Source organism: Impatiens glandulifera, chromosome 3 (assembly GCF_907164915.1).
Source record: "Impatiens glandulifera chromosome 3, dImpGla2.1, whole genome shotgun sequence".
NCBI classification, from domain to species: domain Eukaryota; kingdom Viridiplantae; phylum Streptophyta; class Magnoliopsida; order Ericales; family Balsaminaceae; genus Impatiens; species Impatiens glandulifera.
The window spans coordinates 63,386,526-63,455,532 of record NC_061864.1 but is presented as its reverse complement, the minus strand read 5'-3'; the positions used below and the strand labels follow the sequence as shown (position 1 = coordinate 63,455,532).

General features: G+C 30.1%; 4 protein-coding genes across 4 annotated transcripts; 2 read left to right on the top strand and 2 right to left on the bottom strand.

Annotated features, from left to right (window-relative positions):
* Positions 1-23,272: 23,272 nt before the first annotated feature.
* Positions 23,273-25,201, top strand: LOC124931671 (NAC domain-containing protein 2-like). The gene is made up of 3 exons (XM_047472194.1): positions 23,273-23,474; positions 23,570-23,856; positions 24,564-25,201. The coding sequence occupies exons 1-3, from the start codon at positions 23,315-23,317 to the stop codon at positions 24,993-24,995; spliced, it is 879 nt and encodes a 292-aa protein (XP_047328150.1). The 5' UTR covers positions 23,273-23,314; the 3' UTR covers positions 24,996-25,201.
* Positions 25,202-38,245: 13,044 nt separating this feature from the next.
* LOC124929434 (WD repeat-containing protein PCN-like) lies at positions 38,246-45,692 on the bottom strand. The gene is made up of 11 exons (XM_047469794.1): positions 45,393-45,692; positions 45,180-45,314; positions 44,121-44,400; positions 43,955-44,018; positions 43,217-43,330; positions 42,947-43,109; positions 42,079-42,232; positions 41,396-42,000; positions 40,779-40,960; positions 39,088-39,348; positions 38,246-38,728 (listed from the first exon to the last, which is right to left on the bottom strand). The coding sequence occupies exons 1-11, from the start codon at positions 45,558-45,560 to the stop codon at positions 38,416-38,418; spliced, it is 2,439 nt and encodes an 812-aa protein (XP_047325750.1). The 5' UTR covers positions 45,561-45,692; the 3' UTR covers positions 38,246-38,415.
* A 944-nt stretch (positions 45,693-46,636) lies between these two features.
* Positions 46,637-49,694, bottom strand: LOC124931775 (heptahelical transmembrane protein ADIPOR3-like). The gene is made up of 3 exons (XM_047472328.1): positions 49,491-49,694; positions 49,038-49,320; positions 46,637-47,536 (listed from the first exon to the last, which is right to left on the bottom strand). Exons 1-3 carry the CDS (start codon positions 49,673-49,675, stop codon positions 46,886-46,888), a joined length of 1,119 nt encoding a protein of 372 aa, XP_047328284.1. The 5' UTR covers positions 49,676-49,694; the 3' UTR covers positions 46,637-46,885.
* Positions 49,695-58,382: 8,688 nt separating this feature from the next.
* LOC124930613 (NAC transcription factor 32-like) lies at positions 58,383-59,437 on the top strand. The gene is made up of 3 exons (XM_047470942.1): positions 58,383-58,596; positions 58,693-58,973; positions 59,063-59,437. Exons 1-3 carry the CDS (start codon positions 58,383-58,385, stop codon positions 59,435-59,437), a joined length of 870 nt encoding a protein of 289 aa, XP_047326898.1.
* Positions 59,438-69,007: the final 9,570 nt, after the last annotated feature.

Genomic DNA, 69,007 nt, shown 5'->3' with positions numbered 1-69,007 from the left:
GTGGCACTTCCTATTATTTTTGAATGTTTTTGACTTTATTCTAGGTTTCTCTTCTCTCCTTTCGTTTTTCATCTCTAAGTATTTTTGGAATGGTTTCCTATATTTATGGAATTTATTATATTTTACCTTTTAATCTTTGCTAGATGTTGGGTTATCTATACCAAATTGTTGGCAGAATTGCCTAATAGTTGTCTTTCGTTTAGACTTGTCTTTTAATTTGTTGGTTTAGCCTCATTTTATTACATAAAGCTAACCCTTCTTGAATACATGTATCTATTAATACACCATATGTGTAGGTTTCATATTGTATTATTGTATGACTCCTTTTTAGATTTTTTCTAACTCTTTCAGCAAACAGGCTTGGGAGGCCATCAATAAATTTTAATTTCCAATGTACATTATTACATTCTGGAAGTTTCATAACTCTACTTTAAAAAGTATATTTATACCATCTAAAATCTAAAAGTGTTTTACACCTTAAATTTTGTAATAATGTTCTAATTGTATCACTATTATCACTGAACCTTCTTGTGAAGTGTTCAATACTATTTATTGCTAGTGTATAAACTACATTTCAATCAAACTATTGTTTTCTTGTTTTATAGTGTTAAGAATTGAATCTCTATCATCTTGGGAAAAATAATTATTTCACCAACCCTTTAATTGACCAGTAAACCCAACAACAATCATTGTTGCTATTGTTTTATTAGTATTTTTACTATTTTTACAAACAATTGAGTACATTAACATTCTATGTATTGTATAATAAATTTGTTTGTTTGAATATCCAACAAATTCATATATCTTGTTACCTGAATAATTGATATCTAATGTATTTGTATATTCTTCATGTAAAACATCCATTGGTGTTGGTCTGTTATAGTCAAATTTACTTTGTATAGGTTTATCAACCCATCTATTAATTTTATTAATCTGGTCTTTGTTATCATCTCATTGTAATTCTTTGTCTAGGGTTTTATGCTTAGTTTGCTAATTTTTTCTTCAAGAATTTTTTCAAATTCTTGCATTGGCCTTAGTTTGAAATCAGATATTATTGGGGGAGGTTGGAAGCAACTTGGGGAAGTTTCTTTTTTCTTTTGGAAGCTTGGGGAAGCTTTTTTTCTTTCTTTTGGAGTAATTTTTAACGCTCTTGATTTAATTTCATTTATTGATTTTATTAATTTTTTAATCTTGTTTTCGATAGATTGTAATTGTTCTCCTAGAATATTTAGGAACAAATTTGTGTAATTTTGTTTTTCACACATATGATTAATATGTCTACAAGTTATTGAGAGTGTATCGGTTTCAATTAATGTTCTGTATGGTGTGAAATTCATTATTTTCCCTCCTTTTTCAATATGAAAAGATTGTTGAGGCGGATATGTACCTAACTAGGTTTTTCTTATTTCTAACTTAAAATTTCTTTTAATAATAGTTATATAATTTTTGTCAAAAATACTTATGAACCATGTGGTGAAAGGAATTAAAGTATTTTTTGTTTGCACAATTCATAAAAAAATTTCTCAAATTATTGTATTTCTGAAATTCGAAAACTTTCAAAAAACCATTTTCTGAATTGGGTATAACCCAGACTTTTGAATTCATTAGAAATTATTTTTCTAGACGGAGAACCAGTACTGAAATCTATTATGGGTATACTATTCATTTAAACAGAAAAGTCAATTTCTGACATTGTTGGTTCTATTTCGTTTAGGATTTGTGTGTTATTTTCCTTAACAATATTTTGCCTATTAATATATAATTTTTCTGTAATTGGAGTTGAATCTTTCGAAAACGTTGTTTCTCTTATTTGAGAGGTGGATGCCCTTTAAGGGTATTCAACTTTGTACTCTAATGGTGAGATATATGATCTAAAAGAGTTATGTCGTTGTGATAATTTTAGGCTTGTGTCAAATCTTACTTCGACACTTCCCTCATCATTTTAACAAATATCTAATATATTATTATAATTATGGACCTGTGGTTGCACATGTACAACTTGTTCAATCTTCCAGTTGTCTGGATATGATATTTCTTCCCATTTAATAGCTAGGTCTCCTTTTTGTAATGTTTGATTTATTAAAAGTTGTCTGTATTAAGATTGTACCATTGTTGGGTTTATCAACTCTCATACATAGTGTATTTAAAGTAAATAAGGGTTTATAGTATATTCTATAACAAACACATTACTTCCAATCCGGAAGCATAATTATATCTGTGTGTTTTAACATTTAATGTTAGAGAGTCAGTTATATGAGTATTAAAAATAGGTAACTGTAAGTTTGGGAAAACGTTAAAATAAACTGGTCCCTGTGCTAAACTAGATTGTATTATTCCCATTAAAGATTGTTTCAATTTAGGTTTCTACCATCTCTTAAAGTTACCATAAAGCTTTCTGGTAATCCTTCTAATGTTAATGGTTTAAATGCGATCGGTACTAGTCCTATATGTAGGAATTTATATGTTTGTTTATAATATGCTATATCCATATCCGACAGTAATTGAATTATAATATCACTATTGTCTAGTGAAACTGATTCTTCAGTAGTTTTTATTACTTGTTTTAAACCCATTTGTTCAAATGTTCCTAGTTGATATATTAATTTAGGTTCGACTTTTGGAATTGTCCACTTATTTAGTAGATCCAAGTCTTTTGGAATATCATATTCCTCTTTTTTAATATTTTTTATGTTATTTTTTTCTTGAGATCATGTTCATGACATTCATGATTAGCATGATGTGTTGTTGATCACTTAACATAACTACCCCTTGCTCTCATACCATTATTTTTATGATCTTTACATAATATGAATAGACGAAAGTCAAAACCTTGATGCTTTTCCAGCTGAATCCACCAACGGTGGATACACGAATACTTGTATTCACAACAAAGTCTTAACATTCGACTATATTATAGCTCACAAATAGAATTATAAGAGAGACAAGGAATTTTTACAACATATAGGAATGTCTGACAACCAATTATAATACTTAACTTTAATTTAAAGTTTCACATTGTCCAAAACGCCAAAACAGTGACCAAACAAGACTTATCAGGAACACAAAATTAAAGTACTACTTTATAAAAGGGTCTGATACTTCATATCCAACCTTGATGTCCATTCAAAATTCTAAGATAGACTATAATTATTTATTAATTATTTTTTTAGGTAGGGTAGTTAGCCGACATGATAACACATAATGAGATTAACCTATTAGGCTAAACATGAAAACATAAAATAAATACGTAGAAGAAATAGAAACGTATCCGGAACCGAAGACTAAACACAACGAAGTTCACACTTTTATTGATCAAACTTGAATTATATTACAAAAGAGTGAAAGTGAGAGTGATAGAAAGAGAGAAAGTACAATAGAGAATAGAGGGGTCATTTTCGCCTCTTATGGATAGCGGGGCAGATTTAAATGTTATATATATATATATGCGCCCTGGTCGTCGTTTTAGTTTGTAATATCACTGTTTGAAAATGAAACAGAGTAGATGCATCGACATTTTAAAAAAATTATTTTAAGATGAATGTGAAACTTTGTTACCGTATAACTTAGAAAAATAAAATAAAATTTTGATATACCACATATAAGAGAAATTTGTGCATATTTTCAACATAAATTAACAATTTTATAATATTTTAAATGATTTTATATATTTAGATTATAAATTCAATGAACAAATTTTAAACAAAATTTTGTATAGTAAAATATTTAAAACTTAATTAGATATGCATTAAAAATGATATAATTAGTTATCTAATTATATTATATAATTTGGTTCATCGTATATATTTTTTTTTATCATAATGATAAAATGTTTTAAGTTGAGTTAGATCGTACTAAATTTATACATTCAAAAAAGTAAAAAACATAAATTACATAAAAATAAATAAATAAGTTACATATTTGTTTGTTAGTTTCGTTCATACTAGATTAGAAGCTTTACTTTAACAAGACCATGCTAATTATAATTCATTGGTGCTGACAAATACTACATATTTTCTTGTTTGTTATGTCTACAATCATTTTTTAAGGTATTTTGGTAGGAATTGAATTCACAATTTTTTTTTGTCTCATAATTTAATACGAAAATTGTTAAAGAGAATAATAAATTGGAACACAACTTGAAAATTTAATTTTAGTCAAAGTTTTTGAGCCGAGCTTATAGATAAATAATTGAGCTTGAGTTCAGCTTGATTGATTTGCAACCATAGGTGATACCAGTAATTAAGTAAAGATTCGTTCTGGGGTGTGTTTAAAATCTTAAAGATAATGAGTTTGATTTAAATAAAATATATGTTTAAATTGATGTCGAGGCTTGTAGCTTATAAAATTAAAAATATATATTAATTAATTGAAGAAAATGTATAATATTTGACCTAGTAATTAGTTAAAATATTAGATGGGGTGTTGATTTTGGGTGTGAAATTGGGGAGCATGTGTTATTTGATGACGGTGAATTTATTCAAATTATTCATTATCTACTAATAAGATTGAGTTTTTTTTCATAGTTTTCATTTCTTGTAAGTAGATACTTTTACTTGACTATTGTTATTATATAAAAAAAAAAATTAATAAAAGATGCTACAAAAAAATGTTGAAAAGGTTTTGAACATTGATGAGTTGAAAAAAAAGGTAGTTTGAAATTGATGGATCTTACAACTTTTTATAAGTGTCACAAAAAAGTTAGAGTCAAAGCAAACAATTAAAATTGACGACTTTGGGGATCAACTTTTTTGTATCAGGCTTAAAGCAAAGGTGTCATGGGAGTCAATGTATAATATCAATTAGTAACATTTCCTTTTTCATTACTACTCAAGTTCGAAGTACTAAATCTTCTTTCATAGTTTATCGACAGCTAGTGCTGAATATTTCTAGTCTTTATGAGGTCATGGATTCTAAAAAAATAAAATAAAAAATAAAAAAATCTTCTAATACTAATAATAAAGTATGGAGGAATTGAGACGGTATTAAGCCGCTTTCAAAAAAAAGTATGGAGGAAAAGCTTGTTTGATGTCGGTTATTTGAGAGTTTTTAATAAGTTTTATTAAAAATCTTGTTTGATGAATAAGAAATTGTTATAAAGATAAAATAAAGGAAGTGTAGTATCTAAGTTAATCAATTGAAAGATTTAATGGTTGAATATATATATATATATATATATATATATATATATATATATATATATATATATATATATATATATATATATATATATATATATTGGGATAGTTAAATTTTGGGTAAAAATTCTAAAAAATAATTGTGTATAGACATGTTTTTTAAGATTATTTAAAAATTATTACTCATCACCATCATTTCAAGAAATTATTAAAATACAAAAAAAAAAAAAAATTGTTTTTTTATACAAAATTTGTTATTTAAACTTTAGTGATTTTGCTATTAAAATATTTTTTTGATTAAATTTGTCTATACAACATGATCGAATTTAATATTTGATTAAATAATTTTGTATTCTTTTAAGTTCTTTAATTATGCTCAATATTTGAAACTCTATTTAAGTTTGTAATTTCTCAATTATTTTTTTAACAGAATTTATTAAAGTAAAAATGACTTTTTTTTTTTTTTTTAATTGAATAATCAAACTAAGCTTTTTCCAATTATAAAAGGAATGTTTACATATCTATATATATATATAATGATGCTTAATTTTTAAAGTGTTCGGATTACCGGGTCGAGAGCTGTGGTTAGTTTGGATATATGTGAGAGTAAATGGATACTTGGGTCGAATTTTGGGTTGACCCGCCCATAAAAATTTACTATAATATTTTTTCACGGTTTTATATATTATTACTCGTGCACGGGATACATGCTAGTTGAAATAAATATATTAAAAATCAAATTTTCAATGTAAGTATATACCGGAAGTATTAGAATGCAATTAAATTAAAAATATAGCAAATGGTGAAACATAAATCAAACCAAGGCTTATATTTTAAAGTGTATATATCACATAAACAAACAAGCCCCCAAAAGGGAAGTAATATATTCGCAGGCGGCCACCGCATTCTTTAGATTTTAGCACGTGGGAAAATAATTTCTACATTGTATTTATTATCCTAGAATAAATGGTTCACTTGTGAAAATAGTTTCTACAGTATTGTGACTTACAATGTTTGGATATATAAAAACCAAATAAAAATTCAACTGTTTGATTGTGTGAATCTTAGTATATCGACCTGACCAGGGGCGGAGCCAAGATTTAAAACCTACCCGGGCTAATTTTGTAACAAAAAAATATACCCGGGCTAATTTTGTAACAAAAAAATATACCCGGGCTAATTTTGTAACAAAAAAATATACCCGGGCTAGTTTTATAATAATATCAAACAAACAAACAATAACGACGGTAAATCACTGTCGTTATTGATGAATGCATACATAATAACTAGGGCTACCCGGGCTACAGCCCGGACCGGCTTGTACTTGGCTCCGCCCCTGGACCTGACCGAACTGCTTATACTCTTTGTAGCGATTTTAAAAATGTTGGATTCATGTTGCCTAACTATTCAATTTGGTATATACTGTTTAGTTGTTTTGGACAATTGGTGTTTTTTCTGAATATTTATAAGATGTTTTTGCCAGTTTCTTAATAAAAATATTGTTTTTTAATTAAGTCACACATAAGTGTGTAATTTTTTCTCTTCAAAAACTCTTACATTTCTTTTTCTAGATCATCCATCACATGAAAAGGAGAATTTGTTTACAATCGTTTGCGATATTATTGCTAGAACTCCTTTTAATACGTTTGACCCAAAAGTCGGTGATATTAGTTGGTGTATCCAATTGAAAATGAAGTAGGTTTGGTAGAAAAGCCCACGTGGATCCCGTTGACAAAGTCGTAATGAAAAATAATATGATTAATGGATTTTCACTTTTCAAACAAATGTTTCATTTACTAGCTGAAGGAATTGTGTCCTTTAATTTAATGTGCAATGACTAAACTTGGATAGGACAAATTAACATATATAATTTAATCTGATTATTTTAGGAGTCGTAGTGCTTTGCTAGAAGTCAACTACGATTAATGAGATTAAACATATAACTATTATAATCGGGTCCTATGAGGTCACACACTTAGAGTTGACAGACTAGATAAACGAGAAAGATGATTAATTATTAATACATATTAGATATTATTAATAATAAGAAATGTTATTTATTTGTAAAATAAAATAATATATAATTAATGGTTAATTATGGAGCTAAGACTAATTAATAAGAGAATACAAAAAGTAATAAGGCCATACGTTTTTGTTTTTTGTTGCCTTTTGATTCGCTATCCTTAATTAGGTAATGAATTTTATTTAAGAGAAAAATATTCACTGGTTTTGCAAGAGACACAACATACGTGATAATAGAGAGAATTGTTCCTCTTTCAAAAATGGTTTTTGCCATATTACGGTGGTAACTTGTAAGAAGAAAAGAAATAAATAATCTTTTAAATCTAGCAATTGGATTGCTTCCCCTTTGTCTTTTTCGTCTTAGCAGTCGAAAGTAAAGAGATCTAGTCGGGCTCGTGTGGACCAAGTAGAGGAGCAACACGTGGGGCTCTCGATTATTCATTACTACCAGATCTGATCTGGTTCACACATCAAAGGTATATTACTATAATCTATATATCATGATTCTATCAATTATGCATGGATCATATGATTAGATGTTTAGATTAGATCTATAAATTATTCTGCTGCGCACATCTAATTAACAACAGTGGTATTAGAGCGCAAGGTTGCATATATTGATAGGATCAATAAATTAACTGTTAATTTTGATGCAGATCTATATTGGTGATATAATTTTACATAGATTAAGATGTAAAACTATCTTAAAACTTAAGTTCTTAAAGAAATTGGAGCAATGCCTTTCCGTGTCATGACCCACGAAGTTTATGGTTTTGGTTGGATAGGTTTCGCAAAAGCGAGGGTGTCTTTCCTCAACCTTAGGCTCCTAAGGATGAATCTATACGGGGATTCATAAACCTTGATACGGTTGTACCCAACAAGAGACCAAAAGGCAAAGTTTTGGATCTTGAGGCATGGGGATGAATCCTACATTGGATGTGGATCATCAACCAAGAATTATAAGAAGTTATAATTAGTCATTGTTACTTACCTTGAACACACAAGACCTAAGGCAGTACAAAAGTACGTTGGGGATTGTCTGTAATGGGATCTTGGAATCATTTTATTCATAAGGGACTATAAAAACTTGAATAAAATGTGCATTCACTTATTTTAAATTATTTAATTATAAGTATTTTGCAATTTTCAAACATAAACTGATTTGTATGTCATTTATATTTTGAAGAATATGTCGAACGATAATTTGAAATTCTCTCTGCGCTCAATTGTTGAGAAAAATAAGCTAAATGAAACGAACTTCCTTGATTGGGAAAGGAATCTGAGAATTATTCTCAGGTCTAAGGGACGTGAGGACGTCCTAACTATCCCTATCCCTACTGTGACCGAAACCTCATCAAATGAGTAGAAGGCAACATCAACTCGGGTGAAAACTGAAGCATTACCTGTTACTTGTCTCATGCTAGCTGCAATGGAGCCTGAATTGCAAAAGAGGTTTTTGCATTCTGATGCTTATACTATCATAACTGAACTGAAAATGCTGTTTCAGGATCAGGCAAGGATAGAGCGATATGAGACTCACAAGGTTATACTTGATAGCAAGCTTGTGAAGGGAAAACCAGTGAGTCCTCATGTGATTAGCCTGACTGGGCTTTTCAAGAGGATGGAAAATCTGGGGACCCCATATGACCAAGAGTTGGCCACTGATATTGTTCTTAGATCCTTACATGATGGTTTTGCACCATTTAGAATGCAATACCATATGAATGGTCTAAAGCATGATCTGAATGAGCTCCATAACATGCTTAAAAATTCTGAAGGCAATATTATTGATGACAAGAAGAAGGAAGTTCTAAATGTCAACAATGGTAAGGGGTTTAAGAATGTGGCTATAAAAAGGAACAATAACCAAGGGAAAGGCAAGAACGTTGCCAAACCCAAGGGTGGTGAGAAGCCAAAGGTGGCTGCTGATCATGATTGTTTTTACTGCAAGGCCAAGGGACACTGGAAAAAAATTGTCCCAAGTACCTAGAAGACAAGAAGAACGGGACTGTGAGTTCCACTTCAGGTATTTATATTATTGAGATTATGACAATTAATTTTCTCACATTAGATAATGGTCCTACTTGGGTATTAGATATTGCATGTGGTGCTCACATTATTTCATATGTGCAGGGACTTAGAAATAAAAGACAAGTGAAGAAAGGGGAGATAGACCTGCGCGTTGGAAATGGAGCAAGTGTTGTTGCACTTACCGTATGAGATTTAAGTCTATCTTTACCTTCTGGTTTAGTATTAAAACTGAATAATTGTTATTATGTTCCTTGCATTACTAAGAACCTTGTTTCGGTTGATGTATTACATTCTGAAGGTTTTGAATTTAACATTAAAAATGGAAGTATTTCTATTTTTAAGAATGATATTTTCTATGCGACTGCTCCAATGAGTAATGGACTCTTTGTATTGGATCTCAAATCAGAATTGTATAACATAAATAACAAAAGACAAAAATTAAATAGTATGAGTGAGGCCTACCTATGGCATTGTCGATTGGGTCACATTAGTGCGAATCGCATGAAGAAGATCCACAATGATGGGCTTCTAAAAGACATGGATTTTGAATCCATTGATACATGTGAATCATGTCTGATGGGCAAGATGACAAGGTCACCTTTCAAAGGAACGTTTGAAAGGGCTACTGAACTACTGGGCGTAATACATACTGATGTATGTGGTCCAATGAGCACTGAAGCTAGAGGTGGCTATAGATACTTCATCACATTTACTGATGACATGAGTAGATATGGGTATATTTACCTTATGTCACATAAATCAGAGTCCTTTGAAAAGTTTAAGGAATTTCAAAACGAAGTAGAGACTCAAAGTGGCAAAAAAATAAAAGCAATTCGATTTAATCGTGGTGGTGAGTACTTGAGCCACGAATTTGATCATCATTTGAAAAACTGTGGGATAGTAACACAGTTGTCTACCCCAGGAACACCTCAGCTAAATGTTGTGTCTGAAAGGAGAAACAGGACTTTGTTAGACATGGTCCGATCAATGATGAGTTTTGTTAATCTTCTGGTATCCTTCTAGGGATATGCCCTCACTACCGTTGTACTTACACTAAATAGGACTTCTTCAAGAACTGTAGACAAAACTCCATATGAGATATGGACTGGAAAGGTTCCAAAGTTATCTTTTCTGAAAATATGGGGATGTGAAGCTTATGTAAAGCGTTTACAAACAGAGAAGCTTGCCCCAAAATTAGATAAATGCTTTTTTATAGGGTATTCAAAAGGAAGTTTTGGATATTACTTGTACAATTCAACTCAGAAAAAGGTGTTTGTTATAAGGGATAGTGTCTTTTTGGAAAGAGAGTTCCTTTCCAACTAGTCAAGTGGGAGAAATATTCATCTTGAAATAGTTCAAGATGATGAAGAGCAAAAAACTCAACAACAAAATGACATGGATGATGTCAATGCAGAGATGATTACTTTTGAAGGCTTAGGGCCTCAGATCATCCAAGAACCGGAATAAGAGGATCTACAAACAGTTGTAGACCATGTTCCGGATTTAGTTGTTGAACAAGTTGAACCCACTCGTAGATCGGAAAGGCCAAGGGTACAACCAAGACGTTATGATGATTTCATCTTAAATGTAAGCCTTGATGTTCTTATGCTAGAACATAGTGATTCTTCGACCTATAAGCAAGCAGTGATGGGTCCAGACTCCAATAAATGACTTGACGCCATGAGGTCTGAAATGGATTCGATGTTTGAAAATCAAGTATGATACTTGATAGATTTGCCATATGGGGTAAAACCCATAGGAAGCAAATGAATTTTCAAACTAAAAAATGACAAGGATGGAAATGCATCTATTTACAAGGCAAGACTAGTTGTCAAAAGTTTTAGACAGATTCATGGTATAGACTATGACGAGACATTTTCACCAGTTGTCATGATTAGATCCATTAGGATAATCCTAGCTATTGCTACATATTATGACTATGAGATATGACAAATGGATTTCAAAACCGCTTTTCTAAATGGTTTTTTGGAAGAGGATGTATACATGACACAACTTGAAGGTTTTGAAGATCTAAATCATGCTGGGAAGGTATGCAAGCTTAAGAAGTCTATTTATGGACTTAAGTAAGCATCCAGGAGTTGGAACTTTCGATTTGATGAAAAGATCAACGAGTTTGAATTCATTAGATGCGAAGAGGATCCTTGTGTTTACAAGAAGTTTAGTGGGAATAAGGCAGTCTTCTTAGTCTTGTATGTGGATGACATACTACTTATTGGGAATGACATTCTGATGCTAGAGTCCGTAAAAGAATGACTGAAGAAATGTTTCTCAATGAAAGACTTAGGAAAGGCCGAGTACATACTTGGAATTAAGATCTATAGAGATAGATCTAAGAGGCTTCTTGGATTAAGTCAACGAACTTATATTGATAAGATTCTTAATAGATTCAAGATGCAAGATTTCAAGAAGGTATTTTTACCCATTCAACAAGGTGTATATCTCAGCAAGACGTAGTGTCCTAAAACACCTGCTGAGCTTGAGAAGATGAACAAGATCCCATATGCTTTTGCTATAGGATCTAGCATGTATGCCATGGTATGTACACGTCCAGATGTTGCATATGCTTTGAGCATGTGTAGCAGATACCAATCAAGTCCTAGAGAAGCACACTGGAGTGCAGCTAAGAATATCCTGAAGTACTTAAGAAGAACAAAGGATGATTTCTTAGTATATGGGGGAGATGAAAAATTGATCGTACAAGTCTATATTGATGCAAGCTTTCAGACTGACCGAGATGGCTTTGAGTCTCAATCGGGTTATGTCTTTATCCTTAACGGAGGAGCTGTGAGCTGGAAGAGCTCCAAGCAAAGTACTATAGCAGATTCTACAACAGAGGCTGAGTACATTGCTGCTAGTGAAGCAGCAAAGGAGGCCGTTTGGATCAGGAAGTTCCTAGATGAACTCAGTGTTGTTCCTAGCATTTCAATGCCTATCGACATCTATTGTGACAACAATGGTGCCATAGCTCAGGCAAAGGAACCGAGTTCGAGCTCCAAATCCAGACACGTTATGAGAAAGTATCACCTTATTCGACACATCATCACTATGGGTGACATTAGGATGTGTAAGGTGCATACTGATGACAATATTGCAGATCCATTGACCAAACCTATGCCTAGGCCCAAGCATGAGAGTCACGCTAGGGCTAAAGGTCTCAAGCACATTGGAGAATGGCTTTGAGTTTGCTTTTGTATTACATTATGTATTTATGAGTGTTAGACACCAGTTTTATGTTTGACTTGATGATTTTATGATATATGATATTTCATCCTTATTTATATTGTTTTGTCGATATTGAATAATATGTCCAAATAATTCATTATTAACAAATGGGATCACCTTAAGTGTTCTGGTGAATGAAACCCCATTAAGTGAAATGAAGTTTTGAATTATTAAAAGTCTATAGTTTGAAATCATCAAATGGACATAGATGATTTTATAAGTTACTATATTGTAAGCTGACTGATAACGTCAGGTTTCATGGGCTATAAGGACATGGAGATGTCTAGTCAATTACATATATGTGTATGGATGATACATGTAAGACTGACCCACCTTAAGACTCTCTAAAAGAGATTGTAGAGTTTTAAGTTAAACCATGTTTAGTAGATTCCTCGGACATGAGTATGTTGTGGCCTCACTTGATGATTGGTATTTCTTTGACACTGTTAAACGCTTTCCGTAAAATGGAGTTATAAAGGCAGTAGTTGGGATTGCTAAAAATTGAGTGGGAGCCATAGTCCTACAAGAATGGAGAAGTCCTCCTACTTCATGTATACTATGATACATTGAACAGGAATGGTGTCTCGGCCACTTGAAGAGCGAGAACTGAAAATGCATGGCCATGCTCGGATGGATTAATATGAATCATCCGTTTAATTGACAGTTCAAACTCAGAGTTCAAGAAACATATTTGATAAAAGGTATGAATGTCACCATATCATCAAATAAGACATTAAGAGACAAATGTATCTTATATTGCACACTTGTTTAAGGACAAGTGGGAGATTAAAGGAATTGTGTCCTTTAATTTAATGTGCAATGATTAAACTTGGATAGGACAAATTAACAGATATAATTTAATCCGATTATTTTAGGAGTCGTAGTGCTTTGCTAGAAGTCAACTACGATTAATGGGGTTAAACCTATAACTATTATAATCGGGTCCTATGAGGTCACACACTTAGAGTTGACAGACTAGATAAACGAGAAAGATGGTTAATTATTAATACATATTAGATATTATTAATAGTAAGAAATATTATTTATTTGTGAAATAAAATAATATATAATTAATGGTTAATTATGGAGCTAAGACTAATTAATAAGAGAATACAAAAGGTAATAAGGTCATACGTTTTTGTTTTTTGTTGCCTTTTGATTCGCTCTCCTTAATTAGGTAATAAATTTTATTTAAGAGAAAAATATTCACTGGTTTTGGTTTTGTAAGAGACACAACATACGTGATAATAGAGAGAATTGTTCCTCTTTCAAAAATGGTTTTTGCCATATTACGGTGGTATCTTGTAAGAAGAAAAGAAATAAATAATTTTTTAAATCTAGCAATTGGATTGCTTCCCCTTTGTCTTTTTCGTCCTAGCAGTCGAAAGTAAAGAGATCTTGTCGGGCTCGTGTGGACCAAGTAGAGGAGCAATACGTGGGACTCTCGATTATTCATTACTACCAGATCTGATCCGCATCAAAGGTATATTACTATAATCTATATATAATGATTCTATCAATTATGCATGGATCATATGATTAGATGTTTAGATTAGATCTATAAATTATTCCGCTGCGCACATCTAATTAACAACACTAGCGAGATAAAAACTTTTTTTTTACCGAAAAAATGAATAAGAAGACTATCAATGGCTATCTCAAATAGTTTAGTGGCATTGTTAATGGAGTCCACGTGAAAATATTATCATTGATAGCTCTCTCAGTTAGTTTTAACAAATTTTTTATGACTACCGTGAACATGAGAGGTAATAAAGGATTGTAATCCATATTCCTTTTATGTTGAGTGGTGGAACTATTGATTCAAGCTCTTAAAATTTTTACATTGTTTCGTTGATAAGAATTGAAAACTTTGGTTCAATAATACAAATTTTGATTCAGCTCTTTCATTTCATTCCAAACTCATCTTCTCAATTAGATAAAATGAAATATTCAACTGTCAAAACATTTTCCATATCAAGTTTTCAAAGATTGAGATAAGCTGTAATTGAATCCATTGGCTTTGAAATCAGAAGATGATATGTAGTGTTTTCAAAAGATGTATTTTGTTATTATAAATACACTATTTAAATTGATATTACATTTCTTAAATTATTTTCAATGAAATGTACGGGATTTAAATAATATTTGTGTGACATCCCTAGTTAATAACAGGTTAATTTAAAAAATAATCACTCAAACGGTTTGTTCCAATAAAGGTGAAGTTGAAATTCAGAGTTTGGTCTAGAGTAAGGTGAGCAAGCTATCTAGAGCTAGCTTTGTCTCAATCCCTAAAATAAAATTGTTTCATAACATATCAAACCATTTGTATGGAGCAAAATCAAAGAGGTTAAGCTTAAGAATTATAGAACAAGAATTTCCGTAAGAGAGAACTTGATTAATTTATTGAAGAAATAAAGGGCTATATATAGCCATCATCTTACATTTGAAAAGTAAAATAATTTTCATAAACTGACTATTAACTTCTACTAACTAATAGGATAATAACTACTAACTACCAGATAAGATAAGAACAACTATAACTTATTTGAGAAAAACTTAGACAAAACCAAAAAACCCAAATATCAAAAGAATTGTTAGAGTTGTACTGAGCATTTTGCTTTGTCAATTTTAAGATAATTTTGGTAACAAAGAAGTTATAGAATTTATGGTTGCTTCCTTCGACATAATAATTGAAAACTCGTCATAGTTTTAGGATCTTGTAAAATAAGAAGTATGGTCTAAATGATAATAAACATCACGATTACAATAACAATAAATTAATAACTATATAGACACCAATTTATCATGTTACAAATAATTAATGAATATGAGAGACACCACAAACCTAGTTAGTAAGGTTAAATGCTAAAATCCTAAAAATAGTCGACAAATGATCCAAGAACAACATGACAACGTGAAGATATAACTTAAGATATGATATAGCAATAAACCTAATAATTGGTAGCAAAGTTATCTCAATAGGAAGTATGGTTGGAAAGATGCATATATCCACCATTCTCTACATTTAGCCAAATATGAAAACCACCTAACTTTCTTCGCACTAACAAATGAAATAAAAATGTTGAAATAATGTATTTTCCCTAATCTTTCTTTCGCCTATATACAACAAATGTAACGAATTTAAGTTATTTGTCATATGAATAAATGGCCACTCTTTGGTGGATAATCCCAACAAATGGAGCTAAGTTAGTGTTAGCGATTTTCTCATATGTTTTCGAAACCTAAACTACGATAAAATTGAGAGTATTTTTGTTTATTAAAAATATATGACTTTTCAAAAAATAACAATCCATTTGATGTCTTAAATGTCCTTATTGATAAAGAGACAATATTTGATGTATATTAGCCAAATTAAACATTCATTGTTAAAAGATGGTTGCAAACTATATTCCAAACAAAAATATAAGCAAATCATAGATCTTCTCATCACGGTTTTATTTGTAATTTATTTTTGTCTAATTAAAATATCTAATTCTAATCATTTCAAGATGTAATTAGACTATCAAATATATATAATATTTTTGTATCTGCACTAACATAATCTTAATAAAAAGTTGTTTACAATTTAAATCTTAATTAAATTTTAAATATTTACAAATTAGAAAATGTTACAAACACTATTTTTCTTGAATATAAATTGCAAATATAGAACATAAATATGCATTAACACATTTTATTTGTGTAAAATTTTGATGATTCACTACTAATATTATAATTATTTGGCAGAGTTTAGTTGTAAAAAATCTTGAAATTTGGAAAACACAGTAGATTGACATTGAATGACATTGTTACTAAGGACCAAATTAGTCATTTATTTTGTACTTATTTCATTTTTTCCATAGTCATTACATTACATGTTGTTCAACTTAAAATCTTCTTTATTGAGATTCCAACTCAAAGATCTCTTAAAACCACGACATCCTTATTATTATAAGGATGAAATCACTTGTTTTATCTATTAAAATATTTAAAAAAATTACAATATTGTTATTAATTTTAAATTTTAAATAAAAAATATATTTTGGTAATTAAATTAACTTAAAATACATATTATTGAAATAATTTTTATCTTAAAATTCGAAACAAAATAAAACTTTACATGAGATAAAAAAGCAAAACCGAAAGATATACCTAAATCTTTCGGTTTTGGTCTAAAAAACCCAACACTTAGTCGTTTCTTTATTTTATTTTGAAGATATTAAAGCCGAAAGATATAGTCTATATCTTTCGGTTTTACCCTTAAAAAAACTCAACTCTTAGCCGTTTTTTTATTTTTTTTAAGGGGATCAAAGCCGAAAAGATATAGTCTATATCTTTCGGTTTTACCCTTAAAGAAAACTCAACACTTAGCTGTTTTTTTTATTTTTTTTAAGGGATCAAAGCAAAAGATGTAGTCTATATCTTTTGGTATATCCCTAAAAAAACACAACACTTAGTCGTTTTTTGATTATTTTGAAAGGGATAAAGTCGAAAGATATAGTCTATATCTTTCGGTATATCCCTACAAAAACACAACACTCAGTCGTGTTTTGATTTTTTTTTTTTTAAAGGGATTAAAGCCGGAAGATATAGACTATATCTTTCGGTATTCACCCTTCAAAAAAAGATGTTTTTTTGAAAGTATTCAAAGCCGAAAGATATAAGATATATCTTTCAGTATTGTGTTCTAATACCGAAAGATATATAGAACCTATCGGCATCTTTTTCCATTTGCGATCGATTTCTTCCTTTCGGCACCTCTACCGACAAAAATATAAATCCGTCGGGGAAATCTTTCGATAAAACCCCCTTTTTTTACTAGTGAGCATTGTAGAGTAAACGCATTGATCCATCTTAGTCACTAAACTTCATAAGGTTTATTTCAAGTCAAATAGTCCACCAAAAAACAATAAAGATAAGGACTGATAGACTCAATCCAACCGAGCTTGTGGTTTCTCCAAACATCCCAACAAGTGACAATTGACTAAGGCATCACCCATTCAATTTCAATCATGTTTAAAAGTAAGCTCCAAGTCGTAGTCACTCATTTGCAATGCAAAACATGTGAGATGTCGTTTTCACTTCTTCGCATCACATTCTGCAACGACGAACTATAATGCACCCTTTTTTCATGCATCTATCATTCGTCAAGATTCCTTCATTCATGGCACTCCATCCAAAAAATGAGATTCTTGAAAGAAATTAAGAATCCTACAACTTCTCTCCTAGGAAGTCATATGGTGTAATCTCCGCAAATAATGGGTAACAATGATCAATCTTACAAGAATTCATAAATTATGAACGTAAGATATCACACGAGAAAGGAATCATCGTCTTGCGACCCACTAAGAGCAACATCTTTTCATGTAAGGTTACCTCTCTATCATTAAGTATTCTCATATATCTAATTATATTCGTGAAACTAGTCGAACGTTGATCGAATATGTCCTTGATCAAAGCATTTATACAAATTACGGTCAAAGCGAGGGTTGAGAATGATAATGAAAGACTTTTAACATTGCACCAAATATCATCCTAGAAGTTGATTGATGAGTTGTTACTTATCGAGAATCTGCACTGCCCACAAAAAATGACTTCCACATAGTAGAGATGTCTCTCCAAACGCTACAACCAACTGGTCGGGGGCTAGCTTTGGTGAAGCATCCAAATCAATCATTTATATATTTGCATTTATAATATTATCCCATAAAAAGTTATGGTCTGAAGAGAATCTACTACACCATTTTGACAAGAAAGTTTTGTTAAATGAATCAAAATCCTTGTTTCTCAAGCCCCTTAATCCTTAAATCTCTTCACTTAAGACCAACTCACTAAATGATCAAGGAATGACCTAGAGGATCCTCAAAAAGTTTCGCAAATATTTTTTACCATCTTCACGGCCACACTCTTGGGAATAAGAAACAAAGACATTGTAAAAGTGGGCATGAAGGTCAATGCACACTTGATGAGAACCAAACGACCCCTTTCAAAATCATCTTGCTCTACTAGATAAGTAACTTCCTCTATATTTTAGAAATAATCGAGTCCCAATAGGCTTTAGAATGGGCTTTAGCACCGAGGCATACCAAGACAAGTAGACAGAATTGTTCTAATGTCGAAGCCCATAATACTTGCCAAATATGTTTTGTCTCCTATTAGAAACAAAGTTTAAGAAGAAAATATTAGACTTACCAATATTGACCCGCAATCTATAACATTCTTTGAACAACCATAGAATATCACGTAGATGTTTGACATTTCTGTGTGTGACATGTATCATGCACAATGTATTCTTATCGAAGAGAAAAATGAGAAATGGCGAATGGAGACATCCTTGTCCCGCAATCCATCCCTCTAATGAAACCATCTTGTTATGTGAACTTTAACATTCTAGAAAGCGTTTCCATAAAAATGATGAACAAGAATGGAGACAATGGGTCACCTTGTCTAATACCCCTTAAACTTTCAAAAAACAACTTGACTTCCATTCATAGTCACAAATAACTTGGCTGTTGAAAAGCAAAATCTAATCCAATCGATCCACTTATCCCCAAATTTCATTATACCTATGACATCAAATAATAATTATCAATTACGTGATCATATGCTTTTTCAATATCCAACTTAATAAAGACACACTTACTCCCCTTATAGTTTGTCGAGTCAATGCATTCATTTGAGATAAGTGTTGCGTCAAACATTTGACGACCCTTGATAAAAGTAATTTAATTAGCCAAAATCACCAATTCAAGAACCCCACATAACTTGTTTACCAAACATTTTGATACAATCTTATAGAATGATGATACAAGACTAATCGGTCTAAAGCTTTTTTTATATCGATGGTTCTAGGAGCCTTGTAAATTAGACAAATTACGTTGAGTTCCAACTCTTGTCGAATGAAAAGAATAAAAAAATGCTCAAACTCTTTCATGATATCGGATTTAAGGAACAGTCACGCCATTTTGAAAGATGTCAATGTAAAGTTATCGTTTTCCGGAATATTATCCATGAGTTTGGTCATGAACCCTCTTGTGAATTAGTTTGGTCATGAGCCCTCTTTTGAATTAGTTTTCCCTAGTCCATGTGTTTGCCCGACCCTATTTTGGGTATATAGAATGATTCTAATAATCGTGATCCATTTTTAAATGAAATCGTTTTAATAAAATTATCTTAAATAAGACATTTTTTCAATTCAACTAAATAATCTCATTTAAAAGTGATGATTATGTCTTAGTACCGATTGGTTTTTCCACCAATCGGTATTTCTCAATTAATTAATTGTCGAAATCTTTCTTTCTTCTCTTCTTTCCTCTATCCCTGCTTCCATTAATAGTCTTCTCAATCTTCGTTTTGTTCGACCTTCAACCCTTTGCGATCCTTCTCGAAGGAAGCAGCCGATTCATAAAACTTGCACAAAATCATGGTTGTTATTTCTGATCTCGACCACAAAGATGACTGCATAGATCGTATTGCTTCCGCGATCTGTGTAATTCCCGATTTCTTTAAGCCCGATATATTCTTTCATGTCTTTTTTACTTCATCCTTGCTCTCTCTATACATTTATGTATTATGGAAGCTGCAATTAGAGTATCTCTCTACAGGAATTATGTTCCAGGATATAACAACCTTGTTTCTTGATTCAAAGGCTTTCAAGACACTATTGATCTCTTTGTTGAAAGATACAAAGACAAAGGTATCTTTGTTGTTGCAAGTATTATCTCTGTTTTAGTTTGTTATGTTAGTATTTTGGTAGAAAGGTGCATCAGGGAAAGAAAGAATAATAATCGGAAATGAAAGCTTTAATCTCATGTTTCCTGTCTAGAGTTTCAGGTTTATCACATTAGCAGACAAATGTTGCGATTCCATGACCAATAAGCTTTGAGAGAGAAGAAAAGGGTTAGGGTTTCTTATCGTCGTTGCCACTGTCTAAGTCTTCTTTTTTTGTATTACCCTATATCGATTGGTTAGATTCAAATCGGTATTATCCTATACTGATTGGTTAGATTCCAATCGGTATTACCTTATACCGATTGATTAAATTCTAATCGACATGTCTTGAATTTGTAATACCGAGAGCTTCTAGCAATCGGTGACGATCAGATTAAATTCAATCGATATTTCTCTATACCGATTGGTAATCAATGTATTACCAATCAGTTTGCCGATCGATACGGAGGCTTTTTTTACTAGTTTGGTTGGATTATTTGTAAATAGATTAATTACAAAAATATATAGACATGTTTGGTTGGATTTTTGTGAATACAACAATAATTAAATATTTTTTCATCAATTATATCACTCAATTCATTAATAAAAAAAATATTTATGTTTAAAAAAATATTTTATTAAAATTCACTTACTTAAAATTACTCTCAATAATATTTTTTAAACAAAAAAATATTCATTTAAAAAATCTAATATCAGAAATTATTAGTTACCTAAGTGTGTAACTTTTATTTTGTTACTATTACAAATATTAACTTATTAATATATATATTTTTTTAAATCCATTAATATTAAAAATGAAAAAAAAATTGTTTAAATACGACAATAAAATATGACATGAAAATAAAAATAAAAATAAAATACAGTACTTAATAAGTTATTGAGCTCGTAAATTCACGAGAAAAATAATTAACTCCCGACAAACTCTACTGACTTTTCAAACGAATCTCAGAAAATGTCACAATAATAGCATTATAATGATACGAATCGGACCACTATGATCATTGAAAGGTCAACGATTTCTATTCAACCAGATAATTCATTAAAAAATAATTTGGATGATAACCCAAATATGTAGGCATGCCATATCGGTCAATCTAAACTTTTTAACAACTACTCAAAGACTTAGACATCACCCAAAAAATCCTAATAATACTCCACAAAATGCTCTAAATAATAGTCACTCATCAACAATACAAAACTAAGCAAGTTGTCGATTCAACCTTTTCGTGGCATATACGATTAGGCATAATACTACATTTTTTCATGCACATATAATTCGTAAAAATTTCACCGTGAATAACGCTTCATCCAAAAAACAAGATCTTAGATGAAATCTTTGACTCCCAAAGTTTTTCCCAATAAAAGTTATATGGAATCATCTTATCGAATAATTTGTAGCAATGTCCCGCATGAAAACTATCAATATATTTCAAAAGTATAATGTTTTGTTTAGACGGGGACACTTGCTTGCGTCCTACCAAAAGTAAAACTTTATTTTGGGACACAATATTCATAATATTTAATCTCTTTCTATATCTAATTCATCTAGCGAAACCACTAGACCGATGATCAAACATGTCCTTAACTATGGCATTTCTACATATAGCAATTGAAGCAAGTTTAGAATATGTCGTATCTAGACTTTTTACACAACACCAAATGTCGTCCCAAAAGCTAATCGAAAAAACATCCCCCACAACGAATCTAAACTACTCACGAATACTTTTCCACATAATAAATTATCCTCCAAATACTACACCCCACTAGATATTTAGATATTTTGGTAAACCAACTAGACCAATCATGGTCATACTTATATCTGATTATCGATGCATAAAAATTATTCGGCTCCATTGTAAATCTAGTACACTATTTTGATAGAAGAGCCTTATTAAAATAAATAAGATCTCAAATATGTGTGTATACATGACAACACACCCTTAATGAGAATTAACTGATTCCCTTTTGAGATTATTTTACATTTTAATCTAGATAGTTTATATTAAATTTAAGTGATAATCGGGTCCTAAGAGACCTTATATCGTAATTCAACACACAATAGCATACCAAGATATGTTGACGGAAGACCACCAATTATTAATCCCATCACATTTGCCAACATCATTATTCTTCTATTCTAATAGAATCTAAGAAAAAGATATATGACTTATTAAGATTAACCCAAAGACCGAATGTGTTTAAAAATCATATAGGTAGCCTAAACTATGTAGAATGTGTCATTAGCGAAAAGTAAATGTGATTTAGCAAAATGATATTTTCTTGACTCACAACTCACTCCACAAATGAGTCTTGAGTTTTCTACGAAAGTCATCATCTTTTAGAGAGTTTCCATAACAATGACCAACAAAAAAAATGAGAGTGTGAATCATCATGTCTAATACTTCTGGAGCTCTCAAAAAATCACTGAGAACTCCCATAAAAATGACAGAAAATTTAACTGTCGTGAGTCAAAATTTAATCCAACCAATTAATTTCACACTTATTCGCATTTTGTCAATTACATAAACAAAAACTCGCAATTGACATAATCAGAAGTGTTTTCGATTTTTAACTTGACAAAACTACATTTTCACCGGTTGAATTAACTAAATCAATACAATAATTAGATATTAATACGACATAATAAATTTAATAAATTTAATGATAAACTTATTAATAATTTATTAAGATAACTAAATGATTCTTAAAACATTATATAAATTAGAGTGAATCATTATTATTTATATTTTAAAGGAAGTGTCTACATTGTGTTCTTTTATTTTAATATATATGTATTTTTTAAAAGCCATTTTTTTCTTCAGTTTACATGCGACGATTACGTGTACCCAATCTGACCGTTAAATTATTTATTTAGACTCCCAAAAACTTCCAAAATTAAAATAAAATAAATAAAAAAACAGCATGAGTGCCAGCCGTTGAGCTGAAGAGGCGACTCGTCATCAATCAATCCAAAATAGATGACGTAAGCAGTGACAATTTCAAACGCACAAAGACACGCACATATGTGGACTTTCACAATCTGACACGTGTCCCTCCTTCTTCTTCCTCCCTTTCTATATATCTTCATCTCTTCCCTTTTCTTTTAAACTTTCAATACCTTCTTCTTCTTCTTTCATCTCTCTCTCTAAATAATGACCGCTGATTTGCAATTACCTCCCGGATTCCGTTTCCATCCAACGGATGTAGAGCTTGTTCTTCACTACCTCTGCCGTAGATGTGCGTCGCAGCCGATCGCTGTCTCCATCATTACTGAAATTGATCTCTACAAATACGATCCTTGGGACCTCCCCGGTAATTAATTAATTAACTCGCCAGTTTCCGATTCCATTTTCCGATCATATTTTTTCAATTTAATTTGATTATTTTTATTGAATTTATTAAAATAGAAATGGCTTTATACGGGGGCGAGAAAGAATGGTACTTTTTTTCTCCTAGGGAAAGAAAATACCCAAATGGATCAAGGCCGAATAGGGCGGCTGGATGCGGTTATTGGAAGGCTACCGGAGCTGATAAACCGATCGGACATCCAAAAGTTGTCGGAATTAAGAAAGCTTTAGTCTTTTACTCCGGCAAAGCTCCTAAAGGAGAAAAATCTAACTGGATTATGCATGAATATAGGTTGGCCGATGTTGACCGTTCTGCCCGGAAAAAGAACATCCATAGCAGCAGCCGGGTGGGTATTCTTCTACACTCTCTTCTTTACATATGATGAATTTAGGGTAATCTTGAAAAATTGTGTTGGAATTAAATTGTTTCGAGAAAAATTATGAATGAATTGGGTAAATTAGTGCAAGTTTTTAGTGATCCGAACTCGATTCGGGTGATCAGACTTTCTGGTTACTAGACATATCTGACCCTTCGGAGTGGCTAGACCGGTCACACGGGTCGACTCGGGTGGCCAGAACTCATGTTCGGCCACACGGGTCGACTCGGGTGGCCAGAACTCATGTTCGGCCACACGGGTCGACTCGGGTGGCCAGAACTCATGTTCGGCCACACGGGTCGACTCGGGTGGCCAGAACTCATGTTCGGCCACACGGGTCGACTCGGGTGGCCAGAACTCATGTTCGGCCACACGGGTCGACTCGGGTGACCAGAACTCATGTCCGTCAGAACTCATGTCCGTCACACGGTCGACTCGGGTGACCAGAACTAATGTCCGCCACACGGTCGATACGGGTGGCCAGAACTCATGTCCGGATACGGGTGGCCAGAACTCATGTCCGGGAGTGGCCATAAAATAATTTTAAATAATGGATGAATTAATAGGTTTTTTCAGCTTGTTAGGTGAGATATTTAAACAATTAATGGGCTTATGAGATTATTTTTATATTTTAATTTTATTTAATAAAAAAAATAATAATAAAATGTATTATACAGTTGGACGACTGGGTGCTTTGCAGAATATACAACAAGAAAGGAACAATCGAGAAGCATAACGGGCTAATGGGCCAGAAAGTTCTAAATAGCAGCCCAATAGAAATGAGCGAAGAGGAGATAAAGCCCAATATAAAAGCCCAATTAAAATCATCTAGGGTTTTCAACGAGTTAGCTTATCTAGACATGTCCGATTCGGTGCCGAAACCTAACACCGAGTCAAGCTGCTCGGAGCACGTGCTGTCGCCTGAAGTCACGTGCGATAGGGAGGTGGAGAGTGCGCCGAAGATGTCGGAATGGAATACCGTCGCCGGTGCCGGTGCCGGAGCTCCGATTGATTTTCCGTTTGACTACCTGGATGAGACTATGGATTTGGCGGCGGAATTTCAGAGCAATAATCAGATGTGGCCGATGCAGGATATGTTCAATTACTAAGTCATTTTAGATGGTAGGATTAGGTGAGACTGCACGTGCGACAGGAGACATGTGTCGATGAGTGTGCACGTGCTATAATTCCTAATTTTATGCTGTTAGAATATATAAATAGAATAATGGGTATGGACATTATTCATATGTTGTTGGATGCAAGAATATAAAGGGAAAAATAATAATGTTTAGTAATTTTTGAATGTTTTCAAATAATATATTAATAATCTTATCTTCTATGTATGTTATATAAGTTCGATTAATCTTATCTTATATGTATGTTATATTAGATTTCTTTTTTCAAAAATACACATCAAATTGGGTTTGGATAGTTTTAATTTAAAACAAAAATAATTTATAAAAATGAAAAGAATAGACTATCGAGCCTAATTAAATACGGATAACCCAATTCACTTAATATAGCTCAAAATAATTTAAATGGTCCAAATGATTTTAATTAGGCCTAATGACTTATTTTTAGAAACAAGATTAATGAGAGAATAAAAAATCAAATGTGATAATCAAATTCGAGCCCACAAACTTCTCGATAAAAATTCTACTCAGTAGTTTTGAATTGTATGACTTATTTTGTGTTATTATTAAGATCTTGTATATTTCTTGTCATTTTATTAAGTTTATTTATTTATTTATTTTATTTTAATTTATCAAGATGCAGGTTAGGATTAGAGTCTAATTAGATATCACGACTATATTATTGACCATCTTTTTCTATATCGGAGAAACAACCATGTTTAAGGATGACCACCGCATCACAGACAATCAAGACGTGAACAAGCACCCAAAGCTCGGAGGTGCCGACAAGGACCGTTTACTTTGGAAAAAAATATAATTGGGCCGTATTCCATATCCGTCGACGTATGAGTCTTTCTAGCCTTTTTGCCAATTCAAATATTTGGTCATGTCGACCCAATTAAATTTTCACTGCTGATGTAAATGTTACATCTAAGTGATAGACCTTTCGCGAACCTTTATAGGGAAGGCATTTCAACCCGTTCCCAAATATAACCAAATACTTGGGAATGACAAAAATCTCTTTACTCGCATTTTTACACAACTATTTTATCAGTTTTTTTTAAAGAAAAATGAGTGAGACTATTACAACCAAAACTTATTTTTTAAAACTCTTTCTCTAATTTTTCTTTTTTCTTTCTGCTTCAATTTTTTTGCAGCTATCTTTTTAAAGACGAAAGAAGATTCGAATAATGATACAAACAGAAGGAAGGACGGTTTAGTACATACAATGTTAATTACCGTGGTCTTGATAACAATAAGGAAAAATTTTCAATATCTATTAGAGTAACTAATGAAGGAACTTAATAAAAGCTCAATGATATTTATATAAAAAGTTACCCTCAACAAGTTTTAAGAGAATTTCTTCAATTCTCTTTCTTGATGGATTACACAAGTTTGTATATTTTTTTCGTCAAATGTGTGAATTAGTATATGCTTTCGAAAAATCTGAACAAATGTAGACTCTATGAGGTCCTGGATTCGAATCTGTCAAACGGCACGTCTAGATTATATGCTTAATCCGCGATAATTAATCACATTCCAAAAGAAGAGCAAAGCCAACCTTCTAAAAAAAATTAACAAATGCACTCATTGTGGGATGTTAAACTCAATATTTCTTTTGTTATCAAGTGGACTTTTTTTTCTTTGTCAAACTTTGTTGTATGAGGTTATTGTTGTAAAGGAGATTGCAATCCAATTTTATTTTTTCATAAGTCAGTATATTCATGTGATTAATGAAAATGTTATGTCTTTGTTTAATAAATATGGAAATATTTGAAGATGCAAATAAACATGTTTTATTTAATTTCTTAACAACATATATATTTTAAAAAATAAAGAATAATTGAAAATTTATTTAAATAATAATACATTAACCTTTCATTCGCAGCTATACATAAATAAGTAAAATACTGTCGTTAATGAGCAATTAAGCCGGCATTACCCCTTTCTATTATTCGAGGTCATCTAGAAGGTCCACAATCTCGACAATTGCTCATTCCATAAAACTGATTAACCGAATTTTTAATTCCCTAAAGATAGTACGTAATACACATTGAAACTATGAAGAATTCTAGTTGCCTCTTGCTTTCAATATCATTATTTTCCTCTCTAATAACATGATCCACCAATGGTAATTGAATTGTGGATGATTTTTTCCCCTCCTTAATTAGTATAATTTTTTAGAGCACAAAGTTCTACCAAAATAACTTATTAATGACAGTTACTCCTTTAAAAGAGGATTTAATTGTTTTCAATATTGGTTGAGTAACTCATGATTTTAATTGAGGTGTAATCTATTAAGACTTTCTTTCTTTTAACTTATGATTTGAGCCTCCGAAGTATATCAATTAATTCAATCAAACACTCATCTCTTAAGTCCACGAGACGAACAAGTTTTCAGCTATATCATGTTTTTGTATATATATTTTAAGTTTTAATGCAAAATAAATAATTTATAATTAATCTATGACATTAGTAACATTTCGCTTTAAATTAAATTTTATATAATTAGTCATGTGCTTACGATGAATGACCTAAATTCTTAATTATGACAAGTTTCGTGTGGGACAACCGATGAATAACTTTTTCTTTTTTTAAATCATAGATTGTTTTTTTAGAAAATTATAGCTAGATACTACAATTCTAACCCCCTAAACAATCATTTAATTCGATTATCGAATATGCTTCATGCTTATAAGAACTAACACTTAATCAAATCAAAGTGTCGCATCTTATTAGTTTTAGGACGAAGGATTACTTATATATTAATTTTATATGTTTAATTAATATGACATCTTCATAACCATCCTAAATGACAAACCCTAGGAAATATCAAACACATTTCATCTCAATGGAGGCGAAACAATATTGTCATACTTTTAGAAATTAAACCCTCGTCTCAACATGTTCCAACCGCAATCGCAAACGGATCACCATCTGATCAGCCAACAATTACATCGCAATCGCTCCTCTCGATTGATGAACAATCGGCACATGTGTTGGATATCCTAATAGTGTGATGGGTTCCTTTTGCTATATTGTCATTATTGCTTGAGAATTTCAATATATTTAGCTCACCTAGCTAGCTATTGAGATTTAATTTTTTCTTTTTTCTTCAAAACATACCACGAAACCAGAAACTCTTTTGTGATTTTCTTCCTTTGTGCTTGCTTTTTGCTTCTATTATTAATTGTAGTCTTAAGTAGATACATAGATAGATCACCACCAAAATATAATGGGCCTCAGCATTGGTGTCAACTTCCTTGCCAACTATCAATTACTTATTTTCTAACACCAAAACATGCAGCAACTAATTGGTACATCAAAAAAAATAAAAATTTAAACATATAGTTTGTTTAATTTCTTTTTGTTGAAACAGTTAAAATTTATTGTTTTTTAAAAGGTCATGAATAGTTAGATTTACAACGCTATTATTATAGTGTTTTTTTAAGATTCAATCTGAAAAATCCGTGGAGTTGGTTGGAGAGTTTATTGTCTTTTTTAAGGATTTTTGTGCTCGTTAATCTCTTAATTTTTATGAATTTTAATTTTAAATTTGTATGATGTCAAATTTAGTTTCGATGCAGTGCTTAAACGTACTCATATTTTATTTTTATAATATGTGATCTAAAATGTAAAATAGAATTTGTGATATAAGATTTTCGGTAAAAAACATGTATCTTCTAGTAAACTTAATGTCGGTGCTCATCAAACAATATTAGTCAATGAGATAGGAATAAAAGCTCATAATTATGAGGTTATGAGGCGAACATTTCGAAATTATACATTGAAATGCTCTATGTTTACATTCTTGATGATCCACCAAACATTAAACTTTCTTCTCGAAAAAGATCTCATTGCATCATTGAAACCAAGCCTCCATAAGCCAGAATAGACGAGGTAATTACTCACAATATTGATGACATTTCACACAAAATCACGAATAGAAGACACAAATATGAATCAGCATAACAAATGTGGCATACACTAATAATGGAGAATCTCTTCCACAAAAAAACGTCATTGAAATATGTTAGCGAAGGTCCCGTGTTCACTTCTTAAGTGCATTTTGATTGTATATATAACCGGTTTTGAAACATAATATTGTCTCGTGAAGATATTGACTTATTTATCCCAAGCAGACACCTCCAATGTACGGTAAGTTAACAAATATTAAATGAGTGTCAAATAGATGAACGATAAAGAAGACCCTTATTAATATAAAGGGAAGAATTTAAAAACTATCAAGTTAGTAATAATTTTTTTTACAAGGCTTAAATCCATATTGTAACTCCTTAATTAGAGAATAAATTAATTTATAGTCATGCACATAGAATAAGAAAGATAAAGGAAACATTAATTAATTTCATTGAAGAGAAAAAAAAAAGATTGAATGGAATATGAATACCTACTTCACACCAATGTCCAAAACCAATCAAACAAGATTCTATAGTTTTATTTATTTTTTTCTATAGAAACATTGAATTCAATTGATTCCCACTTTGACATAGGCATAAAGATTTGTGACTTTTATCATTAAATTATTCACAATTTTTCTTATATTTATCACACAATTTGTAAATGGGATGTTTATCTCACAATTCAGTCTTAAAAGTCCTACTATCATTTAAAAACTATGTTTATATACTATAGTGTTTTGATTTTATTAAACTTGTGATCATTTTGGTCATATTTATATGGTATATGGTATATGGTTATGTTTCCTTTTCAACATATGTGTTCTTAAATGTGAAGTAAATAATTAATGAATCATTTCAACAAAAAAAATGATTTTTTTGAAAAAAAAAATATCCTAGTGGTGACGTGGCAAGCACAGTTGGCAGTGAGCTGGCTTTTCTTTCTCACAATAGATGTTGCCTTTGGTTTGTGGCTGTGGATGATAGAAAGAGAACCTAATTGCCCATTAGTTTCCTCTTTTATCTCCTTTAATTTGCTCACCATATTAATGATGGAGCCTATGCCCTCTCTCTTCCTACAATAATGCCTCCATTTTAATCCCATTTTTTCATATAAATTAAATTTTAATATAAAAAAGTGTTTTTTAAACCACACAATAATTTTCAATCTCTCCAACCCAATTCGTATAAAGTTGTGTTCAAAAAAACCCAATTCGTATCAAGTTGGGTTTAAAAATCAGATGTTACATGTTCGATTTTCACTTAAAATTATTAAAAAAATATTAAAATTTAAATTTAAAATTTAAAAAATTCAACTCTCTTAAAAGAAACAGACGAGTACACGCACGAGGGCCAACTGGCAATTTTGATTTCATTCACAAAAATGATGTAATAATGAAATGAAAGTATGGGGCAAAGGACAAACATAGTCTAGGATTCGAATGTGATTGTTTTTGGTCCCTCTTCTATCTCTTTCCCTCATATTTTTCATTTTACTCTCTATAAAAACAACATAACATGACCGGTTTATGAATGACAAATTCATTAATTTATTATTATTATTATTATTAATAGCGATGAACAACAATATCAACAACAACATGATGATGATGAGCTCGGAAGAAGAATGTAGCAGCGGTTGTGATTCCGGTTGGACCATGTATCTAGACCATTCCTCAAATACTTATACTAGATTCATGAATCAACCTATCAATGAAGAAGATGATGATCAATCCATGCTATCAGATGCATCCTCTGGGCCTCCACATTTCAAGCAAGTTGAAGATGATGATCATCAAACACATATAAGAGATAGTTATGCCAAATCAGAGAAGAAAACCAAAAAGAAGATCAAACAAGGAATGAGAAAACATTTACCTTTAACTAATCTTGATGACACTGCTAGCTCTTCCATTCACAACTTCACCCAGGTTTTTTTTTTCTCTTTTTTTTTGTGTGTGTTTTTACAACATTATGTTGCTGATTTTTTTTTTTTTTATCTTAGCAGCCAGAGATTACTCCCATTCACAAAGTGTCAAATGCTTCGTCATCACACTTAAAGGTACTTTCTTTATTCTATTCAGATTCAAAAAAAAAAGGAAAAAAAATGTTCAGAACTTCAAATTGAAATTATGAAACATTTGTTTATTTGGTGAAAATACTTAAAATAAAAGAGATATATGAGAAGATGATAGAATTATTTAGAGATTATTAAAATAATTCATATATATATATATATATATATATATATATATATATATATATATATATATATATATATATATATATATATATATATATATATATATATATATATATATATATATATATATATATATATATTATAGCTAGATTTTGTTTGATTCATGTTAATCCAAATAAACCTATTGAATATTTATTTTGTCATTACTTACTATATATGTTTTATTTTTGTGTTTACTATAGGTATTTAAGTGAAATTTTCATTTTCTTAAAACAAAATATAAAGTATTTTTACTAATTTAATCAAACAAATCATTTTTTAATAAAGTCAAGACCTAATCTCTATTCCTTTTTAAATTATTTGAAAATAATCTTAAATAACTAACTATTTTATTTTATTTTTACCTTCATAATCAAATTATTAATAAAAAATACCTCTATTTAAAAAAAATCATTATATATTTATATACTTTTTAAAACAAAATACCCAAATAATTAGGATTTATTATTTGTTTTGAAAGTTATAAAGTTATTATAATCCCTACTCCATATACTTACTTTAATTTAAAACGTTTTTGTTTGAGTTGTAACTAATAAAATTTAATTAATTGTGATTTCTCATAATAGCTATGTATTTTGCAGAAGAAAACTGGATTTGGGAACCACTTTGGTAACTTCAAGTCTTCTGCTTCTGCAAAGGGAACAACAGGTTAGAAATTTCCATGGACATATTTATCTTGGTGAGATTTTGTGTTCTACTGGAGGATCGATATGATTAATGAAATGATTTGAACTTTAAAATTTCACGTTTAATAGGTGGTTTGAACGGAGAAAAGTGGGATTAATAAGTTGGTCGTTTTGATTCGAAGTTATTTTTATTTATTTATTATTTGTATTAAGTGGCGAAGAATCGTAATTAAAAATAAATAACACGTATGTAAGTGGTGACAATGATTTGTATCAATGTTATTTTTGTTAATGTGAATGTGAAAGAAACTAGGTAAATGTAGAAATAAATTAATCCTAATTTTGGAGACGTTATTAATGTCATATACTAACCATAAATACATATAGAAATGAAGGTGCTGAGTTGTTTTTCATGAGGTCGGTGGATTAATAATCCCCTTAAACAAAAATACAAGTATATAAAAAGTAGAAATACACTCGAAACACAATGAGATTAACCATTTAAAAATATTAATGAAGACATATGTTTAGTAACTAACAAACATAGAAAAGTAATTTTAAGAGTTTAGAGATTTTTAACGAAATTTATAAGTTCACTTATATTCTTTATCGATTTTCTCAACTAGACATTTTCTGTCGTCATAATAATAGTGTTGTGAAGTAAACAAAATAATCGATTGTGATATATTAAATATTAGGTATGTTTGACATTTTTTTAATATTTGATCCTATTATACACAAATTCACATCTAACTTTTAGTTATTTCTGAAATAACTTTAAAATAATTAACTAAACAAATTAAATACAAAATTACTATCAAAACAACAATATATATTATTTCTAGTATGATATACTATTGCTACTTACAACTAAAACATAACTATTATTTATTGTCTTTTTTTTATACTAACGCTATTATCCTAGAACCTGATGTTTATTGCTGTCATGAAATAATTAAATTATCTGAAATATTAAATATAGTAAATTAGAAATCAAAACTTTTAAATACTTTTAACACTTTTAAACTATGCAATGAATAAAAATGTAAAAAGATTTGAGATTCCATACCTAAAATCAAAGAGTTAACAAAATAAAATATTGCACGTCATGTTTCTTCAATCATTTCTTAGAAATTGTAAATTTAATATATTTAATAGTATTTCTTATTTGAATCAAAGAGAAACCGAAAAGGCGTAGAGGAAATACTGATTTTTTAAAGAATTTTAGGTTTATCGCCAAAATGACATTGTTAAGGGCATCTCCAATCGGACGCCAAACGCAAATTTTGCTCTAACCGGACGCCAAACGCAATCCCATAATTAGAATTCATACTCTCTCAAAAAAAAAAAAACATATGTGCAATATCATTATTCATTTACACCATTTTTTTTCATTTTTAAAAAATGACCCTTATACTTATTTTTTTTATTTTTTTTAATACCTTTTAATTTCTATTTATATAAATTAATTCTTAAACTTATATTTTTTTTTTATTTTTAAGAAAGAAAATTATAATATTTTTAAATGTATAATTAAATTATTAAATTTATTATATTTGAAATTTTATCTAATTTATTTTATAATTCATTTTATATTTTTACGTTATATTTGATAACTTAAATTTTATAAATTATAAATTTCTAATTATAAATGATACAAATAAACTTAGAAAACACTTAATATGTTTGTTTTAATATAATATGTTTATTTATTTAAATGTATTATTAAATTATTTTGTTGTTTATAAATTATTGATATATATACTTAATTTTATTTTAATATTATTAAATGAATGAAAAAAGATTGGGGTTAAATATGTAAAGTTGATAAATATATAGATAATATTAATAAGGTTAAAAAGTTAGTGTAAGAAAGGAATATTCTAAGAATATTCTTTTGAGTTTGGAAATGAGTTTTTGGGTTGGATATGAATTAGACCATCTTCAACCGAAAAACTCATTTTCAAACTCATTTTGGTGTAAATGTCACATCAAACAGTAATTCTTCTCCAACCGAAAAACTCATTCTCAAACCCAAAAGAATATTCTTATAATATAATTTTTTATATCAACTTTTATAACTTTTTAATATCACCCATATATTTTACAATTTTATAATTTATATCACATTTTTTTAATATCATCCCCATTATTTTAAATTTGATTATAAATTAATTATAAAAATTTATTAAAAATTCAAAATTTATAATACACAAGTTAAAAAAAAAAAAAGAGTTATATCTGATAAACTGTAATGTATTTTGTATTTCTTAATTTTATATAAAAATAAAAATAAAAATGTATTTAAATTAAAATTAAAGGACTGAATTAAATATTTAAAATAAATAATATAAAAAGTTAAATATCAAAATTAAAATGTTAATAGACTTAAAGTATAAAATTAAAATGTTAATAAACTTGAAGGACCTGTTACACAAATTTGATTAAATTATGCGTTCATGAACAGTATGAACGCATATATGGAGTTTTTGGAGAGAGAAAATGAAGGAACGCATTTTGGGTTTTGGTTTGCTGTTCGTTGGAGGATAAAAATAAGTATGGGATGGGTTTTGCTGATCAGTTGGAGATGCTCTTAGTGTTTGATGTGACGGTTTACTGCATTTTTGGTTTGAAAATGAGTTTAGGGTTGGAGATGGTCTAAGAGCAAAGATTGAACCACTTCTGACTCTATTCCTGATTTATTTCAATTATGGCTACAAATGAGTCAAGCCATCTTGAGTTCAGCTTATAAATTTGAGTTCGAACTCGACTCGACTATTTATCTACAAACACGGCTCGGTTCGACTCGAAAAACTTGAATTAAAATTAATTTTTAAATATTTGTGAAAAAAAATATTTATTTTAAATTTGGATTTTAATATTAAAATAAATAAAAAATATATATTATTTATTATCTAGCTCGAAAAAACATGACAAGTCATTGAACAAATAAATATTATATAAGCTCGATCTCAACCCGAACTTAGTCAAAGTCAAACTCAAGTCAAACTTTGATCGAGCGGCTCGCAAGCAACTTGACTAATTTACCGCCATAATTTCAAATGAAGTTTATACGTTTTAACTTTTTTCGATTCGGTTCGATAAAACGGGTCAACGGGTAAGATTAGTTTTCCTGCCCACTCTAAGATAAACTAGGGTATTCATTGTAAAATGTTCAATTCTCCCATCGGTCCCTAATCTTGACAATATCATTGTCATCACGAGGTTTTGCTTCTCAACCAAAATGCATTCTACATCTCTCCTTCATCGATAACCCTATATAATTTTTCAAAAAGGAAACCACATGTTTCCAAAACTATCTTGAATTGGCCAAATAAAAACAAATGAATGGCAAAGCATTGACAGAAGGAGAATTATGATATCAAATTGAGGCCAACAATGTTCTTCTTCATGGATTGCCAGCTTAGCCAATAACCAAATATAGAGATGAAGTACATTATCAATATCATATAATAGACAAACACTTCTATCATATCTTCAAATACTCCGAAATAGACTAAAAGTTTTTAATTTCCCGCCAAAAAATTAGAGTAAAATTCAGAAAGGACTACTCTACCCTATTTCATTCATTGTGACATTTTCATACATAAATACATACATATACATACATATACATCATGTACAGCCACCGACGCCATTAATTTCATATCTATTTCATTTCATTTGTTTTCATGTGGGGATCCTACTCTTCTGAAAATGACCAAAATAAAAATTGACCACAAAATAGTTGCATGAGGCCTTTTTTTTTAAACAATATTATTCATTCTAACTACGTCGACAAATGAGTCGTGAGCTCGCAGTTTGAGCTCGAATGAGTTTAAAATTTTGAGTTGTTCGAACGAGTTTAAAAATTTGAGCTCGACTCGAAAAAATTGAACTAAAATTAAATTTTCAAATATTTATAAAGAAAAAATATTTATTTTATATTTTAATAAATAAAAAAATATTATATTGTTTATTATGAGGCTTGAAAAAGCTTGACACATCCTCGAACAAATATTATTTGAGCTCGAGCTCGACTCAAACTTGGTTAAAGTCAAACTCAAGACGAACTTTGACCGAGCGGTTCACAACCAACTCATTAACTATTTTTAATAACCAAAATCAAATAAATTATTTAAAGATAGCAACTTAATTAATTATCCAAATAACTCAAAATCAAACAAGGTCTAAAGGGTATCTCCCTAGCTACCATATCATTGTGTAACTTCTTTATCCTCTAAATAATGAAATGTAAAAAACAACCAGCAATAATAAATTTGTTTTCTATTGCATGTGAGTGAAAACAGCTCTACTATCATTGATTATCTGCTGCTCCAAGACAAAAGGCTTTAGGGTACCTTTAGAATTTGAGAAACATTACTCAAATTAAGACTCAATGGAATTGCATGCCATGAAACAATAATATGTCATTACAAAACCACCCAAATTTATCAATAATTGAACAAGACACAAACATTTCCCCCAATAGAGAGTAGTCAACTATATAACATGTGGTTCTAATTTCTCTTTAATCTAAACAGGATAATATCAAGAAGAAGAAAAACTTAACAGGATAAACTCTCTTAGGTGGTTCATACTTATTTGAATTATCTACAAGTGTATATTTAACAGGATAAACAAGATAATATCAAGTATACTATGATCCGAAATATTAAAATACACCTCCACTCTTCTGACACAGTAGATATTCCCAGCATCCATTATTTATTGATTTTGAATGATTTTGAACCCCTTGTTAAATTGGTTAAGTACGTTTACGAACTATATTTTAATTCACGGATTAGTCACACTCCGAAAGAGTAGCGGTACCGCGTTCTCAACAAATATTAAAATACCCTTTATTTACTTAAAAAAAATAATAATTCTCATAATCCTAGCATGAACAAATACCTAGAGTCTCTTATAGTATATTTGAAATAACCCTTTAAATATGTATGTATTTTGAATTTAACCTTCACAAAAAGAAAAAATTAACAGTTAACACTTTGTTTATCATTTTACACTTTTTTTGCGGTCCTAAAAGCCTACAAAGGTTATGTTGTGGTTTTATCGGTATTAGGTCATGTCAATTTACCCTAATTATTGGCATTGACTTCATTTCCATCCATAATAATTTACCTTCATTATTGTGATGCTTATGGTTGTTGGTAAAAATCAAGTGGGGGTGGGGGGGTGCTCAATCATTGGAATTATCCCTTGATTTCACAGATGGAGAGTTGCCAGCCATCCAATGGTTGCAAATTTGCAATAACCATCAATCAATTTGTGTCTAATTTAAAGAAATACTTAATGAAGAAATGCTATTATGAAGAGGCAATGAGATGGCTATGACATGCTGTTTGAACCCGAAAAAATTAGCTATGAAGAAGATTAAGGCACCGCGGATGATGAATGGATCTCGTTATAGACACAACGTGAAAATGCATGCACAGAAGTATACATAATATTAACCCTAGAACAAAGTCTTGAAACATAAATAAGAAAATGTTTTTTAAATAGTCACAAACTGATTATTGCAGAATTTATATGAGATGATTACGTATATTAATTTAAAAGAGTGGGTTAAAAATAATTTAAATTTAGTGTAAAATATATTAGAGTTTATGCAAAATAATATAAGAAATCACAATTAATACATCAAATCAATTGAGTTCGAAAACAAAATTATACACACTTGGTTGGTTTTATGTGTAAAGATTTTTTTATATTAAAAACGTCTTAAATTGAATTAGACGATCTAATTAACCGTCCAATTCAATTTAAGACGTTTTTAATATAAAAAAAAAAAAAAAAATTCTTTACACATGGGATAAGTCAGAAAACAAGACATATTCATACCATAGGCATAAGACATCCTAAACATTTGTTTGAAAGCAACTCTCAATTTGTTCTGCATAGCAATATATCTTAAGAGTTTCTCTACCAGGGACAATAAGGTATTTTGTTTCAGCCCACCAAAGATGATGCAATAAAAAATATAATAATACATAAGGAGTGAAAATCAAACCAAGCTTTAGTTTATACCTAAAAAACAAGTTGAAAACAACTTTCAGAAATTACTATTGCTACAATGCATACTTATAACTCATAACAAATATGAATAATCATTTAAAGGCTTTGATACACAGTAATTAGATAGTGATCTTTATTATACAATCTTGAATTGTGATAAAAAAAAATCGAAAACAATATAGATCATAAACCAAAATCATATTATATCAAATAAAAAATCAAAAACAATATTGATCATAATCCAAAAACATATTATACCAGACAATAATTAAAATTATCCCCAATTTTTAACTTGTAAAATCGTTGATTGTAACAAAGATTGTGACAAAATCTCAATTTCTAAGAAACTAGGATCAATATCTAAACCTATCACAACCAAAAAAATGAGGGAAACAAAATTTTCAATTCATGAATGAAATATAAGTTATAAAGGAAATACATTACAACAAGCTCTAGATAACAACCCTAAGACTTCTTTTAATTCGGAAACAAAAGTGTGAGTTACTCCCTCCATATTCGGGGAGGGAAAACTCGACCCATTTCTATTAGAGTATTTATGATCCATATATGTGTCTGTCAACAGGATTAGTATCGAAGGTTTTAAGCACGTTCATCCATGGTTTGTCTATGACCAACAAAGAATTCTTTGAAAGATGACCAGCAAATAGAACAGGATCCCTAAAGGCGCAAAACTCGAAATTTTTTCTACTGTTGTGTTTAGCGTCTACTATTTCATGGGTCGTGAACTTACGTTTCAGGTTCCCATTTATAGGGAACTTCTTTAGCGATGAATCGTGATCATTAGTTGGCTTATCATCGTCTTCTTCTCGATCAATTGGCAAACCAAAGTCTATCAAGCACATGGCCCTATAACAAACAAAAACATTATTTAAGTTCAGGTGAATTCTATATCAACTAGAAAATATTAGAACAATTCTAAAAAATCATCAATAGTCATTCATACATTTATTGCTTGGTTATCCAAATTGAGATACTAAACCAGAAACTATAATTGTTTATAAATGGGGTCATATGAAACACTAAGTAGTATTTCTATTTTTGTATTTATACCCGTTTTCAGATACATAAACATTTGGAAACTAAATTCAGTCAAAGAACTGGAAGGTTGGAATCAAGAGTGAAGACAAGTAAAAGGGAGTTTGGTGTCAAAGTATGATGAATCATTTGGAGTCATCCCAGTTAATAGAAAAAAAAAGCGAGCATACCTTGCACTGTAGATAACAACCGACGACGAATTTGATGAAGGAGGGAATGAGAGACCAATGACCTCACCCGGAAATTCTTGAAATCTTCTAGGCAGAGTAAATGTGTTATGCAAAGACCAATCGCCCAATTTTTTGGCCTCCACGTCAAACGCATAAACTTGGTTTGATGAAGTTGAGATAATAAGAATATTGTTGTTACGAGGAGTAAAACCACCAGCTGTTACAGATGCTCCGACCAATCTAGATATGAACCAATGTTGTCTGCAACATGAAATATAAATTATGATATCCTTTGAGTGTTCACACAATTAATAAATTAGTATGCATTATAAACCATAATGAGGAATCATTATACAAATTCTAATTCAAACAAATTCACTAACAAACCCATCGTAGTGGAGCAACCAAAGATATTGGGGCCATTTGGAAAAACATCCTAATTTTGCTTTTGTATATAGTAATTTTTAAAATTTGTCTCTTACTATGTTCATGTTAAACCTTTATGTATGCAAATCCATATAAAAAATAAAAAGTATTTTCAAATGAAGCCAGTATAAAACAGGGGTCATTCCAGCTATTAGGAGCTTTCCAGAATCCTTCACCACAAGTGATGAGCTTGATGCCAAATATCAGAAATCGCCAAATATATTCAAGATAATATTTTGAAATGTTTGCAGCCAAAATGTACACATATTAGGATGAATTTGCAAATATATTTCAGTTTATTTTATGTCATCAATGGCCAAGATCTCTGAAGAAAAAGGACTCGCAGTCATGAAAGAAAACATAGAAATATAGATTTCTCATAGGATAAATGATGAGCTGGATATTGGTCGTTTCAAAAGAGAAGTGGAATACATAAGTTGGAATCAGATATTGAATAGCAAGGTAACAGCTCATATCCACAGTAAAACATGGCACTAAAGCTCAAGTCACCGTTTAGACTTCAAAATCCATTGCACTTTGAAGAGAGTAAATTTTCAACTATGTCTAATTTGAGTAATTTCCCCTTTTTCAACCATGATAAAATTCTATTTTTTGCCACCCAAGTCTCTAATAAGACAGGTTTTATGACACTGTAATTTCACTGTTTTTAACGTGAACATATCTGAAATAACAAAAACATTTTTTCAAGCTAAAAAAAGTGTTCTTTAAAAGGTGATGTATCAAGTTATGGAAATAGCCGCATTGGAACCAGATGTGGCATACAAAACGGAATTTTAACACCATAAAAGGGTATGGGTTATTTGAGCTATTTAAATGTTCAGTGGCTAATTTAAACTTTCCTATAAATTTGATGGGCAAGTTGAGTTTTTCCCTTATATATTTACTAATTTTATGTGCCAAAGAAACTAAAGATGGAGGCGCTCCTTGGCCCTCCATCTGGATGAAGTCTTATAAACTATCAGATTATACATCCTAACCATCATGAAAAAGAAGGCAAATAAAGCATTGGAAACAAAGAGACAGAAAACGTATATGCATTTGTATACACTTATTGTTTCTGTTTCCGATTCAGATACTTTTGGAAAATAAATTTAGTTAGAAAGATTCAGAAATGTATAATTGTTTTGTATCTAGAAACAAATCCGAAACAGAAACAGAAACAATAAGTGTTTCCAGATGGGGCATTTGCAGACAAAATTAACAACAGGTTCTGCTAAAGATATAAATCGTAATTAATTTCTTACCTTTCAATCTCCAAGTTAAACACATATATGTCGCCAAAACAGTTAACAGCAGCTAGCCACTGCCCATCTGCACTCGTAAACATTTTGGTAATGGGAGGCTCATTTGGTGGCATTTTCTCATTGTACTCCCCACGGCATGGAGTAAAGACATTAACTACTTCTGAACTTACCACATCCACAACCTGTTCAGTGTGGCAAACAAAACAAGGCATAAAAAATGGTAGGAATTACACAGATGACATCAAAAGGTTGATAAATGATTTTAAACATATTCACATTTAAATAACTATGAGACTATCATGTTGAAAAGCGAAAAAAGACTATCATTCAGGAAGGAAAAAGATGAATTAATTAATTATGTAATCTAGAAAAAGCAGCCGAAAGAAAACTTTTAATCTGAAACTTAATTAACTTCCGTCATTGTAAGGGTGAAAATATTCTTCTTACTTTCCATCATTTAAATTTAGAAATTTTCATTTAGTTTATTCAACATTATTTTCCATATACTTAACTCATACAGCATTTATAATTCAGCATTTAATTTTCAATTTTAAATGTACCCAGATATCCAAGTTTAATATCAGAAGTATAGAGAATAATATAGATCAGAAGCTTACATATATCAATCGATCTTGACCAGCTATCATTAGCCTAGAAGAGTCAAAGCTGAAAGCCATGGAATGAGCAGATGGTAGTTCAGATGGAAGCGGCCTTTTTTTAACATTCCACGCACTTCTTCCAAATTTACCCTTTTCTAACTCAAACAATCCAGGTTTCACATGATCTGAGTATGCAATAAATGATCCTGATTGTGATATGCAGCTGGTGATAATTTTCCGTGATTCCTTAGTTTTAATTCGGGCCAATAGTTCTGTTGTTGCAACCCCACCAGAAGGAACAGTACTGATACCATTAATATTATGGCTTTTAGTTCGAACACATAATATATCAAGCATATTTGAAGCTTGAACTAGAAGCAAAGGAGTTTTAGTTTTAGTTTGAGCATCATTGAGCACCACTTGTATGGGTAATCGTTGGGGGGCAGGACAGACATCATGTGGCGAGAATTTGGTGAATTCCTTGGCAGAATAAGCAAAGAGTTTAGTATCATCACCACCGGAGATAAGCATTGGAACTCCCAAATGGGCCCACTTATTGTAACTAAAATCAATGGGCTTCTTATTAGTTCGCATTCTTTTTGGATTTTCATCAATCAATACATCTGTGAATCAAGAAAACAATGTCTCAGCTAAAAAGAAATTATATACAATGCATCAAGATGATTAAAACTGAAATCTACCTTCTTTGCTGATTGGTATTGCAATGGTTAAAGCTCTTACATCATGTGTATGAGCTCTGACATGACCAACATAGACCCATTTCTTTATAATTACAGAATCCCTTTTATCATCACTGTTATGAACAGAATTATTTGAAAGTTTGTATAGGACAACCTGCAAAAGCATAGCTCTAGTGTCACTCAGATTTCCACAATACAATTAAACAGAAATAACATTACCCAAAATGAAAAATAATAGAAATGTGGTTTCCCTTCCATATTTCTGGAAAACATAAGAGTTGTGGTCAAGCAGTTAATATGTTTGATTTGTATAGCCGCCAACATCAACAAATATACCAAATAAGTCTCCTACAATTCAATAGCTTCCAACCAAAATGACTAGTGACAAAGAAACTAATCAATAAATATATAATCAAAGTGGAAATCTTTTTTCTCAAAAAAGTGGCAAATATTAGAGTCTGCACAAACAGTGAATTTAACAACCATTAGATTTTATTCCTCCCTGTGTGACATGTTAAATATATAAAAGGCCCATAAAATAAATATAAAAAAAGATTAAAAATCACATTTTCAGCAGAATTCTCGGATATGAGGGCCTTTTTTGCATGATAGATCAAATAAGTGGTTTCATGCAGTATTCCTACCTTCAATCTAACAGTATTAGGTGAAAATCATTATGATTCTTCTCTTCAAATTAGTTTTGTTTAAATGACCAGCATAATTTGACTTGAACACAAAAGAACAAAAAAATATCCTTGTGCAGATATGCTTTGGGATTTAATTAAACCATGAAGAATCACCATTAACACATAAACCAGTTCCGCTTAACAATATTACTTTGATGTACAAATGTACAACACTTAAATACCTGGCCATCGGAACCAGCAGAAAATACTATGTTATGATTAGGAACAGTTGCTAGGGCATTGACATCCCCCTTGTGAGAAGAATGAGCCTGCAAAAGAGTGCCATGTTGACTATCCCAAAATTGAACATTACCTCCACTATCAGAACTAACAATAGTCCCACACCTAAATCAAAGAAAATTATTCAATAGAGTGTCAACTGAACTAATATTCTCAAAACCAAAATGCAAATTATCTGTTTTACAAGGAGGAAAAAGGGCAAATCAAATTACCTAAGAGCTAGCAATGACCATACACAAATCTCAGGTCCACTACCAGTGCCACCAAGCCCAACTGTCATTCTGTAGACTTCATGACCAAATTTAACATCCCAACATCTGATGAACCTGAATTAAGCAACAACTTCGGATTGAAACCATAAACAATTTACAAGGAAATAAAACAAATTCAACTGCAAACAATTATTTTTAATGATCATCATAGCTTTTTCTCTCCAACAATGTTTGAAAAGTGATACAAGAACAAGCCTAAATTGGATACTTTTAATGATAAAAATCGGAAACACCATTTCTACTAGAGTTCTTTATGTAGTTCACAGAAATAATAATAACTATACGTTCAGTGAAACAATGTTTTCGAGGAAGATCGTTTTAAGACTATATAGCAGCAAAATAACCAAACACCATAAGTTAGCATCACTTCATTCAAGGAATAATGATCGTGATCATGCGTGAAAATAATGAAGAAACAAGATAATGAAGTATACATGTATGAAATAACATATGCAGATAGATAATAAACAAACTGAAAATCCTCATTGCATTGCATCACAGTTTGCGTACTTAAAATTGTGACTGAATGAAAAACTAACATGAAAACTCAAAGGAAACGTCATTATCAATCTTGGACACAATGAGAATTTCCTCATGAAAACATGGCATAATATATAACTTTCTGCAAAGATTTACAAAAATGTAACAGCAAAATGTCACTTTTATTATTGTACTTACCCATCACTACTTCCTGAATATATTCTATTACCATCAGGACTCCAAGTCACACTCAATGTACGACCTGTAAATGAGAAAAGAAAAGGTGAAACAATAAATCCAAATTCCATCTGCAATAATTGTATTTAACTAACACTTATACATAGAAAAGGGTTAGCTTTCTTACCACTAACTCTCCCAAATGTTTTATCATATATTAACTTATCCGAGTCCAAAATATTGTAAAGTCTGATGCTTCCATCATCACAAGCAAGTGCTACACGTGTGCTCTCTACAGAAAGGTCATGAGGTTCCACTAGGTCATCATCATCTTCACTCTCACTATATCTCTCACTAGCATGACCGTTCTCAATTTCTGGGGGCTCAGAAGCTGAATGATCTGGGGATGTTCTGCAAGGTTCTATAGCTAACTGCCATACTGAAACCTCAATGGAATCCAACAAAATCTGCCAAAAAAATGTAGTTACAAGACAAGATTTATTCAGAGCAACAATTAAAGTTAAATGACCATGAACAATAAGAAATCATGAGAAAATAAATTGAAAAAAAATAGATTATGAAGGATAGACTTTGAAACACATAAAAACAATTATTATCAGCAAACACCTATACTGCAATCTTGTTATAAAATTGTGTACATGTACAATCAAAACATGGACATCTTCAAAAACATTGTTCAAAAACTCCCTGAGCTCAAGAATAAAGAATGTTCATTATCAATATTACTTACTCTAACATTTCAATTGCCAAGATATACAACTCAATTTAACCTAACAAACAAGTGAAAATACCAAAATCTGAATAGCAATACATATCCCCAGGGGAAAATTTGTACTGCTTTATTCCATGCCATAAAACAAAAAGGGTTCATCAAAGGATTATATGTTCATGCTTTTATGCGCTTCATAAGTGAAAAAATGAGCACGGGCATCAAATACCCTTCTGAGTGAAGCTCAGTAATACTCACTTCTATCAATTTTACCTTGACATAAACAAACTTCCAATACAAATTCCAATCAGTTACTGAGCAAACACCAACAGCAGAGAGTTTAATCTGTGGCGAGCTAACACTGCCAGCACCACACCAAATCGCTGATCAGATATGATATCCCTCTAAACAAACCCTTACATCGTTTTATAAAAACAAGTACTATTACCAGCAAAGTTGTAAACAAGAATTTTATCAATCAAAGTTTACAAACACCAAGTCAAGTAAATAGCCTACCTTCTGCTTCAATTCAAATAAGTCCCATTCCGATATAGATCCATCAATACTGGAAGAAAACAAACGGCCACCTCTAGAACCCAAACTGCACCACACAATAGACGACACCCTAGAATTTCCATCCCCGTGTATTGTCTGCTTGACAGAAACAACCCAAAACAACATATTAAAAACAATAACACGATGATGAATAAGATATTAAGTAGTAGATACCAGTTGACAATGCCATCCCACGGAACCAGGAGAAACAAGCCAAATTTCGAGAGAACCATCTTCTCTAGCAGCGGCGACTTGAGAGTCATCGGGACTCGTTGCTAAAGCCACCACAGCGGATGGCTTCCATTCTATGGAGTTGCCTCTGCATCTGTAGACTTCCACCATTACTGGATGTTGATAGAATCGAAAGATGGAGAGAAATGGAGCTGAGAGAGAGAGATGGAGAAAGGGCGGCTGCACCTTCCTTGTTGCTGTAGAGATTTTACATTAGAGAGAGATAGTAGACAGGGAGAAATTGAGAAGTATAAACCCTAATATTATTAAACCTATCTTGGTATATTAAATAAATAAAATCCATGAAAAATGTTAATAAAATATAACACAATCAAATTTAATATTTTTTACATTTTACACTAAAAATATTTAATAATATTTTTCATAGTAAATAAAATTAAATTATATTTTACTTTAATTTTAAAAGCTAACACGACACTAATAGTCACAGTAACGTGAGAATAGAACCGTGATATTTTAACGGATTAATTATAAAATAATTATTAAGTTAAATATTATTTATTTCAAAAAAATTGTGATTATTTATGAGTTGAGAGGTTTTATTATTTCATTATAATTAAATAATATTAGTAATATTTTATTCACTTAATTAAATATTATTTAAATAAACTAAAATTAAAAATATATGATAATATTATTAGTTATTGAATAATAAATTTAGAAAAAATATAATAAAAGGATTTAACTATAAAAAACAAATTTATTTTAATTATATTTTTTCATTTTTAAGTAATGAATATAACTCATTATCATTATGAATAATTAAGTGACAATAAGTTTGTAGGGAATTTGTTATATTAAGAAATAGTATGTGCAAATGATTTATATCATAGCTCATCTAAAAACAATTATGTTTATTCGTTTTATTCATATAATTCTTTTTATTTCTTAATCTCACCTTAAATATTTTTTAATTATGACAAATATTTGTGATGTGATTTAAAGAAATTGTAATATACGACAAAATTTTAAAAAGTTAAACATGTGATTTCGAATCTCATAGGATATAATTTAAAGTTTGAGTTTTTTGACTTAGATTGAACTTCAAATGGTATTAATTTTATCTTTTCATATATATAATCGGATATAAAATATTGATGTAACATAAACTAATATATTATGTCGTGTTAGATATTTAAGTAAAGAAGTAAATCGCCAATCACCAATCACCCATAAATCTTAATCAACGTAACCAAAGTACAAGCTAGTTTGATTCTGACTTATTTGAATTTATTAGGTCTAACTTAAAATTGTTGTTTGATTTGTAACATTTGACTATAATATTTCGACTTCTTTAAGCTAGTCGATAATGCAATGGCTCAAGCAATCCAACTAGCCTAAATAGCAACTAGTTAAGAATGAATGAATTTATCCCTTTTGGAAAATGCATAAATAATAATTAAAAACACGAACAATTAGCATCTTTCGTAATCACGCCATTCAACATAAATAAGGCCAGCTCGATAGTGTGTGTAAGCGCCCGCAATCACCAACATATGAAACAACTGGTGGCTACTTCCGACGAGATCAAACTTTCCTGGCCACCACCTTTCCGGTATTCTAGTTGCGTAAACAATTGCCCCAAGACCATAAAATATCCCCATCATCACCTCATTCTTTGTAGTCTCAATAATCACCGGTTGGTTTCCATGGACCCATACCTTATGGACTATAGGTGCTACACCTGTTACGGCCATGGCGATGAATAACGTTGTTCGAAAGGGCCGAAAACTTGGTTTTTGAAACGAGGGGAGAAGAGATAAAAGGATGGTTATGATGCCAAAGGAGGTTATGGTAGAAAGGTAGAGGTAAAGTGGGAGAGGATGGCACATGAAGGAATAATAGACCGTAGGGTAGAATGAAGTAGAGATTAGGACGGCGATTCCAGCATAGTCGAGGCGGAGGACAACATAACGAAGGCGCTCCGAGTGACAACCGAGGAGGTGACAAAAAGTGCTATTAAGTAAGCAAAACATGGCGCCTCCTAAGAAGGCAAAAAATGGCCACCTTGTGATTGGTTGTATCATTGCAACATTACTTCCAATGCCACTTTGATGGTTAATAACCTACAAGAGAATGAAAACAAAACTAAGATTTATAGTTTGTTTTATAACTTAATTTATTGAAAATTTTATTTGTTTGATAAAAATGTTGATTTTTTGTGACTATTTGAGATAAATCACTAAAATTTTATTTATATTTAATTATTTAAAATATCATAAAAAATTTGATATTTTGATTATTAATTTGAATAATAATACTAAAGATCCTTTTTAGCTGTAAAAGTTTAATTGTGTCATTTTTCAATTTTCTGATAAATATTCTACTCTATTTTATTATGGACTAATTTTTGGAGTAGTCATAATCACAGGATTTTTTATTTGAATTTTTGTAGTATTTAATATCTCATTTGTTCATTTCATGTTAAGAAATTTTGGTATATATAGAGTTGTCTTGTTTGTTATGAACTATTTGAGATTTAGTTTTAAATAACTCATTATCCAATTAATCTACCCATTAATATTTCATTCAACTAGTTAATTAATTAAAATATTCTTAATATTTAAATATTAAAATATTTTTCAATAGTATTTACACTCCTAATATCTTTATCTAATTAACCATATAAGAAATTCAATATTCAATCATTTATTTCAAAAATATCACTTAATTATTTAAATAATTATGTATATTTTTTAATTTAAAAATATATTACAACTCTAGAGTAGAGACAAATATAAGTTGGATTGTACAAGTTTCAAGTCGAACAATACAAATACAAACATTTTTTACCTAGCAAACTTTTATATTCAATATTTTAAAAATAATAATAAATGTGTGTTAGTTGTTTAAGTGATTTTTAATATAAACTACCATGGCTCAATTCTACTAAGAGTGATTTAAAAAATATAAAATTACATTAGTTTTAACTTTTAAGCAATCCTAACTCTAAATTTTACATTAAATTTAAGTTCCTGCCTATAATTTCTAGTTTGTTATTGTTCACACTCATAATCATTGTTTTAACTTTTAAATGTTTTAAGTGAAAATCGAATACGTGACTTGACATTTGATCAATTAACACTTGTATCACTTGAACTATCTTAATAAGTTTAAACCATTAAAGATGGTTTGATATGTAAAGGAAAATTTCACCAAAATTTCATATATGTTCCTTCATATTTTTTTAAAACCATCAAATCACTCAATTAATCAACTAAAATACTAAAATATCATTATTTTAATTTTATAAATTTTAATTTCAAATAAAAAGCCATTCTAATAATTTAACCACTTAAAAACACAAATAACCTACTTTTTCAACAAATAACAAACTTTTTTTCAAAAACTAAAAAAAAAAAACCACATTCAAGACATTCTTCTATTAAATAATTCATCACTCTTTATCACTTAATTAATCAATTTATCTACCGAACTATTAAATTAATATCTTTTATTTACTTTTCTAAAGAAACATTTTTCATTAAATATTGATACCAAACCAGATTATATGAATAACCGAAATCAGAAAAAGTTCAAAACAAGCCGTTAGGAAAAGAAAAATACCGAAATAGAGCCATCCGATGTTGTTGCATTAAAATTGTTGGTACTCGATAAATGATGGGGCAAACACTTGGTGATAACTTGTGTAATATGCCAAGTAGAAAGTGAGGAAAGTGCATCCTTTAATCGAGAAAGATCGGCCATTGTTGGCAATGAAATAAGGCAATTTACAACCTCTTCACATATTTTGCTAAAATCAACTCTTCTTAAATTGTCAATCGTGCTTGGAATCTTAGCCGCTGCGTGTATGGTGAGGAAAAGAAACAACAAGAATCCAATCAAATGCCTGTAAACATAGAAAAATACCAAATTATTTCACATGGTTAAATCAAAACATACATCGTAAAGTATAGTAATCAAATGTCACTCTTCCTAAAAGAACAAAGATTACGAGTTCGATTCTCAGTTAAAACGCCTTACAAAACAAATAAAACATGGTAAATTAGTAGAACTTACGTCCAAATGTTAATGGTTTCATTGTGGACATGGAAGATGCTTAGAATGAGCTGTTTCAATGGCCATTCAGATCGATAATAACCCAGAATGAATTCATTGTCTTTAAGATAAGCTGGTAATGAGTTATAATCAATAAGTTGATCGCATTTCATTCTTCTCCACAGTTTCTTTCCCTTCCCTTCCATTGAGAGAAAATAAATGCTAGCTAGAAAATGAATATGAGGAAATTAAAGATCTAGCTAGATGTGATTTGTAAATGGTGGTTAGATCTGGGTATTTATGACAAAGATATAAGAAGGTTCGTAATTGGTGGGTATCTTAGGAGATGTGGAAGAAAACAAATTAAATTATATATGAATTTATTTATATTTAAAAGAGAAAAACTAATGGCATGGCAACAAGAAACGAACCATCCTTGGCATGCTTATAGAAATAGAAAGTTGAGTTATATATTATAATATTATTTCTAACTAAGTCAGGTATGATTTGGATTGTCATTATTCTATTTTCTCACAAGCAAGACCAATAAAGTTTTGAAATTTCATAAAATTTTAAGATTTAAATAAGATGAATGAGACTAATTTATGCAGTTTTTAAACTAGTAAAACTTGTATGATTCAAATAGTTAGACTTTAAAAATTTATTAATAATTTTGATTTTACAATTTTATATGATTTATAAGAAAAAATTAATTTATATTTATAAAAAAATGTATTATTAATTTAAATAAATAAGTTAATGTAATTAATTTTGTAAATATAATTTGTTTATGGTGTGATATACTTATTATATTTTAAGAAAAAATTATCTGGACGATCTTCTAATTACTTCGATCGCTTACTTTTAGGCTTTAAATTAAATTTTAAAACAAATCGCTTGCTTTTCCGTCAACTTTTTAGTTAAACACAACGGTTTAAACTTAAAATATTATTATTTTTATATATTATTTTAATCATTATTTTTTATATTTATATATATAATTATTAAATCGTTTATATATATATAATATTATATATATTATTAATTTTTATATTTATATACTTATTAAATCTTATATATATATATATATATTATTTATTTTTATTTATACATATCTATATATATATATAAAGTTTAAAATAATTTATATAACATATATAATTTATATTTATTATCTTTAATCATTAATTTATATATAATATTTATATAATATATATTTTAAAAAATAATTTTAAAGGTTAAAAGTAATTGAGTAAGTCATCATTACTTTTAACTCTTAAATTATTTTTTAAAATATATATTATATATATAATATATATATATATATATATATAAATTAATGATTAAAAATAATATATATAAATTATTTTTAAACTTTGTTTTATAGATATAGAAATATATATATATATATATATATAAAAGAATTTTAATAATTATATAAATATAAAAATTAATGAATATATATAATATTATATATATAAGCGATTTAATAATTATATATAGATATATAAAAAATAAGATTAAAGATATTATATAAAAAATAATAATATTTTAAGTTTAAGCCGTTATATTTAACAAAAAAAAAAAAAAAAAAAAAAAGTTGACGGAATGGCGACGAGTGATGACATTTCTAAAAGTTGAAAGGGTAATTTGTTTCAAAAATTAGTTTGAGGGTTAAAAGTGAGCGATTGGAGTAGTTATGGAGCCACCCAAGTAATTTGCCATATTTTAAATTAATTTTATACCTAATTATATATATATTTTTAAAATGGCTAATTTATAAAATACTTAATTTTATATATAATAATCATAACCAATATTTTTTAGTTAAATTCTCTCCATTTCATATAAGATCTCGATTTTACTACGAATTTACTTGTAGCTAACCATTTTAAGTAGATTTTAATAAATTATAAGTAGTTTAATAGTAAAAGTATGATTCTACGTTGTTTGGATTGTTCGGCCTACATTAATTAATTTGTAATTTACTTTGTTATGAAATAAAAAAAAATGATAGAGATATATGGAACATAAAATATCTAAGCTAAAGTTAATTCGATCAACTGAACATGGATGTTAAGAAGTGCTTTAAGAAGAAATCAATAAAAGAAAGATGCCCAACTAAAGTTAATTCAATAAATGAACATGAATACTAACAAATGCTTTCAAAAGAAATAAATGAAAGAAATATGAGCAATTCAAATTCAAACTTCTATGTATGTGAGTTACAATAAATAGATATAGTGTCTTCTTGAAATTCAATTTGAAGAATGATTACTTTTTAAAAGTACTTTTTTTATAAGATTATGTCATGCTCTTTAAGACGTTGACATTTAACCGAAGCGTCTTGGACTCAGACCTAATGAGGGAGTCTTTTAGTATGAATTCAATTTTCGTGTAAGATATGTTTCTATATGAAAAGCTTTTTTAAAATAACATTTATCAAGTCAATTGATAAGCGTATTAGACCATTTATCGAGAAAGGAATCCGACGACTCGTTGATAGTCGATCAATTAATATTGAAAACTAATATGATGTTGCGCCTGAACACAATATAAGACTGCCCGTAGATAGGGATGATACATGGATTTGATTGTTTGGAATGTAAATAGATATGTGACATCATGATCTTCTTAGTCGGGCCAGTAATGATCTTGGGAGATTTATTGAACTTGACGAGTTAATTAGGACATGATAACGGTTGTGTTAGAATTAGGGTGCATTATTCTGATTCACATAGCGTTACCCGGAAATCTATTTGTGTTGATAACGATACACAAGTATATAAAAGTGATGGTGTGGCCTGAACGTCCTATTGTCGTGTCTCCTTCATCATGATTCTCTTCATCGACAAATCCGCATGTATTAGAGGTCTAGACTTCATTTAGGCTAACGAGAGATTAATAATAATCTCATTTTACGTTGATCAGATCTATATGTCTAGCCTTACAGATGTTGAAAGGCTAGTTATTGAGATGAAAACTTATGGGAGATTTGATATGGTCAAGAGGGAGGTTGAGCAGACTAAGGCTAGATTAAACGGGCCAGCAGATTCTCGTGAGGCTGAGATCGAGTATTCATCTTTACACTACTCGAGTTGTGATGCATCCCCAAATCTCGAGAAAAGGGAGAGTAGGAAGGTGGTGGTGTATCAAGAGCTGAGTTCATCAACTCCCCGTCCTTTTTTGGACTTGTTGTGCGAGAAAGAAACGATTGATGAGGTAGGAAATAAATTATGGTCACCTATAGAAGATATAATTCAAGTCAATCTTATTAGAACATTTTATCTTGAAATTAATGTTATTGAATTACCAATTTTTATTCATTATGTGTCTAATTAGGAATCGATGGTTTTTGAGCCAGATTATAATGTCAACGAGAATTTCTATGTATAATCTTCGACACATAATATGACAATGAATGAAAACAATTCTCCCATAAAGGAGGTCTTTGAATTAGAGACTGAAGTGTGACCCAATGTGCAAGAGATTTGACCACTTCTGTATACTTTTTACCTAAGCCCTTCTTCATTGTAAAACTACCAACATTGTCAGCTGAAAAAACTAAATGTTCTATCGCAAAGTTATATGCAAATAAGAAAGAGTGTCTTAAAACCGAGAAAGGGTTATTCAAACTAGAATTTTTTTATCAATGATTGGAAAGATTATTGCTTGAAACGTTTATGTGATAAATGATGGTGTGAAAAGATGTGTCATTAAGACACTAATAAGAACCCTTAGTTGTGACATATATTATTTTAGTGAGACTAAAATTCGGAAGATGAATTAGTGGATCAGTAGGGATATATAATTGTCGGTTGTGTGGTTAGGAGTAGGGATGACAACGGGTACCCTACATGCCGGATAGTGAAGTACTCATACACGTACCCGATTTTCATTATACTACCTGACCTCAAACCTAACGGGTATATCTATTTCTTCCCTCCCTATTTCGTCGGGTACTCGATCCTCGAAGGATACCACATTATCCGATTAAAAGGTAAATTTGTATAGTTTACTAGAATATATTTAAAAAAATATTGAATAATAACTAAACAATGAATAATTTTAAATTAGTAATATCGAAATTAAAAAAAAAGAACAGATGCATTATTTACCTATATTACTATATATGTATGTTAGAGATGTCGATAAACATAACATTTTTTTACTATAATTGAAGAAGAAAATAAAGAGAAAATATTAAGAGAGAAAGAAGTGATGAAAGAGAGAAATTTTTTAATAATTGAAGATGAAGAGATGAAGATAAATATTAATGAAAGAGAAATATATTTTTTTGGTAATAAAAAAAAGTGTGAGTAAGAGTACAATGTGAATAAGAGTAAAATAAATGATATAATTATTATGATGGTGATGTGAAATGTCACATTAATATTAATTTAGTTGGATATTGAGGTTTGGGTTTAGAATATTCTCCATTCCCAACCCTGAATCCGATTTAAATTACATAAACTTGATCATCGGGTACCCATGAGTATCGAGTATACGGGTATCCATTGTCATCCTTATTTAAGAGGCTCTTGATTCTATAGGGCGTCAAGTAGAATTCTTGTGGCATGAAATGAAGACATGTATGATAATAGATGTTAGTTTGGGTAGATACTCGGTTAACGTTCAATTATGAAATCAAGAGAATAATTTCAGATAGGTAAGTTTTTCTATCTATGGATAAGTTATTTAACAATATAAAATAGAGTTCTTTAATGCGATGAAGAACGTTGCTAGTCTCTAGGAATTACCAATTATTTTTGCATGCGATATTAACAAAGTTAGATCCTCGTCTAAAAGAAAAAGGGCCAATAGGCCTAGTATCCTAATGCGCAATTTCTTAAAGACAATTAAAGACCTTAAACTTATCGACTTACCTTTGAAAGATGATCAATTCACCTTTAGGAGAGGTAATGACAATGGGGTCACGTTCATTCCCGAAAATATTTAAATATCATTTTCTAACCTTTAGGGTATTATATAAAAATGGATTCGGATTCCAAAATTACAAAAATAATTTTGGATTTTGAAAAGTGGAACCAAAAAGGACTTAGGACCAAAGTCCTAGGGTATGGGTTCAATTTTAGTGATCTGGGCTCGGATGGGCTTGGTCTAGACCGGGGTGGTCTGGACTAGGGTAGGGAGCATGGGTCAAAGGGCCGGAAGGCTCGGTCCTGGGTTCGAGAGGCTCGGTCTCGAACTCGGACTGCTCGGTCGAGGGACCGAAGGGCTCGGTCCTAGGGTTCAAAAGGCTTGGTCCTGAACTCAGGCTACTCGGTCCTAGGCCTGGGAGGCTCGGTCCCAGGTTTAGTTTTATTGATCGTGGACCTAAGAGGCTCGGTCCCAAGTCTGATCTTTTGGTCCAAAGTTAGAAACCTCGGTTTGATTCCTTGGTCCTTACTCAAGAACACCGGTCATGAGTCTCGATCCTAACTCAAGAACACCGGTCCTCGGTTCTGTTTCTCAGTCCCAGTCCTATAGGACTTGGTCCTAGGACCGAGTGTTCTTCATTTGGTATAAAGATATTGCAGGTCTCATAACTTTTAATTCAGATCATGATCTGTAAGCTGCAGACGATTCATATGATTATGAAGAACAAAAGTCCAACCCTAATCACGGTCGTTCGATCTTTACAAAAATCAATTTCTAAAAACCATTTTAGGTCAAAATTTAGAATCTTTCAAATTAGGCAATTTTAAAGTTTGATTTTTGTTCCATTAGATTTGAAATGATGAATATAGTTTAACACAATCAAAACAACAACATCATAACATCACTGTAACAATTTTTGAAGATGAAATCAAAATCCATTTCTTTTAATAACACAATTGGATCAAACATGATCGGGATGATGTTACAGTCATTTGGAAATCATCCTAATATGTTTACAAACATGTTTAACATCTATTTGAATCAAAATATCAAGATTAAAACTCAATAACATGAATTTTCAAAAACCTAGATTTTCAATTCAAATTTTCATATTTTGAGTTTTAGTTTGATTTGATCGAATCTCTTTTAATAGAAAGTTCATACAACATCTAGGGATTAATTCTAAACAAAGAAATCATACAATTGAACCCTAGAATAGATCAAATTGATCAAACTTGAAAATTTTGAAAAAATTCAAATCTTCAATCACAAATCGAATTAAAAAGGTTCTGGATTAATATCAACGATTGGAGAACATTCTAAGGAGTTGTTGAAAGCTTTCCAGAAGTCTAGATCAAAGCTTTGATCGTCAGAGATGGTTTTCACAAAAACTTGTTTTTGGTAAAATCTGAATTCTTTGATTTGTGTAATATGGATTGATTGTTTGATGGATTGATAAAGAAACATCTAAGGAGTATTTATAGTAGGCTTAGGTCGATTGAAGATGACTAGTTCAACTCCAATTTGATGATCAAAGTTCTTATCCCTAAATCTTATCTCATTTGTGGTAGCCTAATTAGGGGAAGATAAGATAAATAGGCTTAGGACTATTATAGGCGAGGATAAGACGAACACGTAGGAAGAAAAACGAAGAAATAAGGTGGAGAAATGATAGAGATATCCCTTCTAGAAGAATCGTCGCCGATTAGTCGCGATTTCGGCGAGCATTCCGTTCCAGTGAAGAAGAAGACCCAAAACGACATTGTTTCGTGGTGACGTTTGGCGTTCCGTCCGCGTTTGGCGATCTCAACTAACAGGGTTTATCCATCCCGTTAGTTAATCCGATGGGGCAGGCACGTGCTGACTTCGTTACATTCGGTTGTGTGGCGCGTTCTTGGGCGCTGGATGTAAATTCAGCGTTGATCTGATTGCTGAGAATTCTGTTATAAACTATTAAACATAATTTTAGCTACACCAGATTATGAGTTTAATTTTTAATAAAAAAATTATTTGAAATCGAATTTTAACCCTTTCTTACATTTTTCTTCACCAAAAATTTCACAAAACATATTTTTGGAAAAATAATAAAAATTATGTCCATTATTTTTATTTTTGAGTATTTTTAGGTTTTTATTTAATTGTTTTAAACTATAAATTATACTTAATTTAGGTTTAAAATCATAATTAAATAATTTCAAAACTTCTTGAATTTAATTTGGGTAAAATAAATACAATCTTTTAAATTCAAATTAATTTTGAATTTTTATTTAATTTTATTAATTAAAATTTAATTAAAAATAATTATCTCTAATTTAATATTTAATATGTTTTTGGATTATTTTGAATTTAAAAATTCAAAATATTAATTTAATATTATTAAGACTAATAATATTATTTATAAAAGAAGGGTCAAATTTTTATTCTTACGATGATGGTAGATATAGTACATAAATATAGTAATAAATAATAAATAATCAAATCAAATCTTTTTTAATTATATACATTAATATTATATTATAAGATTTTATTTCCATAATATATTTTAATAGTAGATATATCATACAACACCGTATATTTATTAAACCAATTACCCAACAATTATTGTTTTCATGTCTTTATTATAGAATAAAAATAATACAAGGAAAACAAATTGGTGTTTTGTATACTTATCAATTACCTTTTTAATTGGAATAAATGTCAAATTTAACATTCTCCAGTTTTTTTTTTCAAACTTAACACTCTTAAAATTATTTTATATTTAGAATTCTCCTCCGAAAACATTAAAATATGTATTATTTTTGACGAAATTTATTAATGTCCATAACTTTTTACTATTTCTTTATATATATTTATATATATATTTTTTTATTTTAGTTTTTCTTTATATGAAATTTTCAAAATTATCTTAGGGTTATTAAAATATGAGTTATTATATTTGATTAAACTTATTCAAATAATAAAATAATTTAAGAAAATATATTTTTTAAATTAAAAATTTAAATAATATGAATTGATACAAGATAATGAATTATTAAATCATCTAATCAAACAAGGACTTAGATGTGTTGACACCTAATTTCAAAGATATAATTCATTATAATACGAATAATAAATGACAAAATCTGTAAATTATTATTTCCATTTTCACTGCAATTAAATACTTTACATAAAATGATTTATGGGTATTAATTCTTAGACTAAAATATATAAATAGTTGTGATAATTAGGAATAAATCTGATTATTTTTAATGACCAAGTTGTCACATCTAACATAAAATCTAACACATTAATACATATTAGCTAGTTTAGGAAACTTATTCCCCAACCAATGAATGTCAATGGTTGAAAAAATATTTATATTACCTTTTATAAAATTAAGGACTTTTCAAAATTACAAAATTAAATTTGTCAATCTCTTTAATTTTTTTTAATATATATATCTTTTTTTAAATATATAATAACAACTAGATGCATAAATAATATATATATATAAATAATATATATAGAGAGAGTAAACAAGATATAATGACAAAGAAATCGTTAACCTACGCAAATAAGCGACAAAAAATCTATAACACAAGCGACAAAAAATCTATAACAAGTACATGAATCTTAACTTCATTCAAACATACAAACACGTGTCGAACACAAGATTCTTCGAGAAGAAATTTATCTTCATTTTTAAAAACAATCCATTTAAAATCCAATTAATTAACAATTTAATTATTTGAATACTCAAATTCATGTTAAATAAAATGAGAAAAAAACACTAAACTGTTAATACTTTATTATCAATAAAATTTATAAATTAAATATAAAATAGCATTTTATTAATTTAACTAAATTGATAATTCACTTTTATTTTAATAATTGGTATTATTTCTTTAATAAGCCTCAAACCAAATAAGCATTATTTGTTGTCTCTTATCTGGCGAGGTGTTTTCATACTATATAATACCTTGAAACCCATTGCTTTCATGTACCAATTCATCTTAAAAAACTTCTTCACAATAGTTGAGATATAGATATAGAATGGAGGGTTCAAATGACAATGAGAGTGAATGTTTAGTACCTATAGGGGTTCCTAATGGGAGTCAACTATTTGTACCTAAATATTTCAGATTCAAGCCGAAGGATGATGAACTAATTTCAGACTTTCTCCTTCGCAAATCTAAGTCATTGCCATTGGATGTAGATGTGATTGCTGAAGTTGATATATACAAGTTCAATCCATGGGAACTTCCAAGTATATTTACATTCTCATCTTGTTTCATTTGCTTATCAATTGGATGATTTCTTATAGATAACATTCTTCTATCTTTTGTTTGTTTTTAATCCCTAGAAATGACTCTTTATGGTGAAAAAGATTGGTACTTCTTCACCCGTAGGAAAGGAAAGCAGCCTAACATGGTTAGGCGAAACCGTTTAGCCGGAATAGGTTTTTGGAAGGCAACCGGACCCAAAAAGAAAATTGGTCATTCTAAGGTCCAAGGCATAAAAAAGTCATTGGCTTTTTTTACGGGAAAAGTTCCTAATGCAACCAGAACCAACTGGTTGATGCACGAGTACTCCCTTCTCGATGTAGATCGTGGTTCTACCGCGAAGGGTAGAAAGACTTCTAGGGTAAGCACACAAGAATCACTTAATTTTATGTGTTATTGTCTCTAGATGATTCAATATTTTCATTGGATTATTGTTTGGTTAATGTGTAGGTCAATGAATGGGTGATTGTTCGTGTCTACCAAAGAAATGACAAAAAAGTGACCCCCATGTTTACGTTTGAATCCCCCAATCTTGGATTGGTGGATTCCGAAATAGCCTTTGGTTCTCCTATCCAACTGATGGTTGATGAAATTGTACCTGATAATTTGGTTAATGAAGTTGATGTCGTTCCCGCAGTACTAGAAAACATGAATGAATCGTTGGCGCTGCCCTTGGAACCTGGGTTGGTGGATTCGGAAATAGGCTTTGATTTTCCTATCGAATCTGTAATGGAAGAAATTATACCCTACGATTTTGTTAGTGATTTATTTAATTCGTTCCCCTTAATGCCGGAAAACTTTGTAGAATTTGTGTATGCACCTTAAACCTTTAGGGATGTTCCATTCATATGTTTTGGTGTTATTTTCATAGATTGTATTTTAGGAGAGTTCCATTTCTCTTCATTTTTTTTTGTTACAATGTTTATGTGTCAAGGCATTATAAAGTATTAAATTTCTCAAAATTTGATGTTCTTTAACATAATTAATTCTTGAATTTCAATTGATTGCAACCAAAGAAGGTTGCCAGACTTCATTCACAATAAAAAGTTAAAGATGTTTTCTATCATAAAAGCTATGGTTAAAAATATTATAGTCTTGATATTCACGTGTCGATAAGTTTAATTAACGTGAATGTTATTTTTCTCGTGTGGAAACATACCAACAAAACAAAATAAAGTATGTCATAACATTTGCGAGTTTTCGAGGAGCTATCTATCTTAGTATACACTTATAGTTTTGATTGGAATTTTATCGAGAATTCAATTAATATTAACAACAAAGGATTAAATGTAAATTATTTTAAATCATAAAAGTTGATTGGATTAAAAATTATTGAAAAGAAAAATAATAATTAACCATTATTAATAATTATAAATTTTTAAGAGAAAATAATTTATTATTACATTAATTAATTGATATTCTAATTGTAGAAGATAATTAAGGTGACACAAATATATTGTTTATTAAGAGATTGAGAGAATTTATCATCGTATTACTTGATGATTCTAATTAATACATATATTATTATTGAAATTTTCAATTTTAATGTTCTTTAACATAATTAATTTAAATAAATTCGGAAATTTAGTCAATTGTAACGAAGAAGGTGGCAAACTTCATTAATGTCATACATCTGCGTTGATTTTTATCTTTATTATATTTTTTTTAGAAAACAATTTAACACCATTTCATTTCGAAAAGTGGGAGATGTTAATAATCAAAACTAGACCAACCCTAATTTTGATTGTAAGATTACAAACAAAAAACCCAAATTTTTTAAATGTTATCCGTCTATCTTTATTATATTTTGATTGAATAAAATTACTTTTACTATTGCATAAATAATATAAATGTTGCATACATTGTGATAAAATATTCAGACCAAAAAATATTAAGTACAAATCAAGATATTACCTAAAATTTTAACAATAAGAAAATAATTGTAAATTATTTTAAACATTGATTGGATTAAGAAATGTTAATTAAAAGAAAACAATTTATTCAAAGATTGCGAATTTATGATAGAATTAATTGATGGTTCTAATTATAGATAACATTGAAGGTGGCACATACAAAATTAAATAATTAAAATGGTAATAAACCTTCTTGAGAATGAGCTGTTTATGGTAGTACTGCCTCTTGAAGATTAGCTGTTTTGTAATTTTTTTTATTTTTACTTTTTTTATTTGTAGTGGTAAACATGATGGATTTATGCAGGGGCTAAAGTCCACCTCTAATTTATTTTTTTTTACGGTAAAAATGTGACATTATCAACTAAATTTTTTATTTTGTTCTATTTAAATAATTATTTGTTTATATAATTATTAAAAAAATGTAAAAACTTATATTTATTTACTTGTTTTATCTAAAATTTTTTCATTATTTTTTTAAGTCTAACTAATTTTTTTTGGAACACACCGAACACAAAATTTTAAACCCGGATGATAAGTGTTCAATAAAGCAGTTTTGCTTTATAAAAGAGTTTACACTCATATTTTCATGAGAAATTGAAAAAAAAAATCTGGTTAAATACAAAATTAGTTATTCTGATTAAGTTTGATATTTAGTTATATATTTAAGGAGAGGACATTGACAATATGTCTCACGTGTCCGTCGAAACCACCTAACATTTGTGAAAATACTATAATTACCATTTATTTTATACATCATTCTCTCGGGCCTGACATGCTTCTAAAGTTAGAATATTTCGATCATTTCATGCGTTGTAACAATACGTTTCTTGTATTCGTTTTAAGTATCCTCATTATTTGGATGAAAATAAAAATGAAAAATTATTCTCTCAAGACCTAACATGCATCTAAATGAATAATATATTATTATTCTGTCATGCGTCGAGTTTTGTAACAATGCGTTCCTAGCATTTGTGTAAGTATCCTCATTATTCGGATGGAAATAAAAGTGAAAATTTATTCTCTCGAGATTTAACATGCGTATAAATGAATAATCACTATTCTTGTCATGCGTCTAGTTTTGTAACCATACGTTATTAGTATTCGCCTAGGTATCGATTTGGATGAAATAAAAGTGAAGAGATATAAAACGCAAAAAGCTAAATCTCAAAATGTACGTAAAATGAAATTTCTGGGTCAATCTTTTTTCACATTTTTTTTATGAACTTTGAATCTTCATTTCTCCCTTAAGAATGGATTAAATCTATTGATTCTTTAGCTCATTTGTTCATCTACAGTCGTGCAAATCAATCATATAACGAATCAGCTATAGTTGAATAATCATCTCTTAAAATTATCAATGTTCACGGCCCTAGATGACTTGGGGGAAGATTTCTTTAAGAACAATTTTGTAGACAGACATGCATTTTACTTACTACCCAACTTATATTTTATTTGGATCATTAGAATTGAAAATCATTTTTCAAAGTTTATCAGAAAACTGATGAAAAGTGTCAGAAAATATTCATTGTTATTTTGATAAAAAAACGATTTTTTAACTTATCAAATTACTCTTTAGTCTAAGAAAACAACATCATCAAGAATAAATATTTAAACAAACATAAGATTTACTATCCCAATTTCAACTCATTCATAAATTTAAATTTTATTCTCAATTTTGGATTTTTTTTTAATTTAATACAATATGATATTAATAAGAGTGATTTAAGTATAACAACATAAACCATACATAATCATTAATGTTCAAAGTGTCATCATATATACCCGAAACACAACAAAATTAATGATTTAAGGAACAACGAAATTTTCATTTAAGGAACAATACTGAAAATCTAAGCAAAAAATAATCACCAATAAATAAATATAAAAATTACTGTTAACAAACTCAGATTTCTCTAACAAAAATAAAAATAAAAAATTAATGAGTTCTTCGATCAATTTCACACACAGTTCATTTTTTTATCCTACATATAACTAATCATACAGTTTTGTTTTGCTTAATTAGTTATAAAAATTAATTTATTAATTCTCTATAATATGATCAAATTTATTTTCAGAATCATTGTAATTTAGAAAACAAGATTACCATAAAACTTCTTTCTAAATATATATATATATATATTTAATTTTAATAATATACATAAAAATATTTTTAATTTTATTATCATTAAAAGAGTTTAAATAAAAATGTAACGTATGTAGAATTATATATACATGTACTATTAAAAATTGGTTCTACTCACCACGTAATAAATTTATATTTTTTCTGAGCCCGATAGACGACAAGTTCTGTGTCTGGTTAATTGGTTGAGTACATGAACATACTCAAGATTTATGGTTGAAGTAGGCTTGAAAAAAATTTGAAGTGGGTTTAAAAAAATAATGCCAAAATTCTGAATAAAACGAGTATATAAAGGTAATTTTTACCATTTATTTTAATAAATATATAAAAATATTGAATTATATTGAAAATTTTAAAAACATTAAAGGGTATTTTCAAATTTGAACCGTAAAAAATATAAAAAAATTTCGGGGTGGGCTTCAGCCCACCCGAGCCCCTAGTAAATCCGTAGATTTGCATTGCGAAACCCAACTTTATAAAAAAAAATAAAAAAAATTGGCTCATTTAGCATCCATCATCTATCCTTCTTCAAGTTATCAACAACAACAACAATTATATCTCTACATGTATAACATTCCAATTTTATGTCCTCGAGCAACAACTATTGCTCTTTTAGTCACATTTCACGCACCGTTTCTACAATTGAAACTATGACCTTCGTCATCAACACTGGTGAAAAAAGGGTCAAAATCGAGAGTAAAATCTCTTGGTAATGACCCTATATCTCTCGGTATAGACCTAATACCGAAAATTTCAGAAACTCTCGCCATTCGTCGGTATTCCCACTTTCGGTAAATATAATTGGGTGTTTACCGAGAGATATCATAGATTTTTTGGTTTAGATACCATAGAGAAAAGCCGAGAGTTAATTGGAAAACTCTCGGTTTTTCCCTTTCAAGAAAATCGAAAGCTTTCCAATTAACTATCGGTTTTTCCTTTTCAAAAAAATCCGAAAGGTATATGGAAAACTCTCAGTTTTTCCCTTTTAAGAAAAACTGAAAGCTTTCCATATAACTTTCGATTTTTCCTTTTCAAATAAACCCGAGAGGTATATGGAAAATTCTCGGTTTTTCCCTTTTAAGAAAAATTGAAAGCTTTCCATATAACTCTCATTTTTTCCTTTTCAAATAAACCCGAGTGGTATATGGAAAACTCTCGGTTTTTTCCTTTCAAGAAAAATCGAAAGCTTTTCATATAACTCTCAGTTTTTCCTTTTCAAATAAACCCGAGAGGTATATGGAAAACTCTCGGTTTTTCCCTTTCAAGAAAAACCAAAAGCTTTCCAAATAACTCTCGGTTTTTCTTGAAAGTGAAAAACTGAGAGTTTCCATTTAACTTTCGGTATTACCCTATAAAATGTACAAAATAGGCCGCTTATTTTGTGCGCAACCAAAACATGTTCAGGCAAACCAATATATATAAAAATAACATTCATAAACCAAATGACCATTATCATTCCAAAATTCTAAACCAAACCACTCATCCAAACAACCTGTTATCATTCGAATTAAAATGTACTCAATCATTCATAAATCTGTTATTAGTCAAAATAAAATGTACTACTAATCAAAATATACCCAATCATAACGTACTAGAATTAGCTGGTGGGGGAGGGGGAGGTGGAGGTGGTTGATATTGCCTCATAAACATTTCCAGGTTTCGTTCATATTTCTCCATTCTTGTCCTCATTTCTATATTTTCTTTTGCATTTCATTAATCGTTTGAGCTCTTTCTGCATCCCTCTTTTCCCATTCCTCCACTGTCATTGCCACCGTTTTCATATCTTCCTTTAGTTTTTCATTCTCCTCCAACAACCGATTAGTGGATCGTTGTGAATTGTTGCCACTTCAACGATCCTCTCGAAAGTGTGTGGGCCGGACGCCCGATCCCATACCGATCACTATCCCATGCTTTTGGCGTCCGAACACTCTCTCCCTCAAGTCGAAGTCAGATATATCTAGTTCATTGCTTCTTACCTCCTCCATATCCGCCTGCACATTTGAAATACATTTTCATTTATATAATAATAATCTAGATTTATGTAATTTATTTAAATTCAATTAACTTACCGTTTTCTCTTGCGCTCGTTCGTCCGGGATGGGGGTTGGGTTTTCTTTCGTAGGTTTTGGGGTATAGATCCTTTTGAATACTTCAACGACGGAGGGAGTTCGTCCTATTTCAAGCGTCTATTGAAATAAATGATTTATAAAATTAATAACATTCTTTATATTAAGTTATTAAAAATAATGAATAATATACATATAAACTCTTCCTCCACTTGAGAAAACGGTCTACTTCCAGTATGATGTGGGAATTTCAGCTTATTCCTGTTAACAACACTGGTACGACAGACTGTTTCTCTGTATTTGAAATAAAAAATGAAGTTAGAATAATTGATATCAAATTTTATTTGAATTATGAAACTGTACCTTAAATCGTTCCGTGAAATAATGTTTTGACACACGAATTCTCAATCATCTCGATCGTAGTCTCGCGGGGGATTGACGAATATCGTCGCCTCGTCTCCTTCATGAATCCGAATATAATCCATATTCAAATTCGAGCGCCACCTATCCCATATTTGTTTGGAATGTGTCAATCCGGTCGCTCGATATTGATCAATAGAACCATTAGTACACTCGAACGAATCCTGAAAAATAAATCATTCAAATGTTATAAAAAAGTATTGAATGATTAATGTATAATTAAGCAATTATTGCCGTCATAGCAAATCAAAGTGAATCCAATTGGTCAGCACTTAATATCTTTCCATTGGTCTAACCTAGACGGAGGCGACAACAGTGGCAGTTGAAGGCGAGATGGAGGCGGCGACACCTGAAGCGGAGACGGAGGCAGCGACACCTGAAGCTGAGACGGAGGCTGTGGTGTTGGTTGATGGCAGGTTCCGTCGAGGTCGGGTTTCGTCGAGGGATGTCGTCACTAGGCAGCGTCAGAACAGGGTTGTGGGCGGCGTCGTCGAATTGTCGGAGGGGCAGTGAATGGGCGACGCGGGTGAGAGAGGATCGAGGGAGAGAGGGGAATCGGTGAAAAGAAGAAAAGAAAAGAGTTTTTGATGAGGTCATTACCAAAAGTTATATGAAAACTTTCGGTTTTGATCAATTGATTAATTCCGAGAGTTTTCATATAACTCTCGGTTTTGATCAAATCTATAATTCCGAGAGATTTAGACATATATCTCGATTTTGATCATTTTAGATTCCGAGAGATATGTCTAAATCTCTCGGTTTTGACAAATGCACAATTTATTTGAAACAGACAAAGCCGAGAGATTTGTGTATATCTCTCAGTTTTGATGATTATTACCGAAAGATATACTTAAATCTTTCGGTATTACCAATTGATAAATTGTTAAATTAATTGTTTTTTCACATTCTAATAACCTTGAACAACATTAATTTAACACATTTGATATCCTTAAAACATTACACAATTCATATTATCAAACATTACACACATTCATATGATCATCAAACACAAACACAAACATACATATACACTTCTGTATATAATCAAACACAATCATATTAATTTTAACATTAAACAATCTTAATTCTTAAAAAATAACACACACTTGATTAGATTAGTTAGGTGTCTAGATTAGAAAGTGAAATGCCAATTAAATTAACAAATTATGTAGTGGTAATACCGAAAGTTTTCCAAATAACTTTCAGTTTTGATCATTATTTCTGAAAGTTATATCATTAACTTTCGGTATTAACACTTCATAAATTGTTAAATTAATTGATTTTCACCTTCTAATAATCTTGAATAACATTAATTTAACACATTTGATATCCTTAAAATATTACACAATCCTAATACATCATTACAATCAAAGTTTACACAAAACATTTTTATCATCAAACACAAACATACATATATATACTTCTTTATATTATCAAACACAATCATATACATTTATAACATTAAACACAATCTTTATTCTTAAAAAATAACACACTTGATGTGATTAAATAGTTTAGAAAAAATTGTAAAAAAACAAATAAAATAGGGAATGAATACCGAAAGTTAATTAATTAACTTTCAGTACCTACATTCAAAACGAGAGATTTTCAAATATCTCTCGGTCTTGACCTTAAACATAATGTTTTTTAGAAAGATTCAAAAGCGAAGGTTTTCCAATAAACCTTCGCAATTACCCATCCCTCACACTCAGATTTTTTTTAATTTTTTTTTAGGAAATGTCAAAAGCGAAAGTTTTCCAATAAACTTTCGCAATTACCCCTCCCCAAGACTTAATTTTTTTAAATTATTTTTAGGAAAGGTCAAAAGCGAAGGTTTTCCAATAAACCTTCGCAATTACCCTCCCCACACTTAGAATTTTTTTTAATTTATTTTAGGAAAGGTAAAAAGCGAAGGTTTTCCAATAAACCTCCGTAATTACCTCTCCCCCACACTTAGAATTTTTCCAAGAAAGGTCAAAAGAGAAGGTTTTCCAATAAACCTTCGCAATTACCCCTCCCCCACACTTAGAATTGTTTTAATTTTTTTTAGGAAATGTCAAAAGAAATGGTTTTCCAATAAACTTTCGTAATTACCCCTTCCCCACACTTAAAATTTTTTTCAATTTTTTTAGAAAAGATCAAAAGCGAAGGTTTTTAAATAAACCTTCGCAATTACCCCTTCCCCAAACTTATAATTGTTTTCAATTTTTTTAGGAAAGGTCAAAAGCGAAGGTTTTTAAATAAAACCTTCGCAATTACCCCTTCCCCGCATTCAATTTTTTTAGGAAAGGTCAAAAGCGAAGATTTTCAAATAAACCTTTGCAATTACCCCTTCCCCACGCTTAGAATTTTTTTCATTTTTTTAGAAAATGTCAAAAGCGAAGGTTTTCAAATAAAATCTTCGCAATTACCCCTTCCCCACACTTAGATATTTTTTTCAATTTTTTTTAGGAAATGTCAAAAGCGAAGGTTTTTAAATAAACCTTCGCAATTACCCCTTCCCCACACTTAGAATATTTTTCAATTTTTTTAGGAAGGTCAAAAGCGAAGGTTTTCAAATATACCTTCGCAATTACCCCTTCCCAGAATTTTTAAAATTTTTTTGGTCTGGTCAAAACTGAAGGTTTATTGGAAACCTTCGAAATTACCAATTTCTGGAAAGTTAAAACTAATGGTTTTTTCAATAACCTTCGCAATTACCCTACCCTTATAATTTTTTCCATTTTTTTAACAAGGGTATAAATCGAAAATGTTCAATAAATTTCTCAAATAAAGGCAAATCAATACATTTAGAAAAACATTCATAAACCAAAAGACAATTATAATTCACAATTCTAAACTAAAGTCAAAACTCACCAAAAACATGTTATCAGCCGAACGAAAACGTTTACAAATAATTATTCAAAAACTTTAATTTATTTAGTAGTCGGGGGGATGAGGGGTGGTTGATTCTGCCTCATGAAGAATTCAACTTGTTGTTCAAGATTCTCCAATTTTTGCGTCATTTTCTCCATATACGCTATAATTTCAATAATCAATTGAGCTCTTTCCGCATTCCTCAATTGAATTTGCTCCAATGTCAACGATATGTGTCTTGCATCCTTCTAATGTTTAACATCAACAGTAGTCATTGGGTCCGCAACAACAGACCCTGGGTCATAACTTGATTGTGCTAGCAAGTTCTGGAATGACGGGGGAGTTTGGTCATAACTTGATTGTGCTAGCAAGTTCTGGAATGACGGGGGAGTTTGGTCATAACTTGATTGTGCTAGCAAGTTCTGGAATGACGGGGGAGTTTCTCTGGTGTTTTCTGAATATGCTTCCAATTACTCATCCTGAATGCATTTCATTAATAAATTTATTAATCTAACCACAATATATATAACATTAATAATTTTAATCTAACATGAATCAAAATATAATATATATCAAATCAAATTTAACATAAATCATACTAATTAAATAACCTTAATCCAAATGTAATATAACTTAGATCAATCATTAAAGACAGGAATTGGGACTCACTCTTGAGAAGAAATCCAAAAGGACAAAGGATACTTGATCATATAAGTAACATACAACTACACAACATACCAGATATTCATGAATGGAGAGCTGAGGACAATGAGAAGCTGGTATCGAAGAAAATATGGGAGGTAACCCGGGAAAAAGTGTAGAAAGTAGAATAAACTCCTCTTGTATGGTCAACAAAGATTATCCCTCGACACCAGTTCATCCTATGGCTCGCCTTTTGGGAAAGACTCAGCACTCGTGATTGTATCAACAAGTATATGAGCATCCCGGACGCGAGTTGTCTTCTATGCAGAGGAAATGAAGAAACCATAGATCACCTATT

What these genes read in the sequence shown, in the direction of transcription:
- LOC124931671 (XM_047472194.1), top strand. Translation starts at nt 23,315, where the DNA reads ATGACCGCTGATTTGCAATTACCTCCCGGATTCCGTTTCCATCCAACG. An exon ending in CGATCCTTGGGACCTCCCCG is followed by an intron (nt 23,475 to 23,569) that starts GTAATTAATTAA and finishes TTATTAAAATAG; the next exon opens with AAATGGCTTTATACGGGGGC. An exon ending in ACATCCATAGCAGCAGCCGG is followed by an intron (nt 23,857 to 24,563) that starts GTGGGTATTCTT and finishes TGTATTATACAG; the next exon opens with TTGGACGACTGGGTGCTTTG.
- LOC124929434 (XM_047469794.1), bottom strand. Translation starts at nt 45,560, where the DNA reads ATGGTGGAAGTCTACAGATGCAGAGGCAACTCCATAGAATGGAAGCCA. An exon ending in AACATTTGGGAGAGTTAGTG is followed by an intron (nt 44,019 to 44,120) that starts GTAAGAAAGCTA and finishes TCTCATTTACAG; the next exon opens with GTCGTACATTGAGTGTGACT. An exon ending in GTTGTTATCTACAGTGCAAG is followed by an intron (nt 38,729 to 39,087) that starts GTATGCTCGCTT and finishes TGTTTGTTATAG; the next exon opens with GGCCATGTGCTTGATAGACT.
- LOC124931775 (XM_047472328.1), bottom strand. Translation starts at nt 49,675, where the DNA reads ATGGAAGGGAAGGGAAAGAAACTGTGGAGAAGAATGAAATGCGATCAA. An exon ending in GAAACCATTAACATTTGGAC is followed by an intron (nt 49,321 to 49,490) that starts GTAAGTTCTACT and finishes CTATGTTTACAG; the next exon opens with GCATTTGATTGGATTCTTGT. An exon ending in CATCGGATGGCTCTATTTCG is followed by an intron (nt 47,537 to 49,037) that starts GTATTTTTCTTT and finishes ATTCTCTTGTAG; the next exon opens with GTTATTAACCATCAAAGTGG.
- LOC124930613 (XM_047470942.1), top strand. Translation starts at nt 58,383, where the DNA reads ATGGAGGGTTCAAATGACAATGAGAGTGAATGTTTAGTACCTATAGGG. An exon ending in CAATCCATGGGAACTTCCAA is followed by an intron (nt 58,597 to 58,692) that starts GTATATTTACAT and finishes TTTAATCCCTAG; the next exon opens with AAATGACTCTTTATGGTGAA. An exon ending in AGGGTAGAAAGACTTCTAGG is followed by an intron (nt 58,974 to 59,062) that starts GTAAGCACACAA and finishes GTTAATGTGTAG; the next exon opens with GTCAATGAATGGGTGATTGT.